Source organism: Glycine soja, chromosome 11 (genome assembly GCF_004193775.1).
Source record: "Glycine soja cultivar W05 chromosome 11, ASM419377v2, whole genome shotgun sequence".
Taxonomy (NCBI): Eukaryota; Viridiplantae; Streptophyta; class Magnoliopsida; order Fabales; family Fabaceae; genus Glycine; species Glycine soja.
This window is the reverse complement of record NC_041012.1, coordinates 11,211,281-11,283,369: the sequence shown is the minus strand read 5'-3', so window position 1 is coordinate 11,283,369 and position 72,089 is coordinate 11,211,281. Positions and strand designations below refer to the sequence as shown.

The window sequence follows — 72,089 nt, the reverse complement described above, 5'->3', positions numbered from 1 at the left end:
TGGGCAGAAGTCTAAGAAAGCATGTTTTGAAAAGAAAAAAAAAATCTCTTTTCAAAAGTGAAAATCCACTTAAAGATGTGCTCTGAGATATATTTTGCAAATGAAAATTTACCTTATAGATTTGCCCTCAGATACAAACTGGATAATTTTTTAAGCTAGGAATAATCATTTATCATTAGGGATCTCTAAACTTAATGTTTGTTTTCTTGAATTTTACTTAAAGAATTATGATTGTTAATTTATAAAGTTTAATTACCTAAAAAATTAGAATTAAAATAATTTAGAAAATCTGGTAGACAGGGTAAGAAAATCCATATTAGAAATTTTAGGAGAAAGAGAATCAAAATTAATCTCAGTGATTTTGAACTTAATTCATCTCAAATTTTATCCCCTACTTATTTTTTTGCTTTCTAAAAAAACAAAACAAAACCTTCATTTTTTAAATAATTTTAACTACTCTTTTCTTCAATCAAACAAAATACATAACTAATGAGATTGAGTCTACTTTTTTAAATTTTTAATTTGATTCATCTCACAATATAACAAACCAAGATATAAATCTGCATTGAGAAAAATGCTCACATATTTAGTGTGCATTAGTGCTTTAAATAAGATTGTCTCTCAAAAAATATACCTATAGTAAAAAAAAAAAAAACAAATGCATATAATTCTTTATAATTCATATTAGAATAGCGACTGAAAATTGTAAATTGCCAGTTGATTCCAGAGAATGGTTTTAAGTTCTCACCATTAATTACTTTAAGAAGTATTACCTACAATATGTAGTACACTTGTTAAGTTCTCATCATCCAATATGAATCAGTTATACTTTTATCCGAATATTAATTATTGGTTTACTTTTAAAAGCATTGGTACAAACTAATAAATACAATTATTTTCTACATTGAAACATATCATATAGCTCGTATTGTTGATGGATAAAATCCTTCATAAAGTACGTTTTAAAACTTTAATTTAATGATTTAGTAATTGCTTATAATAAAATATATTAAAGATTCCGTTTAGTCATATAACATTTTAAACATAATATGTTAATATAGAATGGTTTATAACTTCCATCCATTCTTATATGATTTGTAATTATTTTTTAAGAAAATAGTCAGATTTTTATAAGTGGAAGTCTTTTTATTCGAGTTTTCTGGAAGCAGCTATGTGTGTGTTCTTCGTAAGGCCGTCCATATCCTATATATATATATATATATATATATATATATATATATATATATATATTCAAAAGAAAAGTTGTTATGCTCTCTTCAAAGTGATGACATTAACTTTTCATTTTATCACTGATATATCCCATCATCATTAATCTAAACTCAAGAGGCTTTACCTTCAATTTATGGACACGTGTTTTGTAACTTGCCATATTGTATGTCTTTTAGCATCCATCATACACAAAAAAAATCTTGCAATCTTCGAAAACGGTTGAATGCATACCTAATCAACTATCTATTACGGGTGTCGCTTTCAAAAAGCCCTACTTTACCTTTAAAGTTCTTTATCATCAAAATTAATATTTTAAAAAAAAATTATAGTAGTAATATTACTTAAGAAAAAAAATATTATCAACACACTTTAAGTTTTAACACATTCTCTTCAAATATATTTACTATTATTAATTAAAATTTATTAGAAATTATAACTGTATAAAGTATAAAGATTATTAAAATAAATTTGTCAAATTTTTCCGTACATGAAAAAAATCAAACCCTATCAACATACTTGTTATTATTCGTGTCCTTGAACCTTCCCTTATTTATTTCATTCTATCGTTTTCCATTATTTTGTAATCTATTTTAACCAAAACATATTGATATATTTATGACAAATGTTTGAATAGTGGAAGTTTCTAGATCAATGTTGTTTTGGCGCGCCGACCACGTACCTATTAAACGTTACAGAATTTGACACTTTGCACACTTCAGATATCAAAGACGAATGTTACTCAACCACAAGTGAGTAGTGACCAACACTCAGTATTATTATATGAAACAGCGATTTATAGTCTTTATTTTTTTTTCTTCCCTTCCATATTCAGCATGCATGATTACATTTCTTGCCTTCCATATTCGGCATCTGGTTTCACTGTCTTTTTTTTTTTATTCATGCTTTATTTTAGTATGTACTTAGTTTATAAATGTATCATGTCATAGCTTTAGGAAGAAAAAAAACACTTGATGTTAACAACTAAAATGTGTTTTTCCTTCTACTTTCCACACTCATCACCAAAATTTATTTATTTTGTGAGTACATTTTAAAGTGTTTTATCAAACACCAGTTAGGAATAGGGGGTGCATGGTTTCAATTTATAAAAAGTTAAACCAAATTAATTTTTAAAATTGAACCATTTCATTTATAAAAAATAGTTTGTCTAAGCCATTTAAAAAAAGTTTTAAAATCGATTTTGAAAGCAATTTTTGAAAGAAAATAAAACTTTTTTTAGTTATAAAAATAACAAATTTAAGCAAGTTTTAAATCCTTGAGTTTTACAAAATTTAAATTTAAGAGCACTTGTTAACTGATTTTGGCTGGTTTCAACTGAAACTAATGCATTACTACCTAGAAAAATAGAATGTTCCATTTCCACAATCTATATATCTATCTGAAACTAGTATTTTTATTTATTTTTTTACAGAATCTGAAACTAGTATTTTAGTTCCTATATTATACATAAGAAAGATAGTTAAAATAATTTAATTTTTATTAATCTCAAATAAAAATAAAATTATTCCTAAAATGTCCTTCATTAAAATTTGATATCATAAATAAAATAAAGTTACAATTAAATGAATGACATTTTAGGAATGATATCATTAAATATGAGTTAAATTAATTAAATCAATTTATATTTGAATCTAAGATATAAATATTTTTTTCCAATATACGAGTATAACTGTAAAAAAAAGGGAGTACTAGTTTAAGCTAAAGAAAAATTATTGAGTATTATAATTTAATTTATTTATTTATCCGTAATTGGGATTATTTAATGACTTTCATAAGTTTTTTATTTGTTGAAACTTGATATTAAATGGGATTCAAATGTCGATAGTTCCAACTTCCAAACCAAAATACAGACTAGAGGTAAAATTGAGATAGATACATAAAATTTTAGGTTTGTTTCATTTTATTATCATTGCAAATGAAAAAACCAAAATGGCATCCTAAAAACTACTTCCTTCCATTATAATTGATGTGTAAAAACAAAAATTATCTTAAAACAATTATTATTTTAGTTTTTAATGTAACATTAATTATATGTATTAATTTATATTTCTTATAATATTAATGATGAAAAATAATTATAAATAAATCAATGATGATATAAAATTAATTTAATAAAAATATCATTCTCATTTATCTATTTTTACTTTTTTTTATTTATGTAAAAAATCTAAGACGATTATTGTTTTATAAAAGAGAGATTAATATTTAAATTTTTATTAAAAAATATGTTTATATTTAATGTTGGATCATGTTTCAAACTAAATTATTTTAAAAGAAAAAAAAACAAGTGGAATGGAAAAAGCCAGCAAGGACAAATTCAAAATGCTGATATATCTACCGTCCCAGAGAGTTCACCGGCAAATTTCTCAAACTAGGTTACTTTTAGAAACTAATTCCCAAAAGGGGGCTGTTTTGAAACTTTTTTCAGGGGGGGGTCTGTTTTTGAAGGGGACTCGCCAGTGGAGTTGGCGAGTTGGACACGTGGCAGCGCCTGGTGGACTCGCCAGTGGAGTTGGCGAGTTGCTGTCCACGTGGCGGCCATGTGGCGGGTCCCGCCACTCGTACTGACGAAATGTTTTTTACGGAAAATTTTTTTTTTAACTTCAAATGCGTATAACTTTTGATAGGAATGTCCGTTTGAGGCCCATAATATGTCAAAATGCTCGAAATTGAATGAAGAATCTCTTGGCAAATCTCTTGGCAAATTCCCGAAGGGGATTTGGTCAACTCATTTTCCCAAAAAATGCCTCTAAGTAGCTCAAAAATAGGATTTAAGATTAAAAAAATGGGTGGTTGAATCTTAAATCCATTTTTTGGGAAAATGAGTTGACCAAATCCCCTTCGGGAATTTGCCAAGAGATTCTTCATTCAATTTCGAGCATTTTGACATATTATGGGCCTCAAACGGATATTCCTATCAAAAGTTATACGCGTTTGAAGTTAAAATTTTTTTTTTCCGTAAAAAGCATTTCATCAGTACGAGTGGCGGGACCCGCCACGTGGACAGCAACTCGCCAACTCCACTGGCGAGTCCACCCGGCACTGCCACGTGTCCAACTCGCCAACCCCACTGGCGAGTCCCCTTAAAAAATAGACCCCCTAAAAAAAGTTTCAAAACAACCCCCTTTTAAGAATTAGTTTCTAAAAGTAACCTAGTTTGATAAATTTGCCGAGTTCACCTTACTATATGTGAACACAACAAAATGAGTAAACAATCATGCAAGAGCAATGATCCAGTGCTGCTAGCCCCACATGCAACCCCTCCCTGATTCGTTGACTCGCCGCCGTAGCCACCAGTTACGGCTCCGTTACGGCGGCGGATACGGAACGCGTGGATCGCCGTCGTAATTAGTAACAACGATTTTTCGTTCTTTTTTTCAGGACACTGTTCGAACTTAATAATAATATTAGTGCGATAAGCTTAGGCAAGTGGGTCCCACTTGATGACGTCATCCTGTGGACCCCGACCCGAATTGCATTGTTCGAGAGGTTGACCTTTTTTGAATTAAATAAATATATTTTTGGAGAGAACAAGACATGTTTTTCGTCAAAGCGTTGTTGAAACAACGTGATTTATGTGCCACCGGCGGGATTCAGCAAACGACAAAGATATGTAATGTTGCGAACCAGCTCGCATCATAGAAGCCATTGCCACCTAATATTCAAATTTTATTTTAAAAACAATTTTAATATTAAAGCATTTTAAATAAGTTAAAGAAACTATTCTTTTAATATATGATAAGAAATTCAAAGTTATATACTATAATCAAACAAATTTAAGTGTCCAGTATATCCATGTACCAAAAAAAAAATAAGTCTTTAAGTAAATTAATGGATCTAAATAACTGCTATATTGTCATTATAAGTTAATTTATATATAATTGTTATTTACTTAAATAAACTGTTTCATTTTAAATTTAAAAGATTCTCAATAAACTGAAACTTGACTTTTTCAACAAATTAAAACAATTTTGACTTAACTTTTCTAGTAAATAAATTTCATCTGATTTGAGTTGAATGTGAAGTTGTAGACTCTTAATGAATAATTCAACTTATTTCACTCTTACATCGGTTATATATATATATATATATATATATATATATATATATATATATATATATATATATATATATATATATATATATATATATATATATATATATATATTGTAAAAAAACGTGCCATTATAAAATGATATTTATTAATTTTAAATTATGGATTAATATTTTATTTTCAGAAATATTTTATTTTAAATGAATTTGATTTAATTTATTCAATGTATTCATTAATAAAAAATTCAAATAATAATTTTTAATTTTTAAATGTTTTTTTACGTCAAAATTTAATATTTATGTTTAACACATGAAAATCATGAGTTTTTTTTTAAGGAAAAAACATTTATTATATTACAAATAGAAAAGTATAATATTTTTTTCAAAAAAAAATTATTATTTCTAAATGCTTTAAAGTTTAAAATTAACATGCAAGAGCATCCACGATGCATGTTTGCTTGAATAATTTTTTTATCTGATTGTTGTGACCCTTACAATATTACATAAATTTAAGTACTTTATATAAATATCTACTTCATGACTTTAATATTAAAGTTGTTAAAATGGATGTTTAACCCAATTTTATAGGCCTTATGTTAATTTTTCCTATTTATATCTTGAGAAATCATTTTTTTTATTCTTAACCAAATTTTAAATAACAGTACTTATATAAACAATGCTAAGTCATATGCTCCAATAATAAATTTTGTTATACAATATTAGTCAACTTTAAAGCAACCTTAGTAAACAATTAGAAATAACTTAGCATTTAGCCTAAAAAAGGGGTTAGACTTAATATCAATAAATTTAAGGTCTATTAACAATAACATTAGTTAAAGAATCAATAAATAGAAAGTTTTTATTGAAAGATTATATTTTTTTAAAGAAATTGAATGATTATATTAAAAATCACAGAAAAGGGTATTGTTACACTTTCTAATTAAAAAAAATTATATTTTTAATTTTTAAATAGCATCTTAAGTATATTGGTTAACATTTTTCATAAGTTTACAAGTATCTTTTTCTTCTTTTTTTTTTTGAACTTTTGAAGGTATATAGTTGACGATTCTTTGGTTAACAGACTAATCTGATTAAAGTTCATGCTGTAATGTAAAATTATCTCTACACGGTTTGTGTGGGTGTGGCGTTTGTTTTAGATTTATAGTGAAAAAAATTTCTGTATTGACCAAAAGTAATTATATGGTGAATATATATAACGAATTAGTTATTAACATGACTATATGAGACTTATAAGTTATACTTTTATTAATATTTTAAACGTTATCTTAACTTCTTTTTTTTTGAAAGAAAAACGTTACCTTAACTTATTGATTAAATAAAACAATTTTTTTCAGTCAACTCTTAAAACACACTTAAATACAAATCAATGTTCTCAAAATCAATCTAATATAAATCCAAAACAAAATCGAGTAAGCATTGTGAAATACCAAAACAGACCCTGGGAGGGGCCAATTAGGCTTTAGGGTGAGTACAACGCAGCTGATTACATTCCCGTCCTCCTGCATGCCAAAATGACAAAAATATCCCTTCGTTCCTTTGTCCTTATTGTGGCTTGTTGGTGACTATGGAACATTTGTATCACAATTAATTTCCACCTCATATTGACCAAGAATATATTAAAGCACCGAGAATACCCAAAAACATCAGAAAAAAGGCCTCTCTCCTCTCTCTTCTCTCTCAGACACAGTTTGTCACTCTTTTATTTTTATTTTATTTTATTTTTCTTCATTTTTTCTTGTGTTCTTCACCTAGAGCCAGGGTCCTCTGTTCTGGACTCTGCTTTCTAATTGGAGCTTGGGCACAGAAACAACATGGGTTGGTTTTGTTGCCAAGGGAAATCAAGCAAAAAATCGGTTGCCGAAGAAGACTACCGCGACAGCCTCGACCAGAAACCCACCAATTTCACCGCGACAGGTAAAAAAAAAGTCTTTTTTTTTTTTTTTACTTTAATAATGCATTTCACTATCACACACAAACACACTCGTATTGTTTTGTGACCCATTTTGTGTGATCGTCCTGAATGCTGTGTTTTCTTAGTGGTTTTCGTTTTAATGTAAAGATTCCTTGGTGGGTGTGTCGTAAACTGATCAAAGTTCGTGTTTTTTTTTTGGGGGGGTGGGGGGTCATTGAATGCTTCTTTTCCAGTTTGAAAGAGGGTTTTTCAAGGAAAGAATAAAAAAATGTTTTGTTTTGTATTCAATATTGTAATTAAAAATTTTGGTATTCGGCTTGGAACGTGTCTTCTGGCAATTTTGATGTTGTAAGCCTTTGAATATCCATACTCGATTTCGTGTTTGTTTTGCTTGGCTGCGAGGTTGGAATGATTAGATCCATAATCCAAAGTTGTGTTTATCATTTTGCACGGTTGTTTTGGTTCTATAGTCTCCACAGATTAAAGTAATTTTCTTCTGTGTTATTTTGTTTGATATCTTTCCCTTTTGGCTTATGTGTGTTTGTATTTGTTATAGATAGCGTAAAAGTTGATTTCAAAGTGAATGGGAATAAGGAAGATGGTTCTAAAGGTGATCAACTTGCTCTGGACGTGAAGAGTTTAAATTTGAAAGAGGAGGTTTCTCAGGATAGAAAAGATAATGGCAATCGGGCACAGACATTCAGTTTTAATGAACTTGAAGCTGCGACCGGAAATTTTAGGGTGGATTGCTTTTTGGGTGAAGGAGGCTTTGGCAAGGTTTACAAGGGACACTTGGAGAGAATTAACCAGGTTTGTTAGAAAAATGAATGAAATTTTCAAAGTTATTGACACGTTGAACCCGATCCTGTGCTGGCCAATGTGTTGTGCATTTATGAGCTAATGAATTTGTATGACGTCATATTAGGTTTGTTAAAAAAAAGGAAAATTTGAAATTATTGATGCATTGAATCTGATTCTGCTCTAGTCAAACGTGTCGCGCTTTTATTTGCTAATGAATTTGTATGGCGCCATGTTAGTTTGCATGTTTATTGTTTCTTTTGATTTTTCGTGAGACTAAGATTTGATAGTGGTTGTGTAGGTTGTAGCTATAAAGCAAAATTTGAAATATTGATGCACTGAACCTGATCCTGCTCTAGTCAATGTGTACTCATTTATTTGCTAATGAATTTGTATGGCGTCACGTTAGTTTGCATGTTTATTGTTACTTTTGATTTTATGCTGAGACTAAGATTTGATAGTGGTTGCGTAGGTTGTAGCTATAAAGCAACTTGACCCTAACGGACTTCAAGGGATTCGTGAATTTGTTGTTGAAGTGTTGACATTGAGTTTGGCAGACCACACTAATCTTGTGAAGTTGATTGGATTTTGTGCTGAGGGAGAGCAGAGGCTATTAGTTTATGAGTACATGCCATTAGGATCTTTGGAGGACCATTTGCTTGGTAAATTCTATCACCTCAAATTTTCATATATTGTCAGCAGCATTCTTTATCAATGGCTCGTCTCATTTCCTCTTCCCATTGTCCTAGATATTCGACCAGGTAGAAAACCACTTGATTGGAACACAAGAATGAAAATAGCAGCTGGCGCAGCTAGGGGTTTGGAGTATCTGCATGATAAAATGAAGCCTCCTGTAATATATCGTGACTTGAAATGTTCTAACATTTTGTTAGGAGAGGGATATCATCCTAAATTGTCCGATTTTGGCTTGGCAAAAGTAGGCCCAAGTGGTGATAAGACCCATGTTTCAACTAGGGTTATGGGCACATATGGGTATTGTGCCCCAGATTATGCAATGACAGGTCAGTTGACATTCAAGTCAGATATTTACAGCTTCGGGGTTGTTCTTTTGGAGCTTATTACAGGCCGGAAAGCCATTGACCATACAAAACCTGCCAAAGAACAAAATCTAATTGCATGGGTATGCCCCGACCCTTTAGCTGTCTGTTTTATTTACTGTGGAATCCATGACTGTTTGTTGATTACTTGATTTACTTTTGTAGAAACTGTTCTTGTCAAATTGTTGTAGCTGAGAATTTGAGTGACTAGTGTAATTAGTTAAAAGCAAGTGGTGTTACTTTTTAACCCTGAATTAGTTTGTATTACCCTCTTTCATATTTCTATGGCACATTATTTACTTATTATCTTTGGAAGAGCTGTGAATTTGCATCCAGGTTGGCACCTAGTTAAATAGTCGAGAGTGGGATTTATAGGAAGTGTAGTGATCTATGATGCACAGATATGATAGTATCTGATATAACGATACATTATTTTAAAAATATATGATTCATGTAAGATACGTATTCAGAAATGTATAAAAATTCGTAAAACATAATAAATATATAAGTGCAATTTTGCAAATTCAAATTAAAAACATACTTCTTGGACATTACTGAAAATTAAAAATTTTATAAATTACTGTTATCATAAATTACTTTCTATTATTTACATGTAGGAATATTACTATCAAACCCATTTCTTTCTTGTAATCATTCATAAAGAGAACAATTTCCATTTTTGGTTCATCAAGGGACAATGTTTCTCTGTTTTTACATTATAGGTACTTATGTGTTTCATGTAGTTATATTGGATTTTCAAAAAATGCTTTAAACATATTGGTGAAGTATCCAAGAGTGTTAGTATTGATACGGATATGTCATACGTGAAGGAAATTGAAGTATAGGTGGTAGTGACACTTCTCAACCATTGCAGACAGACCAGCATCTTTTATTTTGATTTTCCTCTGGGACACTTTAAAGATCAATAGCTAGACATTTTTCTGAAGCTAGCTGATTAATTTGTCTGCTGATAACCTTTTTCCCTTTCAATACTTCTAGAGACCCACATTCGAGATAAGTCAAAAGTCTCATCATACTGAATTATTTTTTAAAGATCTTAGAAAATTGGAAGTTTTAATCATGTGTAATGATACATTTAAAGTGCTTATTGAATCTCTAGAATAAACAGTTATGAAAAAGTTATTACTACTATTATGCATATAATTGCATGCCTTTACCTTTTTCTTTTAGACTTTTGGTAAAAAAAATTGGTAAGCTGGAATTGTACCTTCCAGACCTGTCCCCAATACTCAGCATGGTGACTATACCGGTTAATGCTAGTCACATTGGGAAAGCATACTACATGGGCCCAACAAAGGAATAGCTAGAGCTGTACCATATTGTGCAAAGCAGTGCCTTTGTCTAGAATAGCCCGTCAAGCATCTTGGTCAGGATACAATTCTGAGCTTTCAAGGGAAATGAATGATATTGTACCACATTGAGTGCAATGCTAGGTGGTATGCCTTTGCTTGTCACTGGAAATAATTCACATACTGATTTTCATGCCCTCATTTACCTTAAGTGGGGTACTTCTATTTCATACACAAAAATGAATCGCTATTCCTTATTTTGTGTTCTTACTGAACTGGAACTATAGGTAACTACTAACTGGAAAGCTCAAATTTGGTCAGATTAGAATGATTGTAGTGCATTACTCCACTTTTTCATTTGTGTTCTTCCTTAAATTCTTCATATTATGAATAGCTATTGGCTTTTACTGTTTGGTAATGTGTCTCATACATAAGAATCTCGGTTAATCTCCTCAGTCTCTGCATCTTTTCATTAAGGTGAATAGATCACATTCATATTATTGAGTATATTAAGAATAAACAAATGGTCACATTCATATTATTGTATACTTGACAATTTACCTGAATTGATCAAATTCATATTATCACTTCCAAAAATATTGACTATGGTACATGTGAACTGTTTGCAGGCAAGACCCTTGTTCAGAGACAGGAGGAAATTTTCACGAATGGTTGACCCATTACTTGAAGGTCAATATCCCGTGAGAGGCCTATACCAAGCTCTTGCCATTGCTGCTATGTGTGTTCAAGAGCAGCCTAATATGCGGCCTGTAATAGTTGATGTGGTTACAGCTCTAAATTACCTAGCTTCTCAGAAGTATGATCCACAACTTCATCCTGCACAAACCTCTAGAAGAAGTCCACCTTCTCAGATAATGAAAAGGGATGATGATGCTCATAGACATATTTTAAGCATGGAGCATGAGACAGACAGATCTTAAAACTAGGAAAGTAGAATTTTTTTTGGTCTATTCATATGCAATGTGCCTAGTTTTCAAATTTTGTTTCATAGGGGAGATAACAGGTGCCTTATCAAGTGTAAGTCTCATTGAATTTTTCTTACTTAGTGCCCCCCCCCCCAATGTAAATGTCAGCTGCTGCCTTTAATGTGTATTTAAATGCCTTGTTGTAGGAAGTGTATTAATTTTTTTTTTGTGTTTTGCCCCTTCGTTAGAATTTAGCCTCAGATATATCACAAATGACTTATTTCATCTTGATCTATATAGTCTAGTTCATTGTCCACCATGTAGGAGTACATCCTAAATGTTTGTACAGAATGATTTGTATGAGTGGACCTCATCAGTTCTTTATGAGGAAGCTCTGATGTTGATAGATTGCCATGATTGAAAGGAACATGGGCTTGGATTTTGGAAGTGAAGGCAAAGAAAGATAGATAAGAGAGCTCGAGAGTGTGGTTAAGAATGACTTGTTGATTTGACTTGGACAAGAAAATGAAACTATCTTGGAATTTTACTTATTAGCCATGAATTTTAACTTCTAACATAGAATAACAGAAATAACCACTGTTTTGCAATCCTATGGATTTTTTTTCAAAGCTATGCCTGATAATTGAGTCTGTTAGGACCTACACAAATTAATTTGGCAATTGACTTTAACATTGTCACCTCACATGGTGGTTGTCCAGTGTTAAACACAAACTTTGGTTTCAAGAGTTGGATATGCAACCCAACTATTTTCCTCGCTAGCATTTTTACGAACACATTATAGGGTTAATTTAATTATACTTGGTAAGTTCTTCCAAACCTTTGCATTGTGCTTTTGGAATTTTTTTTTATTTTAGTTTACAATACTCTCTAACTAAGAAAACAACTAGAAAAAAATCAGCTAGGGTTCACAAAATCTAGGAAGTACATTAAATTAAGAATAAACATAAAATGTACAAGACAAAATAATTAGGGAAGAAAAATAAAACTTGAAATTCGACTAGAAAATGACATGTCACTGAGAAATAATAGTGTCTTACCAAACACACTCTAAATCCAATTGCAGTTCTTAATGTTATTTCATACTCTGCAGTGCTATAGTTTGTACTCTGCAATGTTGTCGATTGATCTTTGAAAGTTTGTACTTCGCAATCGCAACCTCATTCTTTTTACATGATGAACCCTATTTTTTCTTTTCAAAATTACAAATATGCCATTAATAAAATTGACTCTTCTTTGTGTTTTCATTTTTTAGAAGAAAAATAAAAAATGAAAAACCAAAACATATAAAAGCCGTTGTGGTTTTTAGTTTTAAAAACTAAAAAAAAAAAATAAAAACGATTTTTATAAAGCTGGTTATCCAATTCCAAGTAAGTTTTTTAGTTTTTAAAATTTTGAAAACTCAATTTTTTTATAAATGGAAAACAAACATACCTTAATGGTTGAATCCCCCAATTTGAGTTCCAACAAAATTGATAAAATTATAACTTTATAAACCTAAAACAATATCACCAAGTGTGAATCAACTAATCCAAGATTGTTCTAATTTAATCGATAATCTCAAGTTCAAGTCATGAGTATTTAATTACATTAGATGCTCTAAGTGAGAATTTTATCGTCTATAATAGTTTATAATGGTCTTACCTAGTTTGAATAAAATTTCCTCAAATGATACTTGTAGTTTAGAAAAAAGAAAAAAGAAAAAAAAACACTGCATGATCAGTGAAGCCATACATGAATATGAAATTTTAGAAGCATTTGAATATACAACTTAAGCATTTATTTAATAAAATTTTATTATATGAAATTTATATTATAATTTTGGCTATAAATTTTAATAAAAAAGTTGAAGACACAAGAAGTCATAAATTTTGTTTGTAAATTCAAATAAGCTCTATAAAAACTCTTCTAAATGTTTCCATTATGATTTTTTTTTTCACAAAAGAAAAATCAAAACGCATTAAAGTTGGCCTATCTCAAAGTTATTAATTGCATTTAAGTTTATTTTTAAACTTGACAAATTGATTTTATTATATAGATTATTTATAATGTTTCAGCAAATACTATTTTTAAATTTTAACTTATGAGAAGCATTACAAAATTAGATTTTTGAATTTTTTTCCTCTCTTTCAAAAAATACATAATTATTATAATTTTTAAATACGTCTTAATTAAAAAAAAAAGTAGAAGGCTCATTAATCATTTTAATATATATGCTATAAATATTGAGTTGTATTTAAGTATGTTTTAACGATTTGAAAAACTATCCGCATTGCTATCAATAGAGAAAAGAAACTAACTATTAAAATTAAAGGACAAACCCAACTTGTCTAATGATATCGTGTAAGAATCATATAACAATATCCCACCTCATGAGTCAATACATCTTCTGGAAGAGTGGTTATTAGAGGACTTCAAGTCCAAGCACAAAGCACGTGCGTGGCACGTGCAAACATTTTCCCGCCCAAAATTTGTTACGAGCCTAACGAACCAAACCAGGACAAGTTCGCAAGCTTCCACCTCCTAACTAGTTTCGCATAGTCTCCTCTGAAAATCGCACCCTAACTTCCATTTCTTCTTCTTCTCTCTGAATCGGAATGCAGCAGAGATCTTCGAGCTCAAGCTTGCGCTGTTCCGGCGACGAGCACCGAGCCATCAACGTCGGTGCAGAGATGCAGCAGCAGCAACACACAAAGCGTAGAAGGAACCTCGACGAAGATTCGCTTCCAATTTACCACCGGAGCCTCACCGGAAGGAGGGACACTTTCCGGTCACGCTCGCCGGCGACGGAGAAAGGCATCCACGCGATCCCTGCGCTTGTTCTGCTGTGCCTCTTTACTCTCTGGTGGTTCTCTTTTCCAGGTACGTACGTAACTTTTAGTTTTCCGTAAATCACTTAATCTTATGTTATGCTTAGCGATATAGATTCAGATATGCGAATTAATTCCTAGTTAAGTAAGCGTTCATTCAATTCATGACGCATTGTATTGTTTTCGATCAATTTGTCGATGCGAAATCTTTTGAAAACAGTGGATGTGGAGATTAAAGACGGTAGGATTACGGCGATACGACAGATTCACACACCAGTGCCTCACAATACTCGAATTGATCTTACCATACTCGCAGTTGCTGCGTCATCACCGATTCCTGCAAATAATCCTCAAAACCTGTCAGGCGAGGACGGAACTTACTTGCAACCTGTGAGTTCGCCTAATTGAAGAAACTTCTTTTTCCGTAAGAATAAAGTGGAAGAGCCTGAAGGATTGAAGATTATTATTATTTTTTTTTGTCAATACTCGTTAGATGATATAGGATAGAAACATAATCTGAATCTGTGCTAATTCGTTGATAGTATATGGCCATTTATTAGTCTCCTTCGTTACATTGGGGAAGAATATAATAATCAACTTTGAAATGTTAGTAACACTGTTATACTTTTTCTAACATAGAAATTCACGCAGGATCCGTTAAATGTGTGATTCAGTAGGTTTCAAATGTCTCGTGAATTTAATTCTGTTGTAAGATTGTGTTGTCAACATTCTGTGGTGAACTTCATACATACAATGCATTCTAGACGGATAAGAACTGCTTATATGCTTAAGTTGGATTTACCTAAATAAAGGAAGGGGTGAGGGTAGTAGAAGATAACAACTGTAGCTTCTGATATTATGATCAACAATAGTAGTTCAATTTTTGTTTTGTGAATTTTCCGTCTTAAAGACTCAATTTAAAAAATTGTCTGCACATATATATATAGTTGAGCAATTATGTGATGGGAGAACTCAATAATAATCCCTCTTTGGTGATTGTTAAAACAAGTTTATGGTTTGGTCAGTAGAAGGATACATTTGATTCAATGTTGATAATCAATGAATTTCGTAGTGAAGAGGATTTGGTCTTTTTCAAACTTCAATGGAATCAATTTCCTTTGGTGGATCCATTATTTTCCACTTGCAATAAGGAGGTTTAGATTTGTGAGAAGAATAAATACTAATAATTTAGTAATTTACTTCCTTCTTTGATCATGTTGAGTTTTGTGCATATTGCTAGAAATGCTTAGCTTTTTGACAGGGTTTTCAGTCACTGGACTTGTGTTTATGCAGTACAATTAGTTCTTTACTAATTGAAAAAGGTCCCCATCGACATCTCCAACTATCTATGGGACAATACTCCCCTCATCACTTGAAACACATAACCCTACCATGAGAGAGAGATGGATCAATATCTCTTTTTGTCATAGCAAATCGAGTATTGCATTATGCTCTACCTGAGTCTTGCTTGATGGATTTCATTAGGTAAACTCAGGGATTATACTCAGGTCATATTTGGGAATATTGGTTGCACTACATTGAGGCGGCGCCATGTCACTTATCACTATTGGGTCCATAGGATGTGTCTCCAGAAGGCATAAGATTTTTTTTTTTTAACAGGCATGAGATGTTTTCATACACATCATACATTCATACCGCATATACAAGAAACATATACGCTAATCATATTAACGATGATCATACATTTAATGATTTCCAACACATCTCATTTTATATTTGATTTTTTTGTTAGTAAGAATCAAACTTAGATATAAAAAATTATTCTGATAAAAAAATACATTATAATAATTTGCACACACCACTTAACCAAATTAGCTAAAGTGTTTGGTATTATACAACCTTATAAATTAACAAGAATGACACGCATTCTCCAAATAGAGTATTACTTAACTAACTCATTATTTGCTTTGGTGTTCCCCAAATGTATTATGGATTTGGACAATCTATAATACAAGTTACAAGTTGTATTTCAGATTGGAAATGCACTTGGGATACACCAAACTAAATATTAAGGTGCCTTAAATAATTATCCTCCAAATATTGCTCTTCATTTACATTTTCTAAACCGTTTTAAATATGTACAGCCCGCAGCCCACATTTTCCTTGTATTTTGTTTTTGAACTGTTCTACATTTGGGCCATTTTTTGTTGAAAAAAAATGACTTTTTGAACCGTTAACTTTAAATATGGGCTGCCCACATTCAGGAAATCCAAGTTGACGTCTTTCTTTCTTTCTTTCTTTTTTTTCCTTTTATTGCTCTTTTATTTTTGGAGTTTAATTTATATAAAGAGGAACTAATATCACCTTTTAACATATTCTTTCTAATATTGATTAGAATTTATTTAAAATTATAAATTATAGATGAAATGTATTAAATAACACAATTTTATAATTTTTAACAATTTTTTTTATCAATTATAAAGTGTATTAGAAAAGAGCATATTATTAACATTTCTCATTTATATATAATCTCCCCCCTGCCCCCTCTCTCACACACAATTTTACTTAGCGATAATTTTTGTACAATTGATGTTCACACTTTTTAGAATTTTTTTATTTATCGAATGCAAACGTACTCTTTGAACTATTTTACTTCTTAATTTTTGGAACGTATTTTTCACTTAAATATGTACTAAATAAAATTTGCATAAGATTAATAAAGTTAAATAGGAAGGAACTATACTAGCTTGTGGACAACTGTCCCATACCTGATCCAATCTAGATTTAGCTAAACTCAATAAGCTAAATCACTCTAGAAGTGGCTAGAATAAAACTAGACACACTAAAAATCAATTGGACCCTTTTGGGACCTCAAGAGATCTTTAAAATTCAAATCTCTCTTACGGTAACGCTTAATAATAATCACCCCTCATTGATAACTAATAACATTCATCTCTTTCTATATCATATCATAAAAAATAATTTTCACAAAAAAAAAATAAAGAACTATTAAATCTCCTTTACACCTTGATATAAGTAAATGAAGAGTAAGGTGTAGTGTATGTTGCTTGGTAGCCTCCACCAGCAAGCTATAACAAGGGCAATATTGAAGTTACATTTTTCACCTCCCATCATAAGACAAAATTTGGTATGTGTATAAGTGCGTGTTTTGGCTGGCGTTGTAGATCCATATTTAGTCACTTTTCCGCTTCAAAAAAGAGTAAAAGATAGCTTCTGCTTGATCCACGTTCGTGAGCTGCAAACGTGTTACCAAACACACTATAAGGTATTAGAAGGGGAAACTCTTGTTTACTAAATCTACTTGAACGGTTCCAATTTTGCAGGTCCACAAGGAGGAAGCAGTTGCTTTGCTTCAGCTAGTTCACTATATTATTGGTTTTTGGACTAGATAAAGTGATATTTGAGACAAACTATAAAGTTGTGACTTGTGATTACAGAATTCACCAACTAATTTTAGAAGTTTCTAAGTTTAGAGTAATTCTTAATGAATGTAAGAAATTGCTTCTTTTTTTTTAAATGCAAACTATAAATTTGAATTTATTAACAGCAAAGCTCCAACATCCCATTTTCGTAAAATAAATTTTAAAAAATTATTTATAAATAAATAAAATTTTAGGAAAATAATGAGATTTTTTGTAATTAAATAAATAAAGAGAAATAATTTTATTAATTAAAATAGTTTTTTAAGGTAAATAAAATAAATATGTGTTTTTTAGGAAATAAAAAATATTTTATTTATTCATTTGATAAAGAGTAAAATAAAATTCTTTTTTACAAAATAAAAAAAATAAAGTAAATAAAGGTTGCGAGTATCTTACCTATATAAATAAAAATATATTAGATCAGTTTTTACATTTAGAATACGTCTACACGCTCTTCTTTCCTCTTAGATTCATTTTCTCTTTTCCCTCTTTCAAAACTCTCTCTTTTTCCTGTAAGCAATCAAACATGCCTCAATAAAACTACGATCCCAGACTTGTTAACCGTTAGATCATAATGAAATTTGAACATAAGGTCGAAACTCATTTTTGCACATTCCCTAATTTGCGAAATAATGTCTATGGTGAGAGAAATGTCTCTCACACAGAGACAATGAAATAGAGACTTTAATCCCTTCTCCTTCTTTTTAACGCCTGGAAACCCTAGCAGGGCAACCAGAGGAAAAACTTGAAAATATTAAGGAATCGTTAGAGTCATTTACCGGACTACACATGTGAGCCCGCTTAGAGGTAAGGGATGAGTTTATCGCAATTAGAGTTAGAATGAACATATGTAGGGATCCTTAGAAGATCAAATTGGGATCTTTACTGTATTGTGATTCTTCCTTTATGATTATAATTACGAGATTGTTGTGTTTGACGGACCAATTGATACCATAATGCAAATTGGTTGATAAAATTGAGTGCTCTTGGTGTTTTCATGTTTTTGACCTATGATTTTAATTCCTTTGATTTATGTGAAATTGTTTGATGGGTTTAATCATATGAACATAACATATTAATATTATTATTGTGTGACATATATATAATGCACGAGGCGTGATAACATGTTTTCTTGAGATTATGAAAGTGTGATGAACTATGTGTAAGGGACAAGTTCAGTATGTGTTAAATTGTGAGATCACACATGTGTATTGAGATGTTGTGTGCATTGAGTTGTGAGCTATGAACTATACGACTCTTTAAGGACAATGAGTTAATGCACGACAAGTATTGTGATGTGATCCACTGTGGGACCCCGACGAGTTTAATCACTTTGGGGCGCGACGAGTTAAAATTATTTTGAGAACAATTGATGGGTCATGTGTTTTGTACAGTTCATAAATATAGTCTGCATGCTAAAATCTTTTCTGGGTTGGACATGAATAAGGAAGGAGAGGCCCTGACGAGCTCTTCGGAGTGTAAACTTTGGGGGTAAATACACTCGATTTGAATGTTCCTTGAAACTTATGTCGATCCCATATGGTTGGAACATTCTCGTAAAATAGAGTGACCTTAATTGGTCTCCCTATGATTTTACCTAGTGAAGGTGACCTGACTTACTAGTGTGTGGTCTATCTTATCTTGTACTCCTGAGCGTCCGACGAGATTTTTCATTGACATGGTATCACTCTTGTCTTGTACTCCTGAGCGTCCGACAAGATTTTTCATTGACATGGTATCACATTGCATATAAGATTGTGTGTGTGTGAGATTTTTCATTGACATGGTATCACATTGCATATAAGATTGTTATCACATTGCATATAAGATTGTGTGTGTGAGATTTTTCATTGACATGGTATCACATTGCATATAAGATTGTGTGTGTATGAGAATAAGTTTTATTTGATAATAGTGAAGTTAATGTGACCCTTTTATCCATGTAAATTTGTTTAAATGATTTGAATAAAATTAATTTAATTAAAATTTTAATTTTTATATATTTTTCTTAAGTATATGTATGTCGGAATAAAAGATATCACACAACCCAATAACATTACTCACTTTTTATGTAAAAGTAAAGGACTATTTATACTCAAATTAAACATTATATTAGATATTCGACAAATTTAAATTAAGATTTAAACTTATATGCATCATCAAAGTAAAAGTTATTATACAAAAAATTTAGAAAGATCTCATTTTATCATATTGCATCATATTAATAATTAATAAATAAGATAATATGGGGATATGACGAATACTAATTAGATGCAAGTTCTATACAACATATAAATTAAATTCATCAAATAATATTATGTCCGATTACATTATGAAAAAGAATTGAACATGCAAGTTTGACAGCACCCTTAATATGAAGGATTTTGTAATTTGCAAAATGAGAATAGTCTTAGGTCAGCGAAGTAGAAAGGTTGGGCAGGTATGTGCACATGGCAGTAATAATGTCCCTCACACAAACAAACAGTTGTATTTTAGTATTATTGTTGAGAGCAGTTCTTGGATTCTCTTTCTCTCTCTACTTCTGTAAGTAACTCATTCCCAATTTTCCAATTCTGATTTCTTCATCTAACAAACAATTCAATGGGTGGAGACAGTGCTCTGAAATCCGGACAAGTATCAGCGATGATAAAGCAGGGTTTCATACCCGCCCCTAACCTCTCTTTCTCACCTTCCAGAACCTTCTCTCCTCCTCCTTCCTCAACTCGCCCGAGTCAGACTCAGTCCCACCCTCACACTCAGACTCTTTTCAACATGATGTCGGAGGAGCACAAATTCTCCGACGAGAAGCGCCGAAATACGCATGATCGGGTCTCCAGGCTCCTCGACGAGCCCGCCCTGCGCTCCGCCAGCGGCGACGTCAGGCTCACGGTGGTCGGCAGGGACGGCTTCAGGGTCTCCATGGAGGTCCGCAAGACAGTCCTCGCCGACAAGAGCCGCTTCTTCGCCGACAAGCTTCGCTGCTGCGGCGGCGGCCTCTCCCACTCCGTCGAGATCAGCGACTGCGACGACGTCGAAGTCTACGTCGAGGCGGTCGTTTTGATGCACTGCGACGATCTCAAGCCGAGGCTGCGCTCCATGGCTGAAGGAGTTCCCAAGATTTTGAGCTTGCTCAAGGTATGTTGCCAAACTCACTTACCATACTTAACCAACTGAGCTAGAACCCTCTTATACCCCACACAATTTAGTTGAATGAAGTTGAGTTAGGTGAGGTAAGTAATATAATTAAGTTCAAGTTTGAATAAACTGTTTCCATGAGGAAAAATAAAATAAGAAGTTAAAATGAATTAAGTTCTCTGTTATGGATGATTAAAATTAGCTTGAGTAGATAAGTTTAATTAAATAATTGAAAACTTTGTGCATTTGCATAATAGGATTGTTATTTTTTACAAGTTTATTAGATAAATTAGCCTGATTAATTAGCATAAGTAGATAAATTAGCCTGATTAATTAGAATTTATCACTTGCAGAAGCTTAATTCAATAGGCTTGGGTAGATAAGTTTAATGAAATAAATTGAAAAGACATTCATAGATTAGGTGCTTTTATGATGAGATAAAATCAAGTAAATTTTGTTGCCATATAAGCTCTTCAGAATGCATCCACTTGTTTTGTACACAGTTTGGGTTGTGGCTAATTATGTTAGAGACTGAAAATTATACTCTATTGAATCTTATCTTAACTATAACCACGTTAGGGTTAGGGCTTGATTCTTATTGCTTTGTCCTTTCTCTTTGTTTTTGTTTTTGTTTTCTTTACTGAGATTGGTTACTTATGTTCATGTATTTTAACTTCTTTTGTAGGTTTCATCAGCTATCATGTTTGACCTAGGGGTTGTCTCATGCCTGGAATATTTGGAATCTATTCCGTGGACCGAGGATGAACAGGAGGAAGTCATATCTCAGCTAGAACATCTGCAGATTGATGACTCTGCAACTGAAGTTCTTCTTAGAGTATCATCTGATCCATCTACTGCTGATAGAGCTGACGACATCTTCTTGAACCTGCTAAGTGGCGTTCTACAAGCAAAAGATGACAAAGCTCGCAGGGAAATGAAAGCTCTGTTATCTAGATTGCTTAAAGAGAATGTGTCTAACGATAGCAGCAGACTTGATGTTTCCAAAGACACACTTTATCATCTTTGCCACAAGTGCATCAGTTCTCTTCTCCTATGCCTGTCCGAAGCAACCAGCAGCGATGAGAAGCTGGATCGGGGGGCTATAATAAGCGACATAACTCGTGAAGCTGACAATATTCAGTGGATTGTTGACATTTTGATTGGCAAAAAGATGAGTGATGAATTTGTGAAAATATGGGCAGAGCAGAAAGAACTTGCTACACTTCACTCAAAGATTTCAACAGTTTACCGCCATGAGATCAGTAGAATCACAGCACAACTGTGCATTGGCATTGGAAGGGGACACATACTGGTGCCAAAAGAAATTCGATTTTCCTTGTTGTCAACATGGCTAGAAGCTCTATATGAAGATTTTGGATGGATGAGGAGAGCTTCTAGAGCTGTTGACAGGAAATTGATTGAGGATGGACTAAGCCAAACTATATTGACACTTCCTTTACTCCAACAACAATCCGTGTTGCTGAATTGGTTTGATAGATTTCTTAATAAAGGAGATGACTGTCCTAATATTCAGAAGGCATTTGAGATTTGGTGGAGAAGGGCTTTCATCAAACAGTATTCAGCTGAACCTGAAAATTCCCAGTTGCAAATAACTCTCTCTGATTACCCCAGCTGAAAGGTAGTTATACAAGGAACTTTAAAGAAAGAGATTGATTGGCAATTGTAAATAAGAAGTGTCATTTTGCATTTTTCTCTTCTGCTTTGGCCTGATACGAGCAATTTGGATTTTCATTTTTGCCCATTTCTATATTTTGAACCGTAAATAGATGAAAGCTATGTTACCTGGACTCAGGTAAAGCTTTGCGTTGAAGATAACCACATTGAAGGGTAGGAGAGTTTGGGGTGGGGGAAGTATTTGTTGTTCTTACTATAAAGGATTGAATTGAAATGGTGAAAACTTTGCCGTTGTATCCGAGGAATTAATAAAATGATTTGATAATGTGCTATTCAACACAAGAAATGTAAATGAGAAAAGTATGTTATATCTTCAGTGCTGAATAGTTTCAGTAGAAAAGTGATACACATGTAGATGAGTGTGTTAATTTTTTATTTTATTTTTTATCATTAACTCTTGGTTGTATCTGTCTAACATTGTGCAGTACTGGAAAGGATACACAGTCTAATATAAATGTTAACTCATTTATATACAAGAAAAAGAAAAACCTGCATTTTACACAATTTTTTGTGTAATTTTTAGAAAATCAGAGGAAATATAGGCATCAAATATATTAAGTTTTATTATTACAAATGGATTACTTAGGACAATGGTAAAAAAAAAACGCTGGATATGCTCTTATAAATGTCATAATATTTTTGTCAGGCAATAAAATTAATGATCAAGAACATTTTGTTGGTCTAAATACCCTCAAAGTGATCTACTCTTTTTAATCAGAACACGTTCTATCAGAACACGTTCCTCTACAATTGTGATATAACTGTTCGCTCATGTAGTTCCATCTTTTACCATTCAAATTTATAAACTTTCATTTGAATTTATAATTTAATGTATAAAAAAAACATTTTTGATGGTAAAGATTTGCGCAATTGAAATTTCTAACTGCAGAAGATTCAATTTCGAGCTTTTATCACTTCATCACCTTTAAGAGTAATGATTTCAAGATTAAGATAGGTTCAGTTTCATGCACCAACTGTCATGGAGGTGTTCAAAACTTCCCACAAGCCACAAAAAGTAGAGATCGGGTTGCATGAGCAAAGAAACTTTTAGAAATTTAGTCAGAAGCGTAAGCTACAAAATATTACATTGGTCCTTTTTATAAGAAACAAATTTTAGTGTAAAATATATTATAACTTAAAAATTCAAGTGTTATCTTAGAAATTCACCCTATTAACTTATCAATTTAAAACCAGATTAAACACAAAAACTAATTAGAAAACCAAATCGAATAAAAATAATAAATTAGAGGATATAAAATTAATTTAGCCTACACTTCAAGTAACAAACCAACACAATACTTTCAAAAAAGGCAAATTGTGTATTAATTCATTTTTGCAGTTATAAGAAAATCAGCACAAAATTCAAAAGAGAATAACATGCTACCATTATGAAATTTATAGTCAAGGGACGAATGGAGAGAGGGGCAGGCACGGCTCCTGAGCCCCCACCAAGAGTTAGTTAATGTAAAATTGTATAAAATTAAATATCTGTTATTGTTATTATTACAAACTAAGGTTAGCTAATTTAAAATTAGTTATTTGATATTGTTATTATAATGGTTAAGGTGATGCAACAAATAGTTATCCTACTATGAGATAAACTACATGGATCGATGTCAATAAGAGATTTGTAAAATGCAAAATTTCACAATGATTACTAATCATTAAAATCATATTTTGGCTAAAAGATACAAGCAATGCTCGGTTGAAAATAATGTCTCCTTTTCTTTCCTATCCCCTTCTCATGTGCTTGAACTCTGGTGATAGCTAAAGACCATTTGGAAGCCAGGAAATCTCATTCCATGCATGCATCTCTAAGCAGAGAAATGTTCTGCAATAGTTTTTGGCAAAATATACGCACATACATTTCAAATTTCCCAACTTAAGCTGACAGCATTCAATGCACTCCGACCTGGATGATCCACATTCTTGCTGGAAATATATATTTCAAATTCAAGATAGAATAGGACTGGTACCATGAGGCAACTCCGGAGGATCCAACCTAAGAAAGTGCCAAGAGGGATTAGCCAAAGTCTGTCTGTTATAAGGACCATGATGAAAAGCAAATATGATCCAAAATTCTAAATTGAATATAAAGCGTATATATTGGTGACCTATGAAAGGAGTTCAGAAAAGGAAGAAACAAGCAACTATTGCTGAATGGAAGCGCACATTTGAGTTATATATATGGCTACTCAATCTATTTCACCAATCACTACTTTTTATAAAATACAAGTTTAATAAATTTAACAATATCGTAATGAAAATGGATATTTAGGATTAAATAAAAAAGGTTTAAATATGTTTTTGGTCCCTATGAGTTAGTATTGTTCAAATCATTTTTAGTCCTTATAAGTTTGCGCCTTTTTAATTTTAGTCCCTCTAACTTTGTGTTTTTCAAATGTTAGTCCTTGTAAGCATGAACTTACAAGGACTAAAAATGAAAATTTTGAATCTTAGAGGGACTAAAATTAAAAAATGCAAACTTACAAGGACCAAAATTAAAAAAGTGTCAACTTACCGGGACCAAAAACATATTTAAACCAATAAAAATCTTGTATCAAGTCATGGAAATATAAAATCTTATAGCAACCCTTTACTTATATTTTAGGCCTAGTCTATTTCTAAAATGATATCAAAGCTACCTGAAAATGTCTAGTAAACTTTACATTCTAGAAATCTAGACTTGATGGGAAAGGGAGGTGTGCTCAGATGTAAATATGGCCATAATAAAATTCAACCCCCAAAAAATGTGGATAGCATCTAACCCAAAAGAGTTATTGTATGCAACTATGCATGTTCAACAAATAGGACTAACATTAAAAGCACTATTATGTAACGACATTAACAAACATATCATTCATGCCTCACCTTTGTTTGACCTTGATCATTCCAGTACCTATTTGAATTGGTATACCCATGATTATGGATTCACTTACTCCACCAATCGAGTCATCCCTCCCACGTACAGATGCCTGGAAAAGAATATCTGCTGTCCTCTCGAATGATGCAAGCATTAATACACTTTTGCCCATCTTTGAAATTCCAAATCTATTTATTCCAAGGATATGACCCTAGTTTGAAAAAATAGCAACATTAGTGGAAACCAGCATATTCAACACAAATGCAGATATGGTTATATTTGTTTAATTTTTTCGCTGAATAATTTCCAAAGAACTAACCGTGGCAGTCATCATATCTGCTAGAAGCATCATATGGCGTATGTCTATATTCATTCCATGTGTATCCACCATTGTATACTTTATCTCCTTAACAATACTCTCTCTAGCAGCTTCAATTCCCAGTGTGTCCCTCACTTCGTGGATATGATTACTAACAGTTTTACGTCCATCAATCCCTTCAACTCCCATAACCTCTCGAAAACCCGTGCTGATGGGGCAAAAAAGAATACATGCAGGTCAGGAAATAAAGTTAGCAATTAAAAAACTGCAATACAATGGAATGCTATGACAACAAAATTATTGCTTCTGAGTGACGATAGTTCTCTTTATCTTTTTATCACTAGTCCTTAACTGTGTATAGAAAAATATAAAATCAAAATCCTCCTACTTTAAACTAGCCCAAGCTCACTTTATACTTGCAACAATAGAACTCTCCTCTGTCAAAGCTCTTTTCAGTCTCGCAGGATACTCCACCCTATGATCATATTTAAGATTTTCATTACATGTTTTCTTAAACATGTGAGCCTATGAGTCTGAAGCCTGTCTGCAGAGGCATCCAACTCTACTGGAGTCTTCTAGAGAATTCTGATACAATTTAGCAGCTTTCCAACAGGCAGATCTGTCCCAGTTGTGAGACAGCTGTCTGTAAGTCAGTTAGAACTGTTACAGTTACACAACTGTTTTTGTGGATAGTTAGTAAGACTCCTAACTTGTAGCACAAGCTTATGGTGCAATATAAATATTGTATCAACTCTCAGAAACAAACAGATTGAAAATTTCACTTGTTTTTCGATTTCCCTCGATTTGGAAGCAGCAATTTGGAAGCATCCAATTTGGAAGCAGAAAATCAAAGGGCTTGCCTGTTCACATTTAGTTAAAGCTCACACAACGGCGATTAAGCAGCCATATTTCTGGTCAACACCAAGCTGTCTTAAGTTCCCTTCAGCTACTCTTTGGTCTAATTTTGATAGGAACCTGTCTCAGACCAAGCCTAAGGTTTAATTCCATAGGCCCAAAAGGGCAAATGCGTCCTAGGTGAAAAGAAGTTAGTTAGAGATGAGACAGTGTGAGTGAGGGGTCTGTTATATGGGAGGGGGTGAGGCTTGTAAGGGGTATGGATGAATTTGGAATGTGAATTGGAGTCTAGAGATTCTTCTCCGACTTTGGGGAGCACTTGCTCTCACTTCTTTCTGTGTGTTTTCTGTTTTCAGCTTGTTTTTCTAATTCTGCAGCTTCCCTCTGATACAATATGTATCATTGGTGCTTTCATTGAGAGATTTGTTCCAATCAGCATATGCAAACGAGGATGACGTCCTGCCTTGATGCTGTTGAATAAAAAATCTCTACCATCGACTTCATCCTTAAATCTCATCATCAATCACTTCAGCAACATTCCACCCAACTTGGTTCTCTGCTCACCAGCATTGATGAGCTCACCAAATCTGTTGCGACCATATGTTCTGAAATGCACGATGGATTTCGTTGTTCCTTTCCTTCAACGGCTCCTATCCGTTTTTGGGAGCCACTCCAATCAACTCATTGCCAAGGTCGAGATGTGTTTTACCGTTCAAGGCACACCTCCAGCGATGTGTCTTGAGCCTGCTCAGATCTCCATGGAGGGTATGACCTGACACTAGTTTAGGGTCCTCTACAACTCCAGTCCTGTCAAACGCTACTTGAAGCATGGTTTTGTGCCATCTGGGCTACTTGAGAGAACAAGTGCCATGGAGGAGGCCACATGGGAATTAGCTCATTCAATCAAAACAAGGTTTCCTTCTTTCTGCCTTGAGGACAAGGCAGATTTTAGAGAGGGTGATATTGATAGGAACCTGTCTCAGACCTTTAAGGTTTATTTTCATAGGCCCAAAAGGGCAAATGCATCCTAGGTGAAAAGAAGTTAGTTAGAGGCGAGACTGTGAGTGAGGGGTCTGTTATATGGGGGGGTTGAGGATTGTAAGGACTATGGATGAATTTGGAATGAGAATTCGAGTCTAGAGAATGTTCTCTGACTTGGGGGAGCACTTGCTCTCATTTTTTTGTGTGTGTTTTCTGTTTTCTGCTTGTTTTCTAATTCCGCAGCTTCCCTCTGATACAATACGTATCAAAATCCCCAACCTCAAAAAGCCATATAATATGCATCCAAGCAAGCAGGTATTGAACTGGATTGAAGGAACACAAGTCATAATGAAAAATAGGATGAACTAACCCTTCCACCAGTAATCTGAACTTTTCAGCCTTGGTGTCTTTACTGATAACAACTCGATCCACAGTTTTAATGCCCTGCAATTAAGAAATAAAAGGTATAAGTGTTTTCCCATCTGATTATCTGGAGATAATTACAAACCTATAAAATCACACAAAGCAAACAGAATATTGCCTTCATCAGGTATCAATCATAAAGAAAGTCAAGAAAATACCTTCACTACAACTGTCGGAAGCAAATTTTTCAGATAGTGAAGCTGAAAATGGATTTTACTTCTATCCACATCTTGGGGAACCACTTCAAGCTTTTTAATATCTAAAATCTTGATATGCTGCATATCAACAAAAATATTGAATATAGGAGGCATAAAAGAAAAAGAAAATCATAATAAACAAGATTTAATCTTTACCTCTGGTTTCAGTTTTGTCTTTTTAGTTCGTAAAATTGATTCTTTTACAATATTAGCATCTATATTTAGATGTGCATCCTGGATTCTTTTCATGTCAAGGGTGATAACAACTGATGCTGATCTTGAAGTCATAACAACTTTTATACTCTTTGCAACCTGTATCAATTGGCATCAAATGATAGTGTTTGAGATCAGACATTAAAGAATAAACAGAAAATAGCTGCCCCAGGACAGGGCTTAACAAAAGAATGAAAACATGATAGTAGCTTAAGCAGAATAATGATACATAAACAAGATTGATACTTATAGTTAAGTAAAGATAAAATTAAATGTTGGTCCCCGATGCTTTAACTAAATACTAGCATAACTGTTAGGAAGTCCCGCATCGCCCACCTTAATTTTTGAGGTGCAGCTTATATATCTGTTAGGCAACTTTACTTAGTGCCAATTGGTTTTAAGCTGAAATCTAACATGGTAAATTACTAGAAATGCTCTAGTAAACTTAAAAAAACACATTCTCAAGTATTTTTCTGGGAGGAAAGATGGTCAGGGAAAGTTCCTTTTTCAGACTCTTACTTTTGCTTGTTTTCTCTTCCAACTTAGCAAAATATGTACATGCCATTCATATTCTATTGGAGATTCATTCTTTGAATTTAAATTGACTCTTTCATTTCTATAGACATTTCAATGATAGATAAACTAGTGTACAGATCCTTTTCATTTACTTGAGTTTACTTTACTAAACACCAATTTAGACAGAAGATTTTGAACCATAGATTCTTTAAGAAATTTATTTTAGTTTCTCATTCGAACACCATGGACACACTTGGAAGCCAAAATACTCCAACCTCCAATCATTTGTTTGGACATTTATACTTAGCGGGATTAATACAAAAAGCTTACTATAAAATTGAAAATCTATAGACCTTGTCACCAAAAATGTTCTCTTGAGAATATAGGAAAAGCATCTCATAGAATCAAATTATCAATTTCCTTAGAATATTTCACAATGTCTTAGGTGATCTCTTAGGATTAGTTTCCCAATTTCCTTATCTCAAGTTTAGCATAAATAATGGTTTAGTTAAAGTTAAAAACTTCGGTATATCTATAATGTATAATATTGTATAAGCTACAACTTGGTTTCTGTTTTGTCTTAAGCTTGTAGTATTTGCCTAGTTGGCTAGCTCTGTTCACACTGAATTCTTCATGTAAGGCAGCTATAAAACAGGGGTTCAACCCAATGCACTGGGATCGCACTCCCACACAGTTTACACCCAACCATTGCAATCTTTCCCTCTATTCTCTCTGTTGAGAATCAGGAATTTAATGTATAATCATGTGATGATAGGATATGATATCTGATTTAGAGGAAACTCAATATCCTCTAATTATGTGTAATCAATACTATATATCCATATAAACAAGCATCAGCTGTGCAATCTGGCACACGATTTCAGTATACTGTCCCTTTACATTTTTCTCTCATTTTACATGGTACCAGCTCTAGGTTGAGGGAATAACAAAAAGCATCCCCCACCGGGAACAGCGTCACACTTATTCTGGTGGCATGCTTCTGCTTTTCGATGACCCTTTCTTCTTTCCCAACTTTTCCGAACATTGCCTGTCACCATCACTTTTCTGGCGCCCACTGTCCCCAGGTGAGCCCTTTCCCTCATTGCCCTTCTACTTGCCTCACTTTTCCGGCAAACTTTGCTTCATTTTCCGGCCAGCCACCGCTACTGTTCCAGCGGCCGCCATCTCTCCCTGATCTGCCCAACCCTGTCGACAGCATCCCCATTTGACATCAGATGCGCTCTCACGTGCGTTTCCTAGGCGAGCCAAACAGCATTGGCAGTGCCAGAAGCTCTTCCGATGTGTTGCGACACATTGGTCACCTTTTTCAGTCGCAATTTCCGGCAACTGCATCATCTACCTTATGTGCCTCTGCCTCTGGAGTTTCAACTCCATCGGACTTATTTTGGGAAAAACCCTTGTTTTACACCGTTTGGTTCCTTTGTGCTTTTTTAAACATTGTTTGGTTCACATCTTGCAGTTACTTTTTTATTTTGCTCAGCAAAAGATATATTATAGAATAGTACCAGTGGTACTAAATTTACATAGGAATAGAAGTGAATCCAGCTTTTCCAGTGTTTTGACTGAGATAAGCTAGAGACACTCTAATGTGTTACATAAATTCAGCATCACCTAGCCCCACCTAATTACAGAATCCATCCTTCAGATTAGAAGACCATTGGTTAAAATGTAGTGTAAAATCCTTGTCCATGGCTTTGATCCACGACCATAGTAAGAGTAAGGCATCGTCCAGCAGTTTGGTTCCATGAAAAGTTGCATTTTGGAACACCACCTTATTTCTATGTTGCCAAATGGTCCATGTTAAAGCAATCCAGCAGCATTTCCATCTTTTGGACTTCACTCCATCTGCTAGCTCAGTTCCATGTTGCAGAAAATAATCCCTAGGATTTTGTGGCATTGTTGTCGAAAGGTTAACCCAAGACATTGACTCCCACCATAAAGGGAGGGTTTTGCTACAATTAAAGAACAGGTGAGCAGCCACCTCCTCCTTATTTCTGCAGAATGGACAGAACATATCATCCACCCGTATTTGTCTCCTTCTAAGGTTTGTATTTGTTGACATCTTGCAGTTACTCTTTTTACTCATCATGGCATCTGCTGGTTCTTATGAGGATTTCTGGATTTAAGCCAGTAGATTCTTTTCCTTGCCATTCATTTCACAACGAAGAACTGTGGCCGCCTATTCTGCCGCCATCTTTTTCCACATCTTTTCGGCCACCACCTTCAGCTTGCCGCTTATTTTCCGGCAAAGAACTTTCCGGTTTCCTATTTTGTCACTGTCCTTTTCCGACGTGTTTCTCAGTGACTTCTCTCGCTTTGCTGTCACTTTATGATGATTTCGTCTCTTTAGTTTGAATAATTGGGTCTTCACACTTCGTTTGAAGCTTCCAAATCTTGGTTTAAAGAAGATCGAAATTTGTTTTTACTTAAGCTGATGGGTGTTCCAGATCTCTCTTCCTAGCAATATTCCTCGATTTCACCAAGATCCCTGAGTTGTCTTCAAAATATCGATTTGAAGCTTCCAAATCTTCAGAATGTCAGAACTTACTTGCTTTGCTTGCCATTAATTTCTTAGAATGTCAGAACTGTTACTGTTGCACCTATGCACATTGTTGGAAAAACAACCTAAATTGTGCTCACCCCTAAATAGAAGGGAGTGTTGAAAGCCCCACATGACGGGTTGCCATGGGCAAAAAGGGACATGTTGAAGTCCCATATCGACTAAAGATAATGCTGAAATAAACTATATAAGTGGAAAACAATCCTCACCTTACAAGCCGGTTTTGTGGGATTGAGTTAGGCTCAAAACCCACGTTCTGACATAGTATCAGAGCCTATCCTAGATGGGTCCGTGTGTCTGTCACGCTCTAGGAAGGTAGCCTTGAGCGTGAGGGAGGATGTTGGAAAAGCCATCTAAATTCTGGTCGCCCCTAAATAGAAGGGTGTGTTTAAAGTTTCACATGGCAGGTAGCCGTGGACAAAAGGGAACATGTGAAAGTCCCACATCAACTAAGGACAGTGTCGAAAAAAACTATATAATTTGGGAGCAATCCTTACCTTATAAGCCGGTTTTATAAGGTTGAGTTAGGTTCAAAACCCACATTCGGACACACATGATGATAACAGTAATCAGTATTAAAATTATACTGCTTTGACAGGCACCCAAACAAGAGCACTACACAATGTACATACTACATACAATAAAGACAAACTTGGAAGAATACTAACATCTGAAAAAAAAATTCATCAATTGCATAAATTTTTTTTATGAATATAAATAACCATATAACTGGATAATCAAGGTATAAGCATATCAAGACTTTTTTTCCGCAACTGCATACCTGGCCTAAATTTGTTTTTTCTATTCGACCTTTTACAATTCTTGCAGTATTTGCATTGTCATCCCTCTCAAGTATAGCAGTGATAATTGGTGTACTGATTTTTTTGTTTCCATTCATTATTTCTTTGACACGAGGAACTCCAAGAGTAACATCTAACGACAGATTAAGGGACAACATTCCACACCAAACAACATACAGCAGTATTCAATAAAGTATTTAAAAAGAACATAACTATTAGGGGGCGTTTGGTAGGGGGGGAGTTTTTTCAAGCCCAGGACCAGGAATCAAACATCCAGGCAATCATAATTCCTGGGATTGAATAAAATCTATTTAGATGGTCATAAATATTTTAGGGAATACTTAGATAAGTTTTCTAAGAATTAAAGAGTTATGTGATATTTTTAACAGTTACTTTAATTATTTACAACAATAATTAATCTAATAAAAGTAACATGATATTTTTACTTTAATAAAAGAAAATTTTAACTCGGGAAAATAAGATTCTCACCTCCCCCAAGGGAAAAGTTTCACGGGAAACCTGGCTGAAAAACATTCTCAGGAAACCTTCTTTCCCAAGAATGTAATTTTTAAAAATTGGTACTAAACATGGGAAACGAAGATTTCCAATCTAACATTCCCAGGAAACTAAAAATTTATCCCCCACCAAATGCCCCCTTAGTGATTATCAAAGTAGACAACATGGTCAAATAAAGGATACTCATGCTTGCAACTCCAGCAAAGTGGAAAGTTTTCAAAGTCATCTGGGTCCCAGGCTCTCCAATACTATGAGCTCCAGTTGCACCAACAGGAGCTCCAGCCTCCATTTTTTTGGAATGATAACGAGATAGACAAATATTCAAAAAAACCTGAAAAATAGGGTACTATGTAAATACAAGCACAAACTAGTAGGAATAATGCATAAATTAAAGGAAGCATAATCAGACAAGTATGAAACTATTGGAGTATGTAAATACGTAACTGTGTAAACAGTTTTGTTTCATATTAGACAGCAGTGTATATGTTGTAAGGGTTGTCAGTTTTCATTAAACTGCACCCAAGTAGTTACATTCTGTTAGAGTTAGTTGTGATTAGTTTCTCAAGTCAGAACTCTTTAAATACCTCTGTTGTATCTAACTCACTGAGTTTTTCTTTCTGAGCAATTATATCAGTTTAATCTTTTCCATTTTCTCTCTCACTCACTCAGTTTATCGAAAAGAAACAAATATATATTCTTAGAAACAAATGTCTAGAAAGATCAGAAGAGAACATTATGAAAAATACTGAAGATATACATCGAAAAAACACACCATTAATTAAATTTGAAGCACATCAAATGCATAAAGTAACTCTGAATGACCTTGCCCGAAGTTCAGTTATTCACTTCTTACTTTAAAATTTTCTTTTACAAACAAGGAAAAAACACTAGTTTTGGGTAGTTAACAATGATAAATTAGAGATTGATAGCATCAATCTGTAAGTGTAAATTAGAACAACTTGTAGCATAACGCTAACAAAAACAATAATAGCAGCCTTATCAGTTATTTGAAGATAAAAATTTATCCTATGAGCATTTGTGTACACCTGCATGGAAGGTGACAGTGTATGTCTGTACCAATATAATATGTTGAGCTATACTAATTGTATTATTTAGTCTTAAAGTTTCCATTTATTTAACAGATTTGATATATTCATTTCCCAAACATAGTTGTATAACCTTCATTAGGATATATTAGTTCATATAATTTGGCTTTATTCTATGAGCCTTTAGTTAGTCTATAAAATGTAAACAGCATTCTGTCCAGAAATTTATTCAGAAATAATATTTTCAGATACTTTTCAACTGATCTGTTTTTGAATGCCTTGTCATCATACTGGACCAATCTATGGTTCATTGCACGGTATTTGCACACCTTCATTGTTATCCTCGATATCCACAACCATTACAACTCCATAATAAGGCCTCATCACCTAGCATCTCTAGTTTAGTTGGACAATGAAATGCCACCACCGAAAACTGCTCAAGGGCCTCCATGTGCCAATCATCAGTTCTACATTCCCCACCATTTTTGTGTTTATCCCACTACTTTTCAACTCATTAATACCTCCTCTTTTCTAGTGATCCATAGATCGTGACCCACTTTAAGTGATTGCGCACATGCAAACTCTAAGTCTAAGGCATTCTATCTCAAACCCTAATATCAAGTTATCAATATCTCAAACTCTTGAAAAACAGCCCCTACTCCACCTATAGCATCATTGGACTCAGTGTTGCACACCACATGCCACCTCAATGGTAAGTTTATAAGTGGGTGTCAACCCTCACCCTATGACTCATGCGTAAGCTTTTGGGGTTGAGTTAGTCCAAACCCATATTCTAAGATGGTATCCCAGATCCATTAAATGGACCACCCACCATTTCAGCCACGCACCAAGCCCAAAAGTGCTGGGCATGAAGAGGAGTAAAGGAAAAAATCCATGTCTCACATTGGCTAGAAATAGTATCAAGATAGAGTATATAAGTGGGGGACAATCCTGTCAGTATGAGCTAGCTTATGGGGTTAAGTTAGGCCCAAGCCCACATTCTAAAGAACATATAATGGGCAATGTGATCTGCACAACCCTCAAGGGTAAACAAAAACCTAACCCACATTAAGGGAAAAGCTCCTGCAATGAGTGAAATATAGTTCAAACCTTGGAAATGATTTTCTCTTAATGATATGGTTGTAGATGTCTACGACTCTGGAGACTAGTTGGAATAATTTGTGGCATACCTGCCCCAGCTGAAATTTACATTTTTTCCATAATCTATTACGAATTTCTACAACAGTTGGTGAACCCTTAGCCCCCGTATAAGCCTTTCAATTAGTAGGGCTTGGCTATTTTCTATTTTCAATTAGTCAGCCTTGACACCTTTTCGTAGACACGTGGCCAAACTGTATTCACAAACAGGCTATGCTCTCCCAAGAGCTGCAAAATGATCTTCATGAATACCAAATAAACCTACCAAATCCTTACTGTAAATCAAATGTAAACAAAGAAAATCAAGGCAATTTTCCTCAAGAAAGACTTAAGTTTCTCATTCAACAAGGACAGTGTTGAGATTATGATAAGATTATATTGAGATTTTGAGATATAGGCTGAAATTTCAATAGAATATTGATTTGATTTTGTTGTAATTATTTGTTTCTATTAGCTGTACATAATTAGGGTAATTAAGCTGAATATCATGTAGGTCAGGTAATATACTTTGCCTAATTATCAGATATCTCTTGCACAAAATTTCTATATATACAGGGTTGGGAGACTCTCACCAAAGAAGTTTCCAGTAAAAGAATGTGTTCTTTGTATATGTTTCAATTTGGTATTAGAGGTCATGTCAAGTGAAGGATCTCCATGATAACTTTGGGTTGTAGCTCTAGAAACCAGAGTTGAAAATCAGAATTAATATTATGATTATATTAATAATAGCGATTAATAGGCACCTTATCATTCAATTAGAGGAAAATACCTCTGATTCAATCTGGTAGCAGGATTTAAGACATGTTTGTAATGCATCTAGGGAGGGGGGTTGGTTCAGGACTTCAGGGGCAGTATAGAATTGAAAATTGGATGTGGAGCAAAGGTTAAATTGTGGGAAGATGGTTGGCTGACTGATGGGAAGTCACTGGCAGAAAAATACCCTCGTATATACAATATATCTCAGCAGCAACAGAATTCAATTCAGCACATGGGGATTGCAACAGCAGGAGGATGGGAATGGTGCCTACAGTGGAGAAGGCTTTTTAGGGAAGTGGAAGTGGATACAGTTGCAAAATTCATGGAGGATATTCAAGCTGTGACAGTGCAAGTTAATCAGCAGGATAGTTGGGGATGGAGGCTAGAACCTTGTGGGGTTTATACAGTGACACTGGGAAGTGCTTACAAAGTGTTAGCATCCCAATTATCAGAAGACAAATTTGATGAGGTATTTAAGCAGGTTTGGAAGCTCAAAATTCCAAGTAAGGTATCTCATTTCATTTGGAGATTGATCTGGGAGAGAGACTACCAACAAAGGTTAATCTGAGAAGGAGGACTGTGGAGCTGAATGATCCTGAGCCCTTTCTGCAGATCGAATGAGGAGGTATCCCACTTATTCTTTAATTGTGACGGAATATTGCCTCTATGGTGGGAATCATTGACTTGGATGAATATAGAGGCTGTTTTCCCAAAATCACCTAGAGACCATTTCGTTCAACATTGCCATGGATATTTCAAGGGTATTATCTCTCAACAATGGCAAATATGGTGGACTGCTTTAACTTGGTGCATTTGGCAGAATTGTATTTGCAAATGAATGGTTTAATGGTCAAAAGCTGATGGAGGATGCAATTTTCTACAGCTGGAGTTGGCTCAAACATTTGGAAAAAGGATTTGATATTCCATTTCACACATGGGCAATCAGGGGGGATTGTCCTATTGGTTTTTGATGGAAGGATGTGTCTTTACTAATTCACACCTATGGAGTGTCAATTCTTGCAATATAGCTTGAATTAGGTTTCCATAGGTCTTCAAATAGTATAGACCCAATGTACACATATCAATACCACTAGTACTAATCCCTTTATAATATTATAAATTAGTTTTGCTTACCAAAAAAAATCATTCATGTAGAGGAAACATGATATCCTCTATCTGTGTAATTAATGTTCTTAACCTATATAAACACGCATCTGTTGTGTACTCTAACAAGTGGTTTTCATTCAATTTCCCTCTGTTTCTCCTATTTTTAACACAGTTATTAATCTCAGACAGCAGTACAAAGTAATCAACTCTAAAGATGCTATAACAGGAAGCGAGATGACCACTATTTTAAATATTATAATACAAACTAAATAATTTATACTATACATAAATACTAAAAAAAAAAAAATTCATGATGAATAATAACTAATAAGTCACAGTTTAGGGTCTTTAAACACAAACACCATTAATGTAGGAGCAATAAGAACATAGTAAAGAAATAAAAAAAAATGAAAGATGATGCTGAAATTAATAGCAAAAGATCATGACAAATTAGATTTAAAAAATTGCAGAATGTGAACTGGGAAGCCTAAAGGAAGAAGAAAGAACGGAACACAGGATAAAAATAGTGCTATAAAGTGTGAAGGAATGAATAGAGCTAAAACAAGAGGTAACTTTTTGAGAAATATTTTGCCCAAACAATGATGTTCCAGGGTAAAAGTGGGATTTTGAAGTCTATACTGTATAAATAGAGTTCTCTGTATTCAGAAAACAGTTACAAGTCACTAAAAACTTAATCCCGTTTTCTCTCTCAAATCTCTCTGTATTGACTCTCAACACTAGCCAAGCAAATCAGACAAGCACCCGTAATAATGAGTGCAATGACCAAATGAAAGCAAAAAACAATGAAGGGGAAAAAAACATACATCTAGCTGTTTACGAGTGATCCCAGATATCCTCTGCCCAAATTTTTTCAGGTTTTGAGAATGCTCATCAGTGAAACCTTCTTCCGTTAATTTTGCATTATCTTTGATAAAGGATTGTAGAGATTCAACGAAGTCAGCAGAGAAGCCCACCTCAAAAACCCCTTTCTCTGCTAACCTAGACAAATCAAATTCTGAGAGCTTCTCATGAACTACTTTACTCACATCTGAGGAAGATAAAATTTCATCATCTTCATCATTGGGACATATGGCCTACAAATCAAAACACAAGAAAAACCAACTTTTTTCATTAAGTCACGAGATTCCAAACTATAATGACGAAACTACATAAAACAACAAACAGCTTTTAAACCTTGCTTTTAAGAAACAACCGCTCAAAATTCAATGGTTTTCCATTTTTTCCTTCCATGCCTGCTGGATCCATACCATCATCTCCATAGCAAAATTGAACAATAGAGCCACCAGCATTTCTTACAGTATAATCATAATGTAAAAACAAATCCTCTAGGGATTTCATTAATTGACGAGACATATATCCCGTGTCTGCAGTTTTAACCTGCAAAGACACAAGCAGAGAAAAAATCATAAAATTCTTCAAAGTAAATAATTATAAAATTAATTATTGGCCAACATCCCAAAATGAATGTTCTGTGTTTTACAACTACTAGTAGCTCCTACATACAAAAATAGTTAACTTTATTTTTTGTTTATAAGAAAAAAAGGGTTACATGAGAGAACTATGGATCCTATATTTTAATTATAACCCTCAATGATAACCAAGGGACATGAATAGAGCTACATTCCCACAATGACACCGAATATAAGTGAAACGAAATCCAAATCAACCGCCAAGTACTATAAATATGTAAAGTGGTCATGTAACAAGAGCACATTATTCCAAATGGAGAAAGTCAAGACTCGCTCAAATGACTTCCATTTTCATAGTTATATGTAGCCAGTAGCCTTGATTCAAATGCCATCAATTATTCCAGATATATTATTCTAGATATGTTACTTGGTTTTAATAGTTCATATAATTGAATCAAGTTTTTACTTAAGAATATATTATGCATAATTTATTCAAATTCAAAATAAGAACCCTACCGCTGTATCAACAAGCCCTTCTCGCCCTCCCATTGTATGGAAGAAAAACTCAGTAGCTGACAATCCACTGTAAAAGGAATTAGCAACAAAACCTTTTGCCTGCATCAAGGACAGCATATCAGTATTCAATCTAAGAAACAACTGTCAGTTGTTTCACATAACCAGGGTAGTATTCAACAATAGATATTTAAAACTGAGCACAGTCAATAGAAGTGACAGAAATTGGTGCAATATGTAATAAGGATTCAAAGATATGGGACTATATTTATTTCAGTGTCAGTTACACACAAATAAATGTAGAATGTGAAATGAAGACAATAACCCACAGAGGAAATTTACTATATTGTGCTAACAATTCAAGTGAAAGCAATCAGTGTTGAAGGCAACATCATGATGAACATAAAAAATTTAAGTTAGTTTCTCAAACCTGAAGCTATAGTGTTAATTACTTAAAATAACTGTCACATTTCAGGTGCGTGAAGCAGTGTGATCAACAGGGCTCCTTATTACATGCCCGTTTTCCTTTGGCTAAGCTGTTTCACAGACATACAATCACCATCCATCTACTAATTTTCATTTAAATGCTTACATTTTGTCAGTTATTATTATCAGGCCATAACTTTAGCATTTGTGCTCTTTCTGAGCATCTGGTTTAAATTGCATGGACATAAACCAAGTTCAATTGACACAATTTTGCATCATTCATCAAAACCAGAATTGATCCCTTACACATTTCTTACATCAGCCATGCTCATTGTTAAAATTCGGGTTTTAGTTGAAAAGGGGAAAATGGATATGATCTGTGAACAATGACATGATATTGATATTATGATGTGATAACCTAATACTTCAACATCATGATCTTTATTCCAGGTAATTTTTGTTCCCAAAAACATATGATTTTCTGCATCAAATGGTTGAAAAACTACTTTGTTAAAATTATAGGGTTTTAAGTATAGAGGGAGTAAAAGGAGAGGAGTGGCTTCAAATGATACTCTTAACTCTCGTATTGTGGTGTATTGCAAAGTAATACAAAAAATATAGCACTAATCCTTATTTATACTAATACTGATCAAATCCTAACTAAATAAGGAAATGAATCATGAGATCATAAGGAAACTAATCCTAAAGATAATCTACATTATTAGAAACAGAGAGAGAGAGACTAAAAACTAGCTTTTATACTAGATTTAGCGAAAGCAGAAGGAGAAAAGGAAGGAGGAGCCAGAGGTGGTGGATTAGAATCGGCCATTGCAGGACCTTCAAGCTCTGTATACAATATTAGAAACACAGCAAGAGAGAGAGAAACTTAAAACTTGTGGATCTGAAAATTCTAATTTCATTTCCAAAAAGATTCTATTACAATCTAGCTTTTATACTAGATTTAGGAGACTTACAGAGCAAGCTTCTAACAGTTAGCTGCCAGCTGTCACTTGACAGCTGGATTACTAACTTAGTACAATACTCACATACATTACTCTAAAATATAATATTGATACTACAAGATATTTTTTAAATATTTTAAAAAGGACGATTTAAGGTGATGAGATATTCAGATTGCAACCTCAGAGCAAGTTTATGTATTAATCCAACTAAGTACAGAAGAAAATAAGGAATTAAGGATAAGTGGGGATTGAAATGTTTATGATGAAAGAGTTCCAAAATAATGAGAACAAACATACAGCAGGGGTTTTTGATTTTCTGGGGAAATGAGGAAGGCTCCGATCTATGAACCCATTAGGAGTACGACGACCACCGACTGATTGTTGACCAACACAGGCAACCATTTGACTGATATTAATAGAAGATCCTTTGGAGCCACATTGTGACATGATCAATGGACTATTTCTCCAGTGTAGGGTTTGCATGCAGACCTGAGAAAAATACAAAGTCATTGATAGGCAGACATTTGTCTGAAACACACACAGACAGATTACTTTAGGAAAAAGAAATGGATACCTTCCCTGCCGTATCACGAAGTCCATTTAATACCCCAGTAATCCGAGTCTCTAATGTCTGCGCAGCATCACAACCAGCTAAGAGTTCTAGTTTTCCCTTATTGAAAGCTTCTATGTGTTTATCACATTCCCTATAACCTTCTGAAATTGTTTCATCTTTCTTGTTAATCAGAATCTCTTTTGGTTGGACATCATCAATGCCTATTGAGAACCCATGATTGCCAATCCATCGTGCACTGCATCCAAGTAAAATGATCATGTTCTGTGAAGCTCCTAAATCCACCCATGCAAACGCAAATACAATATCAAAATGCAAAAGGTGACAGCTTTTAACAGAAATTCTACTTTAGCATTTTTGCTCTTACAACATTTCACTTTCCCTTGCAGCATCAGTTTGATTTTGCAAAGGCACACAGACAGCAGAGCTCGGGCTTGCATTGATCCATCCCTCCAAGGTTACTTTAAAAGCATATTTTTAAATTCCAGTATTTCTTTTAATCTAATTCAAAACATTTTGCACTCAACTGATATAAAGCAGACATCACTATTACCACCCATAGAGCAGACATATTTACCTCAATTTAGCTAAACGATTCATGCAAGATGCAGCAGCATGTGCTCTATAGTCTCTCAGTAGCACAGAGAACAGTCCATCTTTGTTGCCATTTCCTGAACTCATGCAAAACAAAGCAGGACATCAACATATTTGCAAAAACATGAAGCCATTAAGGGTAAGACTACATTCTTATAACAAACTAGGCGTGCGAAGGTGTTAAAAGTAAACTACATCACTATTCCAGTCTTTTCTAAAGAATCACTGCAGTAATATTAATGGTTAGTTGACATAAATTATCATAACTAAGAAAAAGAGATAATTGGAAGTATAGAACTGAATACTTTCCAGCTGTAAGTTCTAACTGATTTCTCACTTCTACATAAAATTCTTTCCTTATAAATCTGGCAGAGAGTGACATGGCAAATGGGATACAGTTTGTCTTTTGTTTCATTTCTATCCAAATGACTACTAAATAAAATACATTGAAAATGTCCTAACATTTACTACTTTCCCAAATTGTTGTAACTTTCATCACACCACTCAACTGCATTTACGCAACTTCAAAGTTCAAACAACTTGAGAAAAGCTTACGCACAGTAGAGTTATGTCTTCACAGATATGCATGTAATATAAATTACAACATGTTTGTTTCCAGCTTTCTTTTTTGGGAAATAATTCTTTTTTATTTCAAAAGCACTCTCATGAAGATGCCAAAACAAAGCTTTTTCAACCTCAAAATAAGCTAATCCATAGTTCCATACTGATGCAGAACCAGAAAACAAAATATAGTAGATATTGTGAATGAAACAGGGAGACCTTGATTGAATTAAAAAGATAACAAGAACAAAGAAAAACAGACAGGAATGGGTACCCAGTCTGTCCCAGAGCCAAGCTCCTCTATCCAAAACGATAATAATCCCCAAAAACAGAATGATCCCCCTTCTCTCTCCAAATCTGTTACTAATAACCGTTAAGATAACAAAAGGCAAAATATCTAACTCCACACCCCAAAATACCCCTTAACTAACAATTATGACCAAATCACCCTTCTAATGCCTTTCCTCCTGCCCTTTCCTCATGTAAACACGCCCCCACCTTCCTTGGTTGCCTTCGTGTACTAAAGGCTCACGTAATTCTTCACCAATGGTGGTATCACATACATACACAGTAGTCATGAAAATTTAAGTTTACCTACAGTTAAACAATCCTCTTGAGCATAGAAATATGAAATGAAATAAACAAGGTAAATTTAGAGTAACTAACCTAAAGTAACCTTTCCAACTTGTCCAGAGATCAACTCGCTATTACGAAAATAAACAAACCCATCATTTGGGCACAATGTTTTCCATTCTATTTTCTTGTCTTTTATTTTCTTGTCTTCAGTGTAGTTTCTCTCCTTAACAGTAAGATTCACATAGACTCTCATATTAGCATGTGGGCGCAGTATAATGCTAAATAACTGCTTACCACTCCAAAGTTCAACTGGCTGCAAAGAATAATGGCAGTAAGAAAACATGCATTGACTGTATATAAATTAGTAAAATGAATGACTCATTGCGACAAATTTTGATTCATCAAGCTTATTATATAAAAGAAGAGGACTCAACCCAGCCACCAATTTAACCACAGCACAAAACAATAATGTCCATATTAAAGCATATGAATATACCTCTCCTATAGTTAGTTCTTTCTTCATAACACATCTCTCCCAGAATTTTCTTAAAAAATAAAAAATTGATAATAATAATAATAAGTAAATTATTAGAAGGAAGAAATAAAAGATAATATTTTTTCTTTGTAGAACTATTGCAACTTAATTAGCTTCGGGATAGGGTTGTCTTATTGCTGCTCTAGTTCTCATCCAATGGTTATTTCAAGGACGGTGTGTCATGATCCATTTTGCACATGGAATGCAGTGCCATAACATCATCCCTCATTCACTCATTCTCTTTATTTTAATAAAATAAAATAAAAATTATCCCCCCAAAAAAGGACAACAGACTTATACTAGAATAGAGACAGCATAGAAAAGGAAAACCCCCTAAAAAGAAAAAATCATCTCACTCCAATTCCAAAGACATCCCAAAATCTGATACAGAAGACACTGTCACTACCTACCCCTCAGAGTCAGTGGTCTGCAATAATGTCCTGATAAATCTATAATTAGCTGTAGTAAATCTAGAGCATGTTTTGAAAATCAGCTTGATGGCAAACATATAACGGTGTAGTTGGGTCTGGTCGGATTTGTGTGTTCTGAAGTCCAAACCAATTACATAGTGGCAGGTTGAGTTGGTTCGGTTTCTTTGTCTTTGGAAAGGCAACCCGATCAGAATTGAACCAACCAGAAAGAGATTGGGTTGTTCAGGTAGGGTGACAAGGCCTTATAATAAAATATTAAAAAAATGTAAACTTTGTGGTTCCCTTGCTAAGAAAACGTGTCAATGTGAACCATCCATGGACATCCATCAAGGTCCATTGCAAGGCCTCTCTTCAGAGACTACAAGCGTGACTACACCTCAACATTCCTTCACCCCTTTTTTAATGAAGATTTTACACAAATAAGGTTCCCCCCTAAGAACACCCTTTTCTATGTTTCTTAAGATGATCCTGGCACTGTCAATCCATTTTATGTTATATTTCTATGTTTGTTTTGCCTATACATAGAGGGGATAAGGAGGTTCTATTTGTGGATATAGTTTTGAAGTTCAGTAGTGCGGGAAAGATGAAACACTGCATTTTGTTGATTACTGATTTCGCAATTTACATTGTTGACCAAGGTCGAAGCACTTAAATGAAGGATAGCGCTTCCTGCAGTAGAGAAAATTCATCTTGAGAACTGAGTGATAACCTTTTTTGTAGTGATAATTCCTTCAGAATATGATTTGTTCATGGCTAGTACTCAGAAGACTGAGATTGTTACAGTGTGGATGATGTTACCAAGCCAAAAAGTGTGGCTGGTTTTAAACCATTGGTGAAATCACCATCACCACCCCAAAAGGTGTTTTTGGTTCATGTCAAGTTCATTGGGTTTGAAACCTGGGGCCCGAAGACCTAACCAAACAGTGTCAGATTATAGAATTCTCAGAGAGAGATAGAGAGAAAATATCACAGACAGAATTGAGGAGAAGTGAGATATTATTCAACCCAACAAGAAATCAGTTACAGCTCAGTATATATAGACAGTTACACAACTGTAACTGTCAACTAAGCTGAGTTAGTTAGTGACAGCTGTCACACAGCTGTCCTAACAGATTAACCAACTAACTATAGACTAACTACTAACTGTAGTTTAGCCTTTATAGATCAGTTAAAAACAAAAAGACAAGTAGCACGAGTAAGTATACTCCTATACAGATTATGTGAAAATAAACCAAACCAATCAAGTTTTCCGGGCCAAACCATTAATTCTTCTTAAACTTAAACTTTGAATGAGGTAATCAAGACAATTGAATTTCATACAACTTATAATATCAATATTTCCTTTCACCTCTATAGTATTGTTTTTAAAATACAAGTATTTGTTGATTATCACATTAAATACATGGCTATGAATGTTAGAGACTGAGTCGTGTGAATTGTTTAAAAGTTGATATGCTAAGTAATCAAGATTATATCATATTATTCATTCAACAGTTGTATTGGTTAAACTTGCAAATTACAGAAAGTTACTCAAAGGCGTAGTAATCAAAACTTACTCCTAGAGTAAGTGGATACCTTAGCTTCCTTTCAGACCCAACAAAGACACAATGGATAAACACTCGATAAAATGGCTAAATAAGTGAGTGAATCTAGTGAATGTCACATTTATAAGCTCCAACTCTCACCTTAACAATTGCGGGAGTTGGCAGATCAATAGGATCCATGCCATCACCTATGTACGAGCAAATAAGTGAAAAGGTAGAACGGTCGTAAAAAGTATCTTTCCTGGTTATGAGAAAGGAAGAGGTTAAAAAGTCTTGAGTAGAAGCAACCAGAATCTCGCCATTTTTTGGAGTGCACAAATTGTTTTCCACCTGACAATAAACAAAATTCCAGTAAGAAAATAATGTTAAGTTCTTCAAATGCTTAAACCATACACTCAATTGAACAAATCACACAATATTAAAATATGTAAATAATAATACTTAAACCATGTTTAACCAAAATCTTCTAATCATGGTGCATGTTGGTATTCTTTGAAATATTGTAAATAGGAAATAGGAAATGTTATGCATGTATAGTGTATAATTACAGTAATTAGGGTAACAGTTGTTCTTTGTATTTATGACTCTAATCATAAATAATAGCCTCTTCTGTGTAATTCACACTCATGGAATTCAACGTCAATCACTCTTGTTTTCTCTCTATGCCGACATAATATTCCATTTCATTAAAGCATGCCTTGTCGAAAAGCGGTACACAGAAAATATAGCAGAAATAATGAAAAAGTGAAAGAAAAAACAGATACATTGACAAAACAAAGGAAACAGACAAATGAAAGACCTATAAAAGGAATTGCCCGGCAGAGCACTTAGAAGATCATAGCAGAAGGAATCATAATGATTTTTTTTACAAAAAGTGCACAATAAAAATTGCACCGAAAAGCACTATAGATAGTCAACAAGCAATCCTAAACGACAATGAGATCCAGTAATTTTTACCCCCATCAACAAAATAGCCTCTGTCCTAGCCTCCTCAGTCTGTGGGACATGTAAGTTCATCTCATCACCATCAAAGTCAGCATTATATGGGTTACATACAGATTCATTGAATCTTAAAGTTCTCCAAGGCATAATCCTTGCCTGTATGTGAAAAATTAAATATTAATGCAATTGGATCAAAATCTCTCACAATTCTACATTTCACTTTTTAAGAAATTACCCTGTGACACATTATAGACATCCGATGCAAGCTTGGCTGTCTATTGAAAAGAACAATGTCTCCATCTTCCAAATGGCGATCAACAATATCACCAATCCTCAATTCATCTGCAGCACGCTTCCTACAAAGAACTTTTAAGGACCTACAAAATAACAATAGGCTCTATATTATTGTCAAATAAATAAAATTGGCTCAAGAACTCCACAAAGCAAAAAAATGAAATAGTACAAACTACAAACCATGAGTGACCTCCATCACGTCTAAGCATTCTCGCACCAGGATACTTATCGGGACCATTTCTCACACATTGTCTCAACTTTTCTATGTTGTGGTGAGTAACACGCTCAGGATAAGTCAATATACGAGCCATATGGATGGGTATTGCAACCTAGAGTAAATGAGAAAGTTAAGAGGCATAAACATGAACCTTAAAAAAGGAGGGAAATTCTTTGCATTGGTTGTTTTCATGAGAATTATAGTGACAATAACTAATCTCTTCAAAAACGTGTTATAAATATTAACATTCTTCTAGTTTATTGCCTTATGCATTATCTAATTCTAAAGGATAGAAAGTACTTATAGATGATAACTGGCAAGGCTTCCTAACCTCTGAAATCTTCAGATTAGGATCGGGTGAAATAACTGTCCTGCCAGTATATTCAACACGTTTACCAGATAAGTTGCCGCGGAAACGTCCATGCTTCCCTTTCAAGCGCTGAACAAAACCAGCCAATTGCTTGGTCGGTTGCATATAGAATGGTATACCACGGACATCACTATTTATAAACTGAGCAACTTCATTTTGAAGGATATCCCAACCATCCTAAACCAAAATCATCAACACAATCACACCACCATTACATCATGGAACAAAAATAAATAATAATCTCATGACAAAAGAAAAACATAGAAGAGAGCAAATAAATGTACACAATCCCAAGCAAACAGAAAAACCAGACTCTAGAATGTATACAATTCAAATAAATATTATATTAGGAATAAATTCTATAGCATAATATTCCACAAGAGCTAGCCTTGACATTATACAAGTTCAAACAAATTTTATAAAAATAGAAACAATAATGAATCAACCACGACATGAAGTACAAGGATTCAAATTCCACTAGAAGTACCTCATGACCAAGGCAAATGCCTGTGACTGAAAAGCAATTCATCCCACACACACGGCATGTAGACACCATGTAGATATTATACCAGAACAAGGAGAATCACAAAAGACTAAAATACATACATGCCATGATGATGTTTAAAAAACAAATGAAAGAACTTAAAAAACTCTTCTGAGCATATAATCTATGGGAAAACATGTCTTTCTGTATAAGCAACTTAATATTAACAGAACAACAACAACAAAGCCTCATTCCACTAGGTGAGGTCGGCTACATAGATCACACAACACCATTCGGCACGGTTAAAAACCAGAGTTTTCAAAAATATTATGAAATCTAAGATCTCCCTTAAAGAACACATTTAACAGTAACTGAAGCTTGACAAAGAAAATCTAATCACTCAAGATGCCCTGCTATACCAGAAATTTGGACGAAAAAGTTGATTCTTGTAATTCCTGGCGCAAAACAGCATTTGCTTGGATTATGTTCTTTAGCCTCTCTGTTATGTCATTTTCGTTGCTGCAAAAAATGAAGACAAAAACCCTAAGCATCAGTTATTACCATTTACTGTAAAAGAATTATTGGAGTTGGGCAAAAAAGAACAGGGGATCAGGAATCCTCCTAAAACAAAAGAAAAGCCTCTAATCCCTCAAAATATGCACCAAAGAAATGACTTTTGGAACACCATGTGCATAATCCCACATGGAAGCACAAAAAAATAATCCTATCCCAAATAATATTCACATGAAAAGACTAGTGGCAGAAAATTCTGGCATTTCATACTAGTTAAATACACTACACACATGCTGTCAAAAAGAACAACTCCCCTATGGTGGAAGCTGAACAATGGTATTTTATATTTACAACCCCCTAACACAAAATCCTATGGGCTTGAAACAGAAAAAAAAATGCACAGATGCAAAAAATAATGGTAATTTAATCATGAAAAATGAATGCAGCAAAAAACAAACACCAGATCACTTGATCACAGAGACTTTAATACCTTGCCAACAACCAACTAATTAGGGCATTTATAAATAGCGGAACCCATTCACTCATAATAATTTAATTCACCTTAACGAAAATCAGTTTCTCGATTGCAAATTCTGTTGCTCTCTTTCTCTCAGAAATCAATTAATAATTAATTAAAATATGCTTTTCGAAATTATTACACTTTACAATTACAAGGAAGAATTGATAAGAGTGCTGCTTCCCATGCTCATGAATGAATAATGGTATTTTCAAAGTACAAGAGCCTATACATTCACAAATCTGAAATAATTCATATCCCTATTTCCCACAACTCCAATACCTTGCTGCCGGTTAGAAGAATAGCTGAAGATAAGAGCAAATTCAGAAACAGAGAGAGAGAGAGATTTGAGAGTGATGATTGGGAATCAAAACTGAATGCTGAAACAGTGTTACATGGGCCTTATATAAGCCTCTTATAGTAACCAACTGCTGAGATGACAGATAGTTTGTTACAACTGAATTATAACAGAAACCAACTGTCAGATCCTAAACCCTAAACACATAAATTCCCTGGGCCCAATACTTTAGCTCACTCTATTTTTCCTTAGCTTATACACAGTTTCAAAGATCACATCATGTTAATCATGGGGGACAAATACATAAATACTACCAAACTGGCATTACCTCAGTGATTCATCCATAACAACTGAAGGTCGAATAGCTATAGGTGGCACAACAACGTTTGTCATTATGAGTTTCTCTGGTCTTTCAGCAACATAAAGTAATTCACAGTCCTACAACCAAATGTAACAAAAATGTTCACCTGGAGACAAAAAATATTTATCTCTGCATAGCATTCATGATGCCCACAGAATTGCAGGTAATATGATCCCTTAAAAAGTAAAGTTGGAAAATCAAACCCAAAAAACATACATATAAAAATAAATGTCCACCTCATCAAGCATTCTTTTAAACAGGGAAAGAACTTGGAAAGGATTAAGAATTCGATTAGACACATTGGTGGTCGCCCTAGAGTCTTTCATACGAGAAAGTGCGGAATCAAGCTCTTCAACAATATAATTTCTACATTTTGAGCAATCATGTATGATTGTCAGCGAAGCCGGAAGCTTCTTTACTGAACCTGTATCACAATAGTCATCACAAATATCATCTCAGATATGTAAAAGTGCATATCTTAATATGCATTATGCAATGCAACCATATATAATCCTAAATCATAAAATGGTTAGCAATTAGTGTAAATATTTCCCCTCTTAGAACAACAGGTTAGTCTTCTATTGAATTGGGAGAGCAAAAAATGGTGTTATTTATGCCATGTGTGATTACAATCAGTTCAACAAAATGGAGGTCTTCAAGCAACATTCTCCTGCAATAGAAGCTTACCAAATCTTGAGCCTGTGTTAGCACATAGCTCATACAAAGTAAACACCAGAACAATGGTAATCCATATTTTCCACATAATAAAGAATCAGCAAAGCACCAAAAAGAAAGTGCATTCTAAAATATCTAAAAAGATAGTGATTAAAGAAAAAGGTTTACCACAGGATGTTGAACCTTATGCTTTATTCTAATTGCCAATAATGTATTCAAGGGATTCATGACAGAATAAAAAATATATGAGCTTATTCATTGCTGAGAACAAATCAGCAAGAGCAAAAAAAAATTTACTAAGATTCAATCCATGATATCCCTAAAAACAGAATCAAAACAAAAAATGTGGAAGCCTAAAACACATTATAATTCTACCAAATACAGAAATCAAGTCACCAAAACACAGCCTTTAAGAAATTCAGATAATAAAGTTGTTTGAATAAAGCAATGAAACAAACCATTGATATATCCGCATCTTGGGCAATTCACAACTTTGCTACAATCTTTAATTACACGAACTTTCACAAAATCAATCTTATCCAGCTCACTCTTTTTGGAACTTCTCATTTTCTTCAGATGTTTTTTACGGGTATCTTCATCAAGGAGAATACGAGCACAGCCCTGGTAAAGTATAATGCCAATCAGTATGACATACAAACTTGTAAATAGATTTTTATGCACTATAACATGAATTTTGAATGTATAATAAGCTAATAGCCCCTTCATTGTTTTGCTTTTTGCCAAAGTCCTGTATATCTGTAGAAACAATACGTTTTTTAGACAAAAAAATTGTGATCAATCAATTTTTTTTATAAGTTGATGAAAGTGACAGACCACAAAAGCCTGAACTAAACAAAAAACTTGAATTGGAATTAACAGAGCAAAAGTTGCATTTTCAAAGAGAATGGATAAATTAAGTTTGAGTTCTTTTCTTGTTGCAAAAGGAGGCTCAAATCTCAACCCAAGGGAAGAGAAAAATTCACTTAACACCAAGTGAATGGCCATCAAACAAAAGGGCTGACAGTGCTTATAGTGTGAGTTAGGAAACTTAACATTGCTTGAAAAAAGTCATTTTCTAAAGCTAAACATTCTGAAATTGTCACATTCATATATGCATTTTATATAAGTAGTAGTTATAAGGCAATTTAAAACTTGAATGAGATAAAACAAGAGAACATTGTGTTAACAATAAACAAAAAATAAAGGAAGAACCAAAATCCAGAGAGAGGGAGAGAGAGAGCATATAAGAAACACGTGAAAGATTTTTATACCTTACAAATGCACTTCAGTATTTCCACAATGGTACTTAAATATCCAACATTGAAAACAGGAAGGGCAAGGTTTAAGTATCCATAGTGCCCTGGACAATCATGAAAGTTCCCATCGCATGTTGCACAGACAAGACTCTTATTAGCAGGGCCCTGAATTGCACAAAAAAAAATGCTATTTTAGCATTATGTGCAGGTAAAGAGTAAACATGAGCATTGGGAATATATATATATATATATATATATATATATATATATATATGATCAAACAGATTGAAAGCCAGAACAACCAAGTCCAGCCAAGTATTACATCAACCTGACTTCTTCAACATACTTTACAAAAAAGGGGTCTGACGATACCTCTACTTATAGAGCCTTAAAGGCAAGACTTAACAAGCAAAAACTATTAAATAGATTTTTGTTGATCACTAGTCCTCTATCACATAGACTCTTGGATAAGTGACCTAATTTATTTCATCCCTGTTTCTAATTGACTACACTATCTGGTAAAAGAGAGAAAGGCCTGGAATATTAAATGAGAACCGTGTTGTTCTAATCCCTAGCTCAAATCAATGCATTTTAATCAAAATTTAAGAAAATGTGGAAATCAAGATTAGAGAAGAGGCGGGGCAAAAAGAAACTACAGATGTGCATCAAAGCCAGAACTGATTATCTACAAAACACTATTTCAAAATCCAAACAACATATCAACATTTAAGACCTGATGCATAGGACTCTTGCAATTTCCATAAATTTCAGGGGCAAAATGCTAAAACATGTAAGCAAAATGTAAACTCCCAGTGAAAAAGCATTTTTCACAGTGTAAGGAGACGTTCATAATATATGCATCACGTCTGTCTCTCTTGTGAAACAAGGTAGAATGAGGGGGAAACACACTAACTGTCAAAGAAAAGTTGAGGCGGAATAAGAACAGCATCATCAAAGGTGCCAGGATAATCCAAACATACACATTAAAAATGAAAAATATTAACAATCTAAAATCTAAGAAACGAAAAAACAAAAATGTTTATATATATATATATATGAGGAGTAACTTTAAAAGAGTTACTCCCCATCCACACCATTTATTTCCTAGAAATCTAATGGTTGTAATAAGGAACTCATCTTAACCATTATATTTTAAGAAAATGAATGGAGAGGATGCAAAGTAACCCTAAAAATTACTCTTGGAGTAACTTGATCCCTCCTATATATGTGCGTGTGTCATGCTTTTTATGGTGCTTCTTACTTTCTCTTTTACAAATAAAGTTGACTCAAGGTCCAAACAACAACCCTGGTAATTCCACTCAATAAGAATTGCTACATAAATAAACAATTTCTATCAATCATAAATTACATACAAGTCCTGGTCCCATTACTCATAATCTATAAAAACCCACTACCAAATTGAATTGGCAATTTCTTCATCCATATAGTATACCCAGTAACTAAAATTATAACACCACAAGCCACCTTCCAAAACCTAATATTGAAATACTGCATCTGCCATCTCACCATAACAACCGAGAAAAAAAAAAAAGACCAATTTCGTCATAGTTCAACATTCTAAACAACTCCAAATTCATGCCAGACTAAATACACAAGGCTAATTTTGCATCCTATATATATTACAACAAATGTAGCATGATGATCATATAAAAATCTCAAATGAAAAAAAAAATATATAAGCAAAGTATCAACATTAAACACAAACATAAGCAGGATTCAGAAAAGTGTGGAAAAAGGATTGAAGAGTACCATGCGAGGATCCAACAAGCCACCGTGGATAGGCTTCTTAAAGGAGTCATAGTAGGAACCTTTCCACACTTGAACTTCAGCGATTTTGCTTATTTCCGATTCTGATAACGTGGAGAACTTCATGTTCTTTCTGCAATAAACAAACAACAAAGTAGCAATCCCTTCAATTGTAGGTCAATCAAAGTTATTCAGTAATGGTAAATGAACAGGCACAAATAAACGCTCACATCTTGCGAGGCCCTGTATCCTCCATGAACGGCTCCTTCGTGAAAGTTATGCCTTCAGTTCTCGCCCTATTCATCTCTTCTTCTTTTTCTTCCTGGGAAGAGCGTAGGAAAGGGTTTAGGGTTTTTTTCACGAACCAAAACGATTATCCTGGTCCTCGAAAACCCAACCTTATCGTGCTTCCTGTTGACCAGAGCAGAGCCAAGTGCAAAGTGCGGCGGCGCCCCGTGTGCGGCGGCGCCCCGTGTGCGGCGGTGCGTAGGGTTTTGAGTGTAAAAAAAACGAGTATCTCTGTTTAATAAAATATTAGTAATTGATTAATTTAAATGTTTGGAGTGAATAATATGAAATGATTGTTTCACATATTTGTTTCGTGGCATTATGATTACGAACTAGTGAACAAAGCTCATGTTTCGCGAGAAACGCAAGGGTCAGGTTGGAACTCGCCACTGGATTTTACTCAGAAATTTATGGCAATTATATGCCTTCTTTTCTTTTTAAACAAATTTCTATTGTTTTCGTTTGTATAATTTTTTCGCATCCCTTCTTATATTTAGTTGGATATTTTTTTCACGATAAAAGTAATTGCATAGTTATTTTTTTTACTTGATACAAATTATATTAACAACAACCCACATTACATTTTAAACGATAACTAAATTAATTATTACATAAATGATCTTTTTATTTAAATTTAAACTAATGACAAATTATTTTTTTAATTATAATCAAATTAATATCATCAATTTATTTGATTATATTAATAAAGATGATTATTATAATAATTAATTTGATTATCTCTATAAATAATATTGGTAATTTGTATTCAATTAATTTAATTTTAATTTAAAAGATATTAAGTACTATTAAAAATGATAAATTATATCACAATTAATTTAATTATTTTAAAATATGTAACTTGTATTTATAATTAATAAAAAAACATAATAGAAATATAGTTTTATTTCTTTCTTTCTCAAATACACAACATCATGTTGTGTATTTATTTTTTGTTCTAAAAAATAAAAACCTCATTTCATTGTGTATTTCAAAAAATAACATTACAAACTTATTTAACTTATTTATGTGTACTTAATAGGAGGTGAGAAGGGGGATGGGTAAAAGAAAGGAAGAAGAAGAAGTATACATGGTAAGAAAAACCATACCGGTGAGTATTCGTTTGAATTCGTCCTGACTTTGTCCGAGTTGACTGGGTATGGGTTCGGGTTTTCTTGATAATCAAGAAGTCGGGTACGGGTATGGATTACCAGATCCGTCCCGACCCCAAACTCATTCCGTTACATAAAATCTTTAAAATTTTTGCATAATTTAATTAAAAGGTATAGAATTTTTATTACTAGTTAATTTTATTTTAAAATTTTTACATAATTTAATATTATTTTTTAACGATTTTTGTAGACACATGCACTATAATAAATTTATATATATAAGCAGTTAAAAATAAATGTTTAACAATCAATTTATTTTTTCCAAAATCAAATTTTTAATATTTTTTACAATTTTTTTTTCCTAATTTGAATTGGGTATGAGTATCGGATACGAGAATATATTGGGGACTCGGAATAAGGGATTGGGAAGACAATACTGGTACCCGCCCTACCCCATTACTATGTCTAAGAAGAAGGGATTGAGTGTTTGAACAAAGGAGTAAAATGTTATTTTCTTGAAATTTTAAAGTTCATGAAATGAGTTAAATTTTACATACGATAAAAATCATATAATAATAAAGTGAAATAATTAAATCTAGATCATATAACAATATAGGATTAAGATTTAATTTCAAAAAATTATCTCTAACTTTTTAAAAAAGCTCAAATAATTTTTTAAATAATTAGATGACATTAAATCTTATCCATAAATTAATATCACCAACCAAACTTTAAATGCTAAATATTAGAAAATATTTTAAAAAAATGATAGAAGATTATTTCAGAGACATAAGATAAGATGAAAAGATAAAATATAAATATATTAAAAGGAAAGAAAATAGTAAAAGAGATTAATTATATATATATACGTATAAAATAATTCTAAAGGAAAAAAATCAAACTTATTTTTGTAAACCTCTCTTTTGAATCTTTTGTCATCTTCGTAGTTGAAATAATAAGAAACAAGAAAACAATATCATGCTAATGTCAAATTTTCAAATATAAAAAAAATTAAAAGATATAAAAAAGTTTTAAGAAATTACCTTACACAAGGAAGAAGATAAAAATAAACAAATTAAATAATAACGAAAGAAATATAACATATTTGGCAATGCAATTTAAAATTAAATAGACGATCTACTCAATAAGATATATAATTTTTATAATGATTTGAACTTAAAGATTTAGACATTATTAATATTTTTTTATAATAAAATAGTTCTGTTGTTCTTTCACTCACTCTCGTTTGCCACGACAATGATTTTTTTAAGGTTTGATATTCAATATAAACATGTCAAAAAAATCACGTAAGATCCAATTTCAGTTGACATCAACAATAGATGTACACCATTGTGGAAGCAAAAGTATAAAAAAGGGTAATCTTTTACATGTTTCTGCCTCCACATAGATAATTTGTTTTTTCTTCTTTTTTTTTTTCCAAAATAAACAATAAATGAATATGTAATTTGTATGGAATTACATTTGAACAATATGCTATTTACAGAGTTTTTGACTGCTCTAGTTAATTAATTGCTATAAGAGGAACTCTGGAATCTCTTACGGATTGAGCAGCTTCATATGCCCCAATATATCTAACATCACCATTTGCATGTTTTGGAGATTTTGCATCCCAGAAGGATTTCAGTAGTTCCTCAAATGACGGGGTTCTTAGTTCTTCTATGGATGAAACACTGGGTAAATTGAAGGATCTCTTTCTTGGTGTTGAACAAGATGGTTCATCTACCTGTATTTTACATGGCAGTTTCAACACACAAAAATTAGAATCCAGCAGCCAGAGATAACACTTTTTTCCTTGAGAAAAACGAAAAATAGGTATTTTATGTACATGCGCTTTTCCAAACAGCTTCGGCTGGATGCCGATTTCTTGTTACCCAAATCTATACTACATATGTGCATACTAAGGAATTGGAACTTGAAGTCCCTTACCGTGTATTCACTGAGAAGACATTTCCCTGCATTTTCAGTTATCTCTACAATTCTGTGGTAATGACCCCCCTTCAATTCTCTCAAGTCACCACAGCATGGGATAATCATAGAGTTTAGATTCCCACAAGCGTCATGATCAAGTTGCAATGAATCTGCATGCGTAAATATTTCGTCAATTGATATCTGTGGCATGATTTACCAAGGCATTTATGATTTCATATGTATGAGACCAAGTACTGACGTTCAATGGAAGAATTAATATCCTTGTTTGCGATTTCTGCATCTTCAAGTGTAGTTGACACAGCACTTGAGAATCGGTCTCGTAGGAGATGATTAGCTTCCATTCCTCCCCTAATCAAAAGCAATTGAGAGAAAATGAACAAAATATATTGACTGTTTTGATCTCGACTGGGAATGAAAGACCTACCGAATAATAGCATTCACAGAAGCAGCATTTATCTTCTCCAGGCTAAGTATGGATTCTTGAGCATTTCTCCATTGTTGTGCACCTACTTCTGCCTTTTTGCGGCTGTGCAATTGTTTGGTCAAGGTAGGGCTTAGTGAACAGAAGAGAATATAATAGAGACAAAGTACACACAGTACACTCCTATTCCATACCAGTGCCGAATAACCTCCACAAGGTCATTCTTTCCAGATTCTACTGCAGAAGTATCCTCATGATAGTTGGACTCTGTTTTTTCCATGTGAAGTTTCCATTCAGATTTAACAGAAGAAGTGGAATCTTGCATGGTTAATGTTTCTTGCCTCAGCCTACTGATTTTAGTGTTTGCACTTTCCCGAAGATCATTAACTGCCATTTGGACCTAACAAGCAAATAAAAAATGGTAAGAACTTACACTCAGGTAGTAACGGAAGCTACTGTAGGTTAGTTTAGCATGTCTAAAAGAAACAGCTACCAGTTTTTTCTTTCTAGAACTAGAGCTAGCAAGCATTTCTGCCACTTTCTCCAGTAGTTGTTTTTCTTCATGCGCAGTACACTCCTACACCCATAAAGAATAAGATGCATCAAAGTTAAAAAAGAAGGGAGTATTAATTAAAAATTTTCCGATCATGATTTATGCAAATTCTGCAAAAAGGCACACTTCGATCACCTCAAACTTCTTTTGAAGTTCATACAATTTTTTATCATTGGTAAATTGCGATTCTTCTACAATTTGGATCATATTGGATGCATGCATGTGTAATGTCTCAAAGAAGTTCACAGTTATTTTAGATACTGCACGTGTATTCTCCTCTGCTCTGGCATGTGCCTACAGCAATAGCATAGAAGTTAGTATCTCTAACTCTGAAGTTCACCCAACAAACCAGAAATCACGGACCTCTTCCTGTTGTCGAGCATAAGCAGTTAACTTGGCCTCTTGCTTTTTGAGACTACTTTGAAGATCATTTAGTAATGAATCAGCTTCTAATGCAATTCCTTGAAAAAGCTGAAGCACAAAAGTTAAATTAAACACACCAAGAAACCTCACGTAGAATCAATTTATAAAGTGTAAGAAACACACTTACATTCTCCAAGGCAGATGAATGCTTGGCTACTTCAGAATTCAACTCTTCAAAAGTTAACTCACTATTTCCTTTAAACTCCTCAGCTAAATTGCCCAAAGCTTTAATGCCAGAACCATACATGTTTTTAAATTTTCCTACCCGCGCTCTTAGATTTTCAATAGCCTAAAAGAGGCATACCAAAACAAATTTATTAATCAGATAATATAAATAATAAGGCATGATTTCATCCTATGGAAACCCACCTCTGCCTTTGTTGATACAAAAGAATCCATATCATTTTCCATTTCCTTTAGTTGCTGCTCTTGTTGAATTACCGATGCTGCAACCGTCTTGTGCAAATCTTCTAGCTGTTGAGCTAACTGAGACTGGAATTTCTGGACAAGTATTCTATTTCCTTCTTCAATTTTATCCTTCCGCTCTAAGGTTTACAAAAACAATTTTTGTGATGTCAATTTATTCCTTCTAATTGACACCCACAAGAAAAACCAGTTGAAAGAAAATGCTAACCAATTTTAGAAAACAGCTTTGACACATCCGATGCAGCATTCTCTAGATCAGCTCGTAGCTCAATTGCATGCTCCACAAGTGCTTTTTCTGGAAGAAGCAAGAACAGGGAAAAATCACACAACTATTGCATATTACATTGGATGATGAGAGAAATGATTTTCAACAACCAACCCAAAAAGGGTATGCTAAAGGGTACACCCAAACAGAAAGCCGGTTGATACAGAATAAGAGGTATAATTACACTTCACTAACCAGATTTCAGTAGATTCGATATTAGAAATTCCTTTTCCTTAATTGTTGCATTTGCTTGTGTGTGCTTTTCCTCAAGATCAAATAATGACTGCTCAGTTTCTTCAAGACTTTTCTGAGATAGCATATGCCGTAAATAAATTTAACTCTTGAACCAGGTCAGATGTTCAAAATAAATAAAAACAATTAGGTACAGCCACCTATTAAGAACTTTTTTTACCTCGGTTTTTTCAAGTTTATCACTTAACTCGACAATCAAAAGTTGCTGACATTTGTAGAGTTCTTGAAGTTCCATCAATTGCTGCTCAAAGTTATGGGATGCATTTCAATATACAAGTGATTATAACTATATTGGAATTATTTATGATGGAAAATACCTTATCCTTAGACTCTGCTTCTAGTTCCATGCGTTCTATCTTTTCAACCATGGCCTATAGAACATACAGATTTAGCAATAGTAATGTCTCAAAAGAATAACTGTATTCCCAATTCATATAAAGATACAGTTAGAGAAACCTTTTTCTCTGCTTCTTCATGAAGATAACGATCCCGCGGTATATAAATTCCATTTTTCTCTCTTGCAGCATACACCTCTGCAAAACCACATACGTAAAAAAATTCAACATTCCAGCACTGAACTGTAAAAGGAAAAATAGTTTATTAACATGGTGCTATTTTCTTTTAGAATACAAAAGCATTAAACAACCTTGCTTCAGTCTGTCAATTTCAGAATACAGATCCTTTATGAGTGCAGATTTCACCATCTTCTGATTGATCTAACAAAGTATTGAACTCCAAACTATTAGATATGTTGCACTGCAAATCTGTGATAAGAAAAAAAAAGCATGGTAAGGTTGACAAAAAAAGTAGGAACTATGAAAGTCACCTCTGGTTTGTTCTTGATATTTTTGGCACGGTGTGCATAATCCAAGGTACTAAGAGTTTCTTCCAGACAGTGAATAGAAGGTGATATCGTAGCAACTATGCATGTCTTGGTTTTACCGCCCAAGGAATCCCTCAACAGTCTTGTTAATTTGCTATCCCTGATATAATAAAAGCATTTTTCTCTAGGTTTGAAAATAGAATCAAAAGTTACCATAACCAGAAGAACGGTAGCCATTCATACCTATAAGGCACATGACCTGAATGATCAACTAGAGCATTAATCACTCGACCAAGTGTAAGCAAGCTTTTATTTATCTCCCCAGCTTCCCTTGCTCTACCCTGCGAGCATTTTCTTACAAATGAATCTCAAAAAAGCTATAACATTTTAGTCTTTTCAGACAAATACTGAAGAATAATCAGAGTGAGATAAAGATAATGCCAGAACTGAAGATGACTAAATAGACAAGGGGTAATTTGAATTTTATAATGTTGTCCAGGGGCCTATTTTTTTCAATATCAATCAATAATCTCATAAAGAAAAAAGAGGCTGTCATACTGTTCCAAATAATATAATTTGAATGTACACTACCCAAAATAAACACCAAAATCATTTGATACCTCTCTTGCACCGGAACGTGAAATATTCTCAGAACCTGCAAGGTCCACAAGATTTAGCTTCCCACATTTAATCATTTCTTCACCCTCTGGAGTACACTCTTTAATGTGAATAGTGATAGAAAATATGGAATGGGAACGACTGCTTTGTTTGTTAAGAAGAGTCTCAGCCGTTCGCCTTTTCGCTGAACCCTTTTCCAATATCTTATAAATTTCATTTGCAGTGCAAACAACCTCTTCCTCTAAACCTCTGACAAAAACACCCCCCTTTCCATCCTCCATAAGAGCTATAGGTTTCTTAGATTTGTCATCCACAAATTTTAAAGTCTCCTCAGGGGCCAAAAGATCTGTTATCTCCTCATTGTAAAGCTCTAGAAACGTCACTTTCATGCTATACTCGGCATTCTGAGCTTCTAATATATCAAAAATCTGTTTCACAGCTCTTGGGATGACACCAGCATCACTCGGAAACTCTCCATTCTAAACATAACCAAAAAACACCAATCAAAGAATTGATTCAGCACAAAGCAACAAGAAATACTATAAATACCAATGCTGGCCAAAAGTAATAACCTTCTTCCTTGCACCTCCTTCCATTGTGTAAGTTTTTCCTGTCCCTGTTTGACCATACGCGAAAATGGTGCAGTTATATCCTTCAAGCACTTCATTCACAATAGGAGACATTGCCTGCTCAAAAAGTTCTTTCTGCTTGGAATTAGGACCAAAAACCTATTCAATAACAAACACAAATCCGATTAATGCACCATTACAAGCGCAGAATTCACAGAAAAAAATTATAAGAAAAAAACAGAAAAACGAGTAATAGTTCGCTCTTATGGTCATTTTCTATAAAGATTACAGAATGAGGCAAGTGAGTTACTCGATCACTTCGTATTCAGTTCAACAATAATGATATTTTGATTATTTTCATTTGAATGCAGAATACATATATTCCGCAAAGTAATTCACGCTTGAAGTAATAAAAATAATAACAACTCCTCAAATTTTACATTACCAAAAAGGATCATCATATAAGAAAACAAAACGCGAAAAAAAAAAAAACCTTGTCGAATGCGAAGGTTCGATCGATCTGTTTGTTGGCTATATTCTGCACAGCCGAAACCTCTCTTCTACCTTCGTTACACGAAATCACGATCGGCGTGTTCAACCTCGCTTCGTCTTCACTCAACGGCCTAAACAAAAACAAAAAACGAAAAAAACGCGATCAGCGAATTTCACCGAGTCGCGAACAAACCGAACTCAGTGAAGTGAAACTCGGAGTTAGTTAGTTCGACTCAGTGACCTGCAACGAACAAGAACTTGCACATTGACGCCTTTGTCCTTATCGAATTTGCTGTGACCGCTCGAATTGGAATCCGCAGATCGCAGATCTCGCGCCAGCTTGTCGCCGGAGCGCGGCGTCTGCGACGGCGACAGCGGCACTAATCCTCCTCTTCTCTGCTGAGCCTCCATCGCACTTCGAAATTGAAATCGGAACCGATGATAGTGAAATGTGTGGTTGGAGAGAATGAAGAAGAAGAACTATGAAATTAAAATTATAAACCAGAATTGTTATCTCAGAGTGTGGTTAGTTATAGTAGTTTATTCATATGGAATTTTGCGGTGTCAGAAACTTCACTTCACAGAGATAATTTATTTATTTATTTATTTAATGGTTAATTAATAATATAATATATAATGTGAGTGATAGAAGGAGAGAAAGGAGAGGGAGTAGTGTCTCTGTTATGGAAGCTGAAAGAAAAAGGTAAGACAAGGAGAGCGAGAGAGGAAAAAAAATGGAAATAGAGAAGAAAAGGAAATTGAAGAAGCGCGTTACCGTTATAGTTTACGGGTTGAGAGACGTTTCAAAATAGTGGGACGGCGATTGAAAAGTAACGGGGCGAGGATAACGGCGTCAAACTTGGGACGTTTCTGGGATCACGCCACCGTTAAAACAGAATAACCCAAATTATAAATTATCACGATAGGCGTTCTGATCTAACCAATACAAATATAATATTTAAGATTATTCATTTAGTTTTTATAGTTTTTAAATTTATTTTATTTAATTTTTATAGTTAATAAATAAATTTTTTAATCTTTAAAATTTAATAAATAATTTTTTTAATTTTCAACATTTATATTTTAATTTTTAAAAGATATCTTCTGTTATTATATTTTTGTTAATTCCATTAGTTAAACAATCTTAACTACAGGTTTGGGATTTAAAATGTAAATATCAAATATTAAAAAATCTACTTATTAATTATAAGATCTAAAATAATGAATTAAAAAATTATAACAATTAAATAAATGATTAAATATAAAAAAGTAAGATCATCATTTTTTTTAAAGTACTGTTATTTCAAACATATTTTTACATCTGATTTCGTACATGCACTAACACAAGTACAGAATTAAAAGTTTTTATTTAAAAAAGAAAACTGAAACTGGAATAGAACACTCAGGCCTCAGCAGCTCGGTAACACTAGCCTGCTCTCTCTGTCTCCTCGTTACAGTTTACTGTTAGTTGAACAACAGGACTTCTTTATTTATGGATAAAAAAATTTATCTGTGTATTTTTTATAAAATTTGATTTTAATTTCTGTACTTCTAAATAGATCATTTTGATAAATTATCTAGTCTGCTGGCGGATGCCATGCACGCGCCTCATTTGAGAATCTAGTTTGTGTTTCTTCTGTTTGTTTGCATCTGATATAAAAAATATCTTTTTGATTTCTAAACTTTTAAAAACATATAAATTCAGTCCCTAAAATTGATCATTTATATTATAGGAAAGAGACTAAATTTACATATTTTTTAAAATTTGAATATATGATCAATTTAAAATATAGAAATTAAAATCAATCTTTACTAAAAAATAGAATGATTAAAAATATATTTTATCATTTATTTATTGTTACTTATTTATATGTATTTAGGTAAAAATACTATGAAGAGGGAAAGGTTTATTAGGTATGGCAATGGGGCAAGGTTGGGGTGGGTTTAGTTTCTCTCCTATTTGTCCTTGACTCCTGAAGTCCTCCCCACCCCGTTTTCAATCTCTTTTGGGACCAAAAATTAGATTTATCCTTATTTTTATATGGGGTTGGACTTTCCCGTTTTATTTGTGATTCTATTTTCTTTTTTTATTTATAAAAAATGGAGAAAATATGACAAATTTTTTTATAATTGGATTGATTACAACATGCTAAATTGACATTTTAAATAAAATTTGTTTGATTTCATTTATTTTTGGATAACTTAAAGAAATAATGATCATGACACCTTATTTATCAAGGTTAAAATTTCAAGTGTTTAGCAACACATTAAGTAAAAAAATTTTGCTCTCATTTATTTTTGAGCTTGACATGAAATTAAGTAAAAATTGTACACAATTATAAGGAAAATAATTATTTCATGCATAAAACAAACATTAATCTATTAAAATTGTAAGATTATAATAATAATTTAAAATATTTATTATATCAGAATTGTAGCAGGACGAGGCGGTATTGGAATACAAATGTAAGGTGAAGTCCCACAAGTAGAAAAGTTAAGCATCAATAAGTGAGGAAATGACTCATACATTTAAGTCTTAATGTTTTTGATTAAAATGTGATGTGAAATTTTGTTATATCAATTCCCCAACAATTCTTATTCCAAATAACGTGTGACTTTGAATTATAGCTTTGATGCATCCCAATTTTTTGTTTTCTGAGGTATAACTACTCAATTAATTTTTAGTGGATAATTAAATAAAAAATAAAAAACTAACCTTTAGGTGGACTACAACCTTCAATTTACCTTGTTTTCTCTTGCCATTTTATTCTCTTATTAATTCTAATACTATTTTAATACAGGTATCTGAATTGTTTATAACAAATAAAGAAAAAACGAAAGATATCTGAACTGTATTATTTGTTTAAACTCAAACAATAAGTGACATTTCCCTAAAGACACACAACAAAATTGGAAATTCAATTAAAGAGTAAGAAATGTTCTTTAAGTTATACAAACTACAGGTTGTACAAAAAAGCTATACAAACTACAAACTCCAAAGCATGTTTTAGCTTGTTAAGATCAAGCACCTTTTTTTGTCCCAAATGCTGCCAAGGATGGTAACTCTTCCGCTTCAAGTACACTTTAACAAGGAAATGACAATATATTGCTATTTTAAAAAAAATGGTCGTGCTTTTCAAGAATATCCCTGTATGTTTGGTTGAAAAAATAATCAAATAAATTTTAATAAATATTTACGTTCCTAATTTTGAGTTATCTGTAACAAATAAAGAAAAAAAATGAAAGATGCCTGAACTGTATTATTTATTTGAAGTCGAATGATAAGTGACACATTTTGCCAGAGACACACAACAAAATTGGGAATTCAATTAAAGAGTATGAAATGTTAAAAAAAGTTATACAAACTATAAAGCATGATTGAACTTGTTAAGATCAAGCACCTGTTTCTTGTCCAAGATGCTGTCAAAGATATATGGTAATTATCCCACTTCAAGTACACTTTAACAAGGAAATGATAATATATTGCTATTTAAAAAAAAATGGTTGTGATTTTCAAGCATATCCCTATATGTTTGGTTGAAAAATTAATCAGATAAATTTTAATAAATATTTATGTTCCTAATATTTGAGTTGTCTATAACAAATAAAGAAAATAAGCAAAAAAAATATTTGAACTGTATTGTTTCTTTGAACTCAAACGATAAGTAACATTTCCTGGGAAACACACAACAAAATTGGGAATTCAATTAAAGAGCAAGAAATGTTCTTTAAGTTATACAAACTACAAACTATATATATATATAAAAAAAAGTTATACAAACTACAAAACATGTTTTAATTTGTTAAGATCAAGCAACCGTGTCTTGTCCCAAATGCTATAAAAAATGGTCACTTTCAGCTTCAAGTACACTTTAACAAGGAAGTGACAATATTCTAATATTCTTTTCCAAATAAAAAGGGTCGTGCGTTTAAAGCATATGTCTGTATGTTTGATTGAAAAATTAATCAAATAAATTTTAATAAATATTTATGTTCCTAATATTTGTACGTGATAATGAATCAAAATTGAGTTCAATAAACTTGTAATTTTATTTTTTAATTTAATTATAAATTTCTCTTTAGTTTCTTTTATTTTTGCTAGTAAAATAAAAGTTATACGTAAGGTTAGTAATTTGGAAAAGCAAGTAAAATAAGAGGAACCTTTGTTGAAATTTTAATAGAGCACGTGTTTAATTACATACATAAGTTTTTTTGTATTTAGTCTGTTTGAAAGAGATTATCAATAATTTATTTTGACTTGTTTTATGTTATGACTATTTAAGTAAGTGTTTGGGAGAACTTTTGATAATATCTTATGGTTGGTTCATAAGATGTGTTTAACTTATTTTAATAAACTCTTCGAAATAACTTATAAGAATAGTTTATGTAAAATTTATGGAAATACTTGTTATAAAATGCAAGTTTTTTTTTCTTCCTCTTTCAAATTAAATATTTTATTTTGTTCGTTTCCTTCACCTTTGTTGAATTTTTTGCTTTTTATACTAATTGAGGTGAACTTGTCACTTTTCAGTAACCCAAAGCTGAACTTCAACTTCCTTGGTCAAGGGTGAAGTTCTCCTTAAGATTAGGCAGCATCATTCCTTCTTCTTGTTTTTTTATCCCATGGGCAGCATCATTCTTAACTCTTGTTTTTTGTTTTTGTTGGTCTACAATTCCTAACTCTTACGTTTGCTGAATAACGAGAGTGAGAGACTGTTGGGCTGGAAAAGGAGAACACAGCTATTGGATTGGGTTGTGTTTTAACTTTTAAGACACAAAGGTGGCCCCATTTTTCTTCATTTTATATTTGATATTCGGATGACACTGCTTCACCACTATCAGACTTTAATTTTGGTACATTCTCAATCTCAAGTAACTTCATTACCCAGAAAGAAAAAAAAAAAAAAAAGATTTCTTGTTGAATGAAAGAGGGATCAACTCAGGATTGAGACACTTTGCCTTCCAAGATAATTTTAGCTTAAGGATTGCCGTGTACTCCCCACCAAACCAAAATTAACAGGTCCTCTATTTTTGCAACTTTGGTCTTTGGCCATTGTATTGTTTTTATCCTATATACTTTCTTTTGCCTTCGGTGGATAGTATATCTTTATCTGCCAACACCTACCTACTTCTCTTAATAATTACCTTTTTTATAAAAAAAATCTTCGCTTAATTCCCTCAAATTTAGTGTTTTTTTCTAGGGATATGATAGGTATAATTTTTGGATTAAAAAAAGGCATTCTGACAACCCACCAATTGAAGGGGTTGGATACTTGGAAAATGGAAATATTACATACTTACAATTATTTTTAACAATTTTCTTCTTATCATTTACTTCTAACTTTACGCCTCTCTAACCTTACATCTACACCTAGAAAATTCAAATTTTAACTTTTAGCGTTTCAAATTTAATGTTACGACTCCCTTCTTCACGCCTCTTTTACTATGTGTTGAATTTTTGTCCCCCTAACAAATTTTCCTTATTCCCTCCATAGTTAAATCAAGACTATATATAAAGTTTCATTTAACTAAAAAAATATTGATACCGAATTTCCTCACTTTATTTTAATCTTCAATATACTATCTAAATATAAAAAATTCTATATTTTTTTTTGCAGAGTATATAAATAAATTCTTATTACTGTTACTTATTAGATTACATATCTACGTACAAACAATTAAGTCATTTAAATTTCATATAAATGATTATTACGATAATATCACTTTATTAAATTGATGATACTTGTCATTCATAAAAAATTGCTAAAGGCGTAGATTCACTAAAACTTACGTGTATCAAATAATCATGTCTCATTTTATAGATATAAATCCACAAAATGATATGAGAAAGTAGGATACTATGAACTATGGGCACTCTTTAGAATGTAGAATAATCATTGATCGCAACTGAAAATAAAGATGGTAGGAAAAATAAAATATTGGGAGGCGATTGGCCGTGAATGGCGCGGTCTTCCACTGGCAAAAGCAACAAAGCAAGCTTCCGAGTTCCAACCAACAAAGCTAGTTAAAATATATAATTCAATTCAACATTTACGAAATCAGTTTTACAATAAATGAATGATGACCTTATGGGCACGACATGCATCCAATTTTATATTATGTGGCCATTACTATATAAAGCCTACAAAAGCATAGTGCATATCATCGATCATCACCAAGCACAACACAACATAACAACCACTGAACTCAAGTTTTTCTTGATTAGTGGCAAATGAGAATGGAATTTCCCACTCTTAAACTTTTCTTCTTCATCTTCTTACTCCTCACATCAACCCATGCAAGATCCGCACCCCCAACCACAAACCTATTCCGAGAATACATTGGAGCTGAGTTCAACAACGTTAAATTCTCCGATGTCCCTATCAACCCAAGTGTTCAATTCCACTTCATTCTCTCCTTCGCTATCGACTACGACACGTCATCATCCTCCTCTCCCACCAACGGAAACTTCAATATCTTTTGGGACACCGGCAACCTAAGCCCCACCCAAGTTTCCGCCATCAAAACCAAACACCCAAACGTCAAAGTTGCCCTAAGTCTCGGAGGAGATAGCGTTGCAAATGGCTACGCTTACTTCAACCCCTCTTCAATCGATTCATGGGTTTCCAACGCGGTTTCTTCACTCACAAGCATCATCAAACAGTACAACCTAGACGGAATCGACATCGACTACGAGCATTTCAAGACGGACCCCGAAACCTTTTCTGAGTGCGTGGGGAGGCTAATCAAAACCCTAAAATCCAATGGGGTCATCAAATTTGCCTCCATTGCTCCATTTGACGATGAACAAGTTCAGAGCCACTACTTGGCTTTGTGGAAGAGTTATGGGAACCTTATAGATTATGTTAACTTCCAGTTTTATGCATATGACAAGGGCACAAGCGTGGCACAATTTATCGATTATTTCAACACACAGAGTTCGAAGTATAACGGTGGGAAGGTGTTGGTGAGTTTCATCAGTGATGGGAGTGGTGGGCTGGCACCAAATGATGGGTTCTTCACGGCATGTCATACCCTAAAGAGTGAGCAAAAACTTCATGGCATATTTGTGTGGAGTGCTGATGATTCCATGAAAAGCGGTTTCCCATATGAGAAGCAATCACAAGCCCTTTTAGCTATACCCTAGTAAATTAAATTAAAATGATATACTGAAGAAATTTTATTATATGAACTTGGTACTCTTGAGATCGACTCGATATGTACGTGGATATATGCATGTATGATATATATATCTTAAACTTATTCAATTATTATGCGTACTTCTTTTTACTCGTGAATTTTGTTTTACGATTTAGCACGTGTTGTAAAAACTAAGCAGGTTTAATAATTATGTATTGTCTAAAAATTTAGAGAAAAAAGGTATGTACTAATTCCACTTGGTGAGAGATCATGAGTGTTCTTTAATTTATTGGGTCAAAGAATATTCTCACTCATATAAACCTACTAGAATTTTATGACGACGTAAAATTATTTTATACCATGATTGTATAATTGTTAAACTTAAAAATTTTATATTTTTTATTTATTAGGAATTATTGTTGGTAGGTTTTTCAAAGTGGTTATTAAAGAAATAAACAAATTTATTATATATGATATTTTCTATTTTTTTTTGAATTATATATGATATTTTTTATTAAGTATTAGTATAAAAATATTTTTTACTAATAATTCATAATCTACTTTATCGTACTATAAATGAGTGAATTCATCAAATGTTATCATCAAATATTACTGACTTATCCAGTTATATTTAGTTTTTGGGTGGAATGGACCCCAATCACTTAGATAAACACATACTAGATATTAAGAAAATTTAATTCAGTTGATTGAATAAGATGTATATATATTATAAATTTCTTAATGTTTTATTTAATTATCTTTGTTCAATTCTTAGGAATGAAAAATACACATAAGGTTAATGATTTGGAAAGGAAGTTATTAAACTATTTTTTTTTTGTCATTTAGCAATTCCAACAATTGAGAAGTTCAAACTACGATCTTCAAGCCCATCCCTGTGTTTTTTTGTCAATAATAAATATTTGGGAGCAACTATTGACACTACCATTAATGCTATTGGCACTACCCATGTGTGCTTTAAATATTTTTTTCTTCCAAAAATGTCCTTTTCATGGAAACATTCGTTCATTTGTAAAATATACAATGAAATCATATTTCCGTTAATAAAAAAGAATGCAAAAAAATTACATAGCAAAAACATGATTTTGATTTGTATTTTTCCATCAAAATTGTATTTCTGTTGTGTATTTTATTACACCCTCTTTTACTCAAGTGAATCATATTTTTGTTATTTTGTTTTTACCCCTTCTGTAAAGAATGAAAGTATGATTTTTTTTTTGAATTATTAAACAATAGAATCGTATTTTTGTTGTTTTTTTTTATCATTTTTTATTAAACGGAAATGCAATCTGTTACCCTTCAAGCGAATTTGCACTCCTTTTTCCTCTAATGAAACTTCTTTCATTTCCATTTCTAGTTGCGTTGTCCCTCCCCACAACAGTGTCACTCACTCACACCCAAAATACCCAAGAATGAAAAACTCAACTTCACCTTCCTCAACCCAATCGCGCCCATGTGGTCACGAGTGGCTCAAGAATCTCACCCTTGATCTTGAACTTCTTTGATGGCTCCATAGTGAGAGTTTCTGGAAATGGGCAGTAGTGGTAGTGAAGGAATGGTAGAGGAAGCGACAAAAGACGATGGTGGAGATGCGAATTGGAAGGGTTTAGGGAAAGTCGTAGGAAAATAAGAGGAGGGACGCTCCACAATGGTGGAGGAGGAGGCACTACCTGTTACTAAGGTTAAGGGATGAGAAATCCTAAGGGGAAAGGGAGGGGTCATAGGGTGTAGGGATTTGCTATTTGGACAAAAGAGGCATTTCATTCCATTTGATAGTATGAATAGCAACACTAGTAATGTTAATAGTAGTCCCCTAAACATTTTGGCTGGATTCAGCCCTTCCTAATCATTACGAAATAATAGAGGCCTACTTTTAATCTTTCAGCAACTTTTTAGTTGAATTTAACCTTTTAATTTCTAATCATTACAAGTTATTTGTTTTTTTTTTTTCAATTGTCATTCTTTTTAATCAAATACTTTCTATCTCAAATTCTTATTCTCTCTCTCAAAGTCATAAATTAAACCCGTTAAAAGAATTAAACTCCTGCTATTATAATAATTTAAAAGAGAAAGTGATAAAAGTATTTATTATAATAATTCAAAATTGAAGGATTGATTTGAATAAGAATTATTAAGAATAAGGTAAAAATATGTTTTCCCCCTCAAAATATTTTTAAAAATGTCAGTTTTAATTTACATAAAATCATCAAATATTTTCCCTACAACTTTAGTTCTAATGAGACACTCAATAAACATAGGAATAAAAAAATATATTAAAATTATATAAGGAGTAAACTATATACTCAATATAAGGAGTATTAAAATCTTGAGATTGAAAAATATTTAACCCGAAAATAGAAATCGATCACATATTCAATATATTAGATAGACAAAAATGTCAGTTTGTTTACTTTTTGAGAAAACATTTTATTTTTATTTTATTACCTGCTTTTACTTTTAATTATAAAATTAATATCTTATTTTCAGATATTTGTATAGTAAAAAGAGAAAACAATTTTTTTCATTTTCAATTTTTATTTTGTAAATTTTTAAAAATTAAGAAACAACTTTGTAATTAAAATTGAATATAAAAATAACATTTTTTTCAAAACGCGTAAGTGGTGACAATTGAATTACATTTGATCGTTTCTATGGGTTTCACTTGACGTGTTTCCGCTTCAAAAAAAAATTGATGTTTTTCCATCTAACTTATGTTAGTAGTAAATGATCATTAACACAACTAATCAACGATATGTATACTTGTAATCTCTTGTAACAAAAACAACTTAATGTATAGGTTCTAGAACATTAATATAAACTGGAAATTGGATAATAAATTTCTAGAACGAAATAATGGTAAATTTTTAATTAGAGATTTAAAGGCTATATAGGTATATGATTGTATAATTGAAGATGACTTAAAAGAATTAATTAATACTATTTATATCATTAAAGTACATCTACTTACTTAGGTCTAAAAAATGATTATTTATAAAGGATTCTAACCAATAAAAAAAATACTATGGTGTCAAGTATGATAGTGTGTAAATCGCTAAGAAGTTACAAATTAAGAATGTTAGAGTAAAAAAAAAATAACATCATCCACTTAGCAATTGCCATTATGCTATTATTTTTAATGATGGATTCAGTGTACCAATCCCACATTGTCTCTATTAAACACTCAGAAGCAGAAAAACATCTTACTTAGATGTTTAGGCCAAAAGAGTTACTTTGTAGAACAAATTATTCCTCCTCTAAATGTAACAGAGATACCTTTGCCTCCTCGAGATCAAAATATTTGGCCACCAATTATTTGCCATGGACATGTCAACGTGCCCTACTACAAGGAACACATCCTGTATTTGTCTTCAACAAGGGCAAAACAAAGAGATACGAGGAATCTTGCTTCTTCATAGTATCTAACGATCCTTCATTCTATCGTTGGGATCAAGAAAATAGAATATGGGATTTTGTCCCACCTCAAATATGGTTTAACTAATAATTTTACTTTGAAACTTAATTTTGTAATTAAGAAAAATGGAACCCACGATGCCTCAAAAGCAAATATGCATTCTTATCACTAAACCAACGTATTTATGTGTTAAATCAATGCTAAATTTTATTTATATACAATATACTATATAAAATTACAAGATCAAATTATGCCAAGAGTTACTTTAAAATAATTATTCTTCATTCTCATTATTTATTTTCTTAAAATCTAATGATTAAGATTGATTACTCAATACAACAATTAAATTCAAGAAAATAAATAATAGAGATGATGAATAGCTTTTTTAAAATTACTCTTAGTGTAACTTTATCCTTCCTTTTATATATATATATATGGTGATGCATCCAATTCACCTATTATCACATTAGTTCAATTGGTGACCAATTGACTCAGTAACTTGACTGGATCAATGTCTGGTTCAAGTTTTAAAATAATGCTTTGATGGAAAATGAGTGGATATCTAATTAATATACTTCACAATAAAATATAAATAAAAAAGAAAATTAGCAATTAATAAATTTGAAAGTGATCATTTATTTCTTATCACTAATTTTTTTTATCTCATTTGTTTCTTATATAAATTACTTAAGATACAATTCTTTAAGTCTTTTTAGTACATTTTATTAATTTAAATTTGTTTAGGAAGAGAATATACTCATGAGTAGTCCTAAA

At 33.0% G+C, this 72,089-nt stretch overlaps 6 protein-coding genes across 6 annotated transcripts; 4 read left to right on the top strand and 2 right to left on the bottom strand.

The window, feature by feature from the left end:
- Positions 1-6,964: 6,964 nt before the first annotated feature.
- Positions 6,965-11,645, top strand: LOC114373742 (probable serine/threonine-protein kinase PBL5). Its single transcript, XM_028331264.1, has 5 exons — positions 6,965-7,236; positions 7,791-8,044; positions 8,505-8,694; positions 8,782-9,173; positions 11,030-11,645. The coding sequence occupies exons 1-5, from the start codon at positions 7,134-7,136 to the stop codon at positions 11,339-11,341; spliced, it is 1,251 nt and encodes a 416-aa protein (XP_028187065.1). The 5' UTR covers positions 6,965-7,133; the 3' UTR covers positions 11,342-11,645.
- A 2,252-nt stretch (positions 11,646-13,897) lies between these two features.
- LOC114373743 lies at positions 13,898-14,763 on the top strand. The gene is made up of 2 exons (XM_028331265.1): positions 13,898-14,206; positions 14,375-14,763. The coding sequence occupies exons 1-2, from the start codon at positions 13,942-13,944 to the stop codon at positions 14,560-14,562; spliced, it is 453 nt and encodes a 150-aa protein (XP_028187066.1). The 5' UTR covers positions 13,898-13,941; the 3' UTR covers positions 14,563-14,763.
- Positions 14,764-19,968: 5,205 nt separating this feature from the next.
- LOC114373480 (BTB/POZ domain-containing protein At5g60050) lies at positions 19,969-22,704 on the top strand. Its single transcript, XM_028330943.1, has 2 exons — positions 19,969-20,693; positions 21,379-22,704. Exons 1-2 carry the CDS (start codon positions 20,160-20,162, stop codon positions 22,327-22,329), a joined length of 1,485 nt encoding a protein of 494 aa, XP_028186744.1. The 5' UTR covers positions 19,969-20,159; the 3' UTR covers positions 22,330-22,704.
- A 1,205-nt stretch (positions 22,705-23,909) lies between these two features.
- LOC114373560 (DNA-directed RNA polymerase III subunit 1) lies at positions 23,910-53,250 on the bottom strand. Its single transcript, XM_028331039.1, has 27 exons — positions 52,787-53,250; positions 52,560-52,689; positions 50,805-50,954; positions 49,992-50,154; positions 49,095-49,282; positions 48,826-48,935; positions 47,589-47,688; positions 46,647-46,862; positions 46,279-46,427; positions 46,040-46,181; positions 45,820-45,960; positions 45,004-45,192; positions 42,443-42,665; positions 41,199-41,292; positions 40,625-40,859; positions 40,348-40,539; positions 38,666-38,764; positions 37,914-38,117; positions 37,544-37,813; positions 32,836-32,983; positions 32,118-32,269; positions 28,183-28,338; positions 27,988-28,104; positions 27,777-27,850; positions 25,571-25,778; positions 25,260-25,462; positions 23,910-24,390 (listed from the first exon to the last, which is right to left on the bottom strand). The coding sequence occupies exons 1-27, from the start codon at positions 52,858-52,860 to the stop codon at positions 24,342-24,344; spliced, it is 4,176 nt and encodes a 1,391-aa protein (XP_028186840.1). The 5' UTR covers positions 52,861-53,250; the 3' UTR covers positions 23,910-24,341.
- A 1,995-nt stretch (positions 53,251-55,245) lies between these two features.
- On the bottom strand, positions 55,246-61,473 carry LOC114377300 (kinesin-like protein KIN-5D). The gene is made up of 22 exons (XM_028335745.1): positions 60,987-61,473; positions 60,747-60,876; positions 60,257-60,412; positions 59,687-60,163; positions 59,310-59,407; positions 59,070-59,226; positions 58,890-58,959; positions 58,700-58,776; positions 58,561-58,614; positions 58,404-58,484; positions 58,187-58,298; positions 57,935-58,021; positions 57,670-57,845; positions 57,428-57,589; positions 57,241-57,348; positions 57,013-57,171; positions 56,818-56,901; positions 56,519-56,724; positions 56,328-56,429; positions 56,142-56,251; positions 55,901-56,052; positions 55,246-55,697 (listed from the first exon to the last, which is right to left on the bottom strand). Exons 1-22 carry the CDS (start codon positions 61,154-61,156, stop codon positions 55,476-55,478), a joined length of 3,150 nt encoding a protein of 1,049 aa, XP_028191546.1. The 5' UTR covers positions 61,157-61,473; the 3' UTR covers positions 55,246-55,475.
- A 5,448-nt stretch (positions 61,474-66,921) lies between these two features.
- On the top strand, positions 66,922-68,027 carry LOC114375481 (chitinase 2-like). The gene has a single exon (XM_028333267.1). The coding sequence runs from the start codon at positions 66,978-66,980 to the stop codon at positions 67,890-67,892; it is 915 nt and encodes a 304-aa protein (XP_028189068.1). The 5' UTR covers positions 66,922-66,977; the 3' UTR covers positions 67,893-68,027.
- Positions 68,028-72,089: the final 4,062 nt, after the last annotated feature.

Excerpts from the sequence above, each read along its gene's own strand:
- LOC114373742 (XM_028331264.1), top strand. The coding sequence starts at position 7,134 with ATGGGTTGGTTTTGTTGCCAAGGGAAATCAAGCAAAAAATCGGTTGCC. Across the intron at positions 8,045-8,504 it reads ACTTGGAGAGAATTAACCAG|GTTGTAGCTATAAAGCAACT; the intron begins GTTTGTTAGAAA and ends GTGGTTGCGTAG. Across the intron at positions 8,695-8,781 it reads TTTGGAGGACCATTTGCTTG|ATATTCGACCAGGTAGAAAA; the intron begins GTAAATTCTATC and ends CCATTGTCCTAG.
- LOC114373743 (XM_028331265.1), top strand. The coding sequence starts at position 13,942 with ATGCAGCAGAGATCTTCGAGCTCAAGCTTGCGCTGTTCCGGCGACGAG. Across the intron at positions 14,207-14,374 it reads CTGGTGGTTCTCTTTTCCAG|TGGATGTGGAGATTAAAGAC; the intron begins GTACGTACGTAA and ends TTTTGAAAACAG.
- LOC114373480 (XM_028330943.1), top strand. The coding sequence starts at position 20,160 with ATGGGTGGAGACAGTGCTCTGAAATCCGGACAAGTATCAGCGATGATA. Across the intron at positions 20,694-21,378 it reads AGATTTTGAGCTTGCTCAAG|GTTTCATCAGCTATCATGTT; the intron begins GTATGTTGCCAA and ends CTTCTTTTGTAG.
- LOC114373560 (XM_028331039.1), bottom strand. The coding sequence starts at position 52,860 with ATGAATAGGGCGAGAACTGAAGGCATAACTTTCACGAAGGAGCCGTTC. Across the intron at positions 49,283-49,991 it reads AAGATGCGGATATATCAATG|GTTCAGTAAAGAAGCTTCCG; the intron begins GTTTGTTTCATT and ends ATTGTGATACAG. Across the intron at positions 40,860-41,198 it reads AATCGTTTAGCTAAATTGAG|TGCACGATGGATTGGCAATC; the intron begins GTAAATATGTCT and ends ACTTGGATGCAG.
- LOC114377300 (XM_028335745.1), bottom strand. The coding sequence starts at position 61,156 with ATGGAGGCTCAGCAGAGAAGAGGAGGATTAGTGCCGCTGTCGCCGTCG. Across the intron at positions 59,408-59,686 it reads CACGTTCCGGTGCAAGAGAG|GGTAGAGCAAGGGAAGCTGG; the intron begins GTATCAAATGAT and ends AAATGCTCGCAG. Across the intron at positions 58,960-59,069 it reads ATATCAAGAACAAACCAGAG|ATCAATCAGAAGATGGTGAA; the intron begins GTGACTTTCATA and ends ATACTTTGTTAG.
- LOC114375481 (XM_028333267.1), top strand. The coding sequence starts at position 66,978 with ATGAGAATGGAATTTCCCACTCTTAAACTTTTCTTCTTCATCTTCTTA.